General features: G+C 47.1%; 3 protein-coding genes across 6 annotated transcripts; all 3 read right to left on the bottom strand.

The window, feature by feature from the left end:
• Nucleotides 1–8,583: 8,583 nt before the first annotated feature.
• Nucleotides 8,584–23,440, bottom strand: TXN2 (thioredoxin 2). 3 transcript variants are annotated; one of them, XM_077829312.1, is made up of 4 exons: nt 23,309–23,440; nt 22,117–22,385; nt 17,235–17,358; nt 8,584–10,122 (listed from the first exon to the last, which is right to left on the bottom strand). In XM_077829312.1, exons 2-4 carry the CDS (start codon nt 22,383–22,385, stop codon nt 10,006–10,008), a joined length of 510 nt encoding a protein of 169 aa, XP_077685438.1. In that variant the 5' UTR covers nt 23,309–23,440; the 3' UTR covers nt 8,584–10,005. The 3 variants fall into 3 exon arrangements, with proteins under 3 accessions (XP_077685438.1, XP_077685446.1, XP_077685453.1); XM_077829320.1 differs by lacking the exon at nt 23,309–23,440 and adding an exon at nt 23,276–23,297; XM_077829327.1 differs by lacking the exon at nt 23,309–23,440 and adding an exon at nt 23,142–23,196.
• Nucleotides 23,441–26,218: 2,778 nt separating this feature from the next.
• Nucleotides 26,219–37,764, bottom strand: FOXRED2 (FAD dependent oxidoreductase domain containing 2). Its single transcript, XM_077829338.1, has 9 exons — nt 37,541–37,764; nt 36,399–36,956; nt 35,318–35,569; nt 34,170–34,439; nt 33,362–33,528; nt 32,478–32,643; nt 31,698–31,939; nt 29,502–29,672; nt 26,219–28,739 (listed from the first exon to the last, which is right to left on the bottom strand). Exons 2-9 carry the CDS (start codon nt 36,932–36,934, stop codon nt 28,477–28,479), a joined length of 2,067 nt encoding a protein of 688 aa, XP_077685464.1. The 5' UTR covers nt 36,935–36,956; nt 37,541–37,764; the 3' UTR covers nt 26,219–28,476.
• Nucleotides 37,765–42,191: 4,427 nt separating this feature from the next.
• On the bottom strand, nt 42,192–52,543 carry EIF3D (eukaryotic translation initiation factor 3 subunit D). 2 transcript variants are annotated; one of them, XM_077829358.1, is made up of 15 exons: nt 52,406–52,543; nt 51,230–51,363; nt 50,756–50,801; nt 50,193–50,329; nt 50,006–50,091; nt 49,447–49,519; nt 49,134–49,246; nt 48,778–48,910; nt 47,878–48,025; nt 47,500–47,630; nt 46,460–46,545; nt 46,011–46,140; nt 45,399–45,541; nt 43,461–43,741; nt 42,192–42,348 (listed from the first exon to the last, which is right to left on the bottom strand). In XM_077829358.1, the coding sequence occupies exons 2-15, from the start codon at nt 51,350–51,352 to the stop codon at nt 42,335–42,337; spliced, it is 1,644 nt and encodes a 547-aa protein (XP_077685484.1). In that variant the 5' UTR covers nt 51,353–51,363; nt 52,406–52,543; the 3' UTR covers nt 42,192–42,334. The 2 variants fall into 2 exon arrangements, with proteins under 2 accessions (XP_077685484.1, XP_077685475.1); XM_077829349.1 differs by having other exon boundaries at nt 49,134–49,249.
• Between the last annotated feature and the right edge of the window lie 17,849 nt (nt 52,544–70,392).

The raw sequence follows: 70,392 nt of genomic DNA on the forward strand, positions 1-70,392 counted from the left end.
CTGCTCCTTGCTGATATCCAGTGTCCGCAAACCACCTGGCCGATACATTTAGCCATGCCCATCACCTACAATCTTGTGTGCACTGCATGCCACCGATGGGGTGGGAATCTTAGTAGCAGGAAGGTGGGCACATTGGCGAGGCAGACGCCCGACTCAACAGCCAGCGCTGCCTCTATCACAGGAAACAAAACTGCCTGGCCATTCCTTAGAGGGGAAGTGACCTATGTTCCTGTCCTTGGGTGTGAACACTCTAGTTCCTCAATAGGGGAGGGGAAAAGGAGGCACAGAAACAGATTCAGGAGTGAAAACTGCTGGGGGGCAGAGATTGCTTTTTTCGGCCACGATGCCCCCAGTGCATATGCTGTGCTAGGAAGAACAGGGCTGGAGGTTGTGCTGTTGTTTCACTCCCACCCACAAACAGGAAGCAGCAGGCAGATCTTTCCCCAAGGCTGTGGGAAACATCGCCAGTGAAACAACAGCAAAAGCAAGGAATCAGGAGCAGGACCGGCTCTAGGCACCAGCAAAGCAAGCATGTGCTTGGGACGGCACATTTTCCAGGGGCAACATTCCGGCCATCCTTTTTTTTTCTGGAAAAATCCACCAATGTACGAAAAAACCAACCAAACATGAAGATCAAAAAAATCTCCAGTAGTGCGATAGGAGTGTGACGTGAAAAATATCATGTCACGTCGTGACACGATTACTCATAATGTGAACGTGCGTAAATGTGTAAATGTTAATGGTTATTGATTAATTAAATCAGGAATCATGATTACTTGTGTGTACTGTTCCGCCCTATCGGCGCCATTCGTGCCAATTTCCGTGTTGCGTTGGTGCCAGTGGTTATAGGGCTAAAATGCCAGGACAAAAATGAAAACGACTTTCCGGTGGTGCCTACTGGCAACAAAGAGAGAAACAGCAAAAAGAATTAGAAAAACTATCTCGTACTTCAAATAAGTATTTTTAAAAAGTTGACAATCAAGGAGAAAGCTCTAAGCAATGAATTGAAAGTGATAATTCATCAACTGATGAAGACCAATTGAACCAAAGATTATCTTTGTCAGCTGATAAAGATGAACAACAATCCGACCAAAGATTATCTTCGCTAACTGATAAAGACGAACAATCACAATCCATCCAAAGATTTACTTCTTCAGCTGAAGAGTCCAGAAACGAAGAACTGTTATCCAAATCTAAAACTGAAGAACAATTATTGGAAGGTGGAGAGACTGACATAGGATCGGATCCAAGTACATCGCCGACAATAATTACTGATGCAATGCTAATGATTATTGTGAAAAAAGGTTTCAGAGTAACAGCCGTGTTAGTCTGTATTCGCAAAAAGAAAAGGAGTACTTGTGGCACCTTAGAGACTAACCAATTTATTTGAGCATGAGCTTTCGTGAGCTGATGAAGTGAGCTGTAGCTCACGAAAGCTCATGCTCAAATAAATTGGTTAGTCTCTAAGGTGCCACAAGTACTCCTTTTCTTTTTGTGAAAAAAGGTCCTTCAAAACTAGATCCTACATTTGAATATCCATTTAATGAGTCGACTCGTCGATTTATGCCATCCAGTATGAAGGAAAAAAATGAATTAATAGATCGTGGTTAGTGTATTCACAGACCAAAGATATAGTTTTTTGTTTTTGCTGCACCAGAAGACATTAACGTTTTTCATTACAGTGTATAGTTGAACTCAAATGGTTTGTAATTGTGATTTTGTTAAAATTAAATGAGTACACAAGTAGGAAATTGTTTTATTTCACTAACTACAAATTCTCTGTTTTGTTTTGTTTTTAAATTTTAAACAGTCAAAACAAAACAAAACAAAAAAACATTGCAAAGTGCAAACGTGTAAAAGCCAAAAAAAAAGGGCGGGGGGGCGCCAAATTTTTTTTTTGCTTGGGGCGGCAAAAAACCTAGAGCCGGCTCTGGTCAGTAGAGGAGAGATACAGGGAAGAGAGAGTGATTAAAGGGATCTGCTCATGGCACATTTTGTGCCGCTTCCCAGGGGGGACCCTGGGCACCTCGCTACCGCCTGCTCTTAGTGTGAAGAACCAGTGTCTGTGCCAGCCTTGATTCTGTTCCCCAACATCACCAGCCTCTGGCAACACAAGCATTCCCCTCTAGGCCTCTGCAGGCCCTGCTCTTTCTTTACAGATTAGCAATAGGCTCACTCTAACCCCATCTTGATTATCACTACAAAAGTTTTTTTCTCCTGCTGATAATAGCTCATTTTAATTAATTAGCCTCTTCCAGTTTGTATGGCAACTTCCACCTTCTCTGTATCTATATATGTATCTTCTTACTATATGTTCCATTCTGTGCATCTGATGAAGTGGGCTGTAGCCCACAAAAGCTTATGCTCTAATAAATTTGTTAGTCTCTAAGGTGCCACAAGTACTCCTTTTCTTTCTTCTAACCCCTGAGTCCTCCAAGCATCTCCAGTCCCTGGGCCACTGGACACTCACAGAATCCACAGATCTGCTACTTCCAAAGGAAGAATAGTACGCTCCAGTTTACCAGTTCCACCACAGAGCACCGCTTAACACACAGCATTGAGATTTGTTTATAGCAAAACCAAGCCTATGTTTATTTAACAAAGAACAGAGTATCAAATGACAGCGAGCAGAAATACTGGAAACAAAGGATTACATATAAAAGAATAACATGTACACTAGAGCCTAAACTTAACTAATAAGGCATTCCCCTCTCTGCGAAAGGTTAACTCACCCAAAGTTCCTTTCCCTGCTTCAAACAGCCAGACCGGCTGTGATCCACCTTTTATAAAACAAGCCAGCTGGCAGCTTGTCCCCCTGGGGAAGCACACCAGGGTGGCCCTTTGCAACCCCAGATATGTCAAAACAATTCTGTTCTCTTTTATCCATAAACCGACATGCTCCTGCTGTTTGTTTCTTCCTGTAGATTTTGCAATCGCTTGTTAATTACTTAATTTTGAGTAGGTGGTGGCTCCGTATGCACATAGGTATCCATTGTGAAGTAGACCAGTGGCTCTCAATCTTTCCAGATTACTGTACCCATTTAAGGAGTCTGATTTGTCTTGTGTACCTCCCAAGTTTCACCTCACTTAAAAACTACTTGCTTACAAAACCAGACATAAAAATACCAGTGTCAGAGCATACTATTACTGAAAAATTGCTTATGCTCTCATTTTTACAATACAATTATAAAACAAATCAATTAGAATATAACTATTGTACTTACATTTCAGTGTATAGTACATAGAGCAGTATAAACAAGTCGTATGAAATTTTAGTTAGTACTGACTTTGCTAGTGCTTTTTATGTAGCCTGTTATAAAACTAGGCAAATAGCTAGAAGAGTTGATATGCCCCCTGGAAGACCTCTGCGTACCCCCAGGGGTATACGTACCACTGGTAGGGAACCACTGAAGTAGACAATGCTCAGTTTGAATATAACTAGGCAGATAGATAAATGTCTCCTGCCTGTCTGAAAGGAAGACATTTGTCACCTCTTGGTGACCTGATTTAACTCACTGACCTTAAGAACATAATTTCTAGTATAGGTGCATAACTCCTCACATACAACCCGTACATACATTTTGCAGGGATTATGATGCCCAGTGTGTTACTGGCTCTGAGCAGAGACCTCATAGGCCACCCTTTAGTGAATTAGTATGTATATAACTGACCAAGGGGTTCCCTGTAAAACTCTGCACCCCATGTCCTCTGCCAGTTGGCATCAAGAGATTTCCAGGTCACACACATACAGGCAGCTGCCCACGTAATTCCCTGCCGCTGAGTGGGTTTGGGGTATTTCTTAATGGAGTTCTGAGAGTCCCCCTCAAAAGGGCTACATCTTTCTGGCCAAGGACTTCACCAGTATTAGTCTACAACCACCCCAGCTGGAGAAGAAACACCTTCCCCCAGCATGCTCTCTGTGCAGCACTCCCACCTCCTGCCAAGGAGAGGTGGACTGGGAATAACGCCTGAATCGGCCTGCATAGCAGTGCTAAGCCTTAACCCCAAGGCTATCAGGCCTTCCCAGTGCAGCAGGCCAAGCCTCTGCTGGCCTTGGCAGGAAGAGACCAGACCCGGAAAATGACTCTAGATCTCCTTAATGGCAGCGAAGAGCATGAACACTAGACCACAGCTAGGCCTGAGACTTGTGGCTGAAGCCCTGCTAAGAAGAAAGAAGAACAGGAGATTTTATTTGGTTGTTTCCTGCCACTGGCCAGACTGTAAAAATCATAATGCAGAACAATAACCCCTCATGTCTCAGCAGCTACCTGAGGAATTTCCAGCAATCAGTGAGTTGAAGGACAACAAGAACTTTGCATGTTTTTTTCTGGGTGTTTTTTTATCTGCACGATTTACATTGTGGATAATCCCCTCTGTCTCCTGCAGAGCTGAGCTCTTGCTGTCAGAGAGGAGGATGTGCTAACCCAGGCCAGCCTCTGGTGCTATGTGTTCTCATTTTTCACATATGTTGCTCTGAGCAGCGGGAGGTTGCTTTTCTGTAGGAACCCTGAGTCACTCTTAGCCTCCTGCAGAGAATATTTCACCCATGTTTATCATTGCCTTGCTGGAAGCACTCGCCCTATACCCAAGTTACAATGTTGCTGCAGGACAGATTGTCTAGCCAGGAAATTATTTGATTTGTAATAGCCCCATTCAGCATGAAGGGACTCAAAGCACTGTACAAATATATTCTAGCGACCACTGATCACACTTATAAGAGTTAAAAGTTGCAAAGTAGTTTGCATTATATTCCCCCCCCATCTTATTTTCAGAGGATCATAACTTTCCAAAACATTCATTTTGTCAGCTGAAACTTGCTATGCTTGGTTTCTCTTCACAGGTGAATATTGCTGGAAAGTTTGGGCCAAACCTATTCAGTCATTCCTGAATTATGGCAGAGTGAAAAAAAAAGCCATTTTTGCACCACCCTATAAAGAAAATACGTTGGCCTGTTGCAACTGTTCCTTTTCCAGCATCACTCAACACTGGCTAAACTTTGAAAGATTAAACTTGGTGTAAGCAGCGTCCCTAATGATCAGAAAGGGCTCTGGCAATTTGCTCAAAAATTCAGATAAAAGAAACAACACAGTTATATAAACATTAGAAAACACGCTCCAGCATGTGCGCCGCGTAACACTCCATGAAGGGTGACTCTGCTCTGTTAGCCAGGCCTGTGGAGCCATTATCTGTGCAGGGCCATGTGCTCCGAACCAGCGGTTAAAGCTGATCAAAGCAAGAGTGGGAGCTCACCAACTCTCTTGTCACCACAGGTCTGGGTGTTAAGTGGCGAAGCAGCAGCGTCCCGCCCTGCAGTAGGGGAAAGGGAACAAATGTAGCCAAAAGAAGTTCCTCCCCTCCCCCCTCCAGGCCCCATCAGCCTGCCTAAGCTCCTTGTGCAGAACTGGTTTGGGCACATCCGTAGTTCTCCGATCTATGTCCAGCAGGATAGAGAATCTGTGTTGATGTAACACAAACAAGCCTAGGAAGTCTGGGGGCATCTTCCCTGGAAAGTGCTGGTGCATTTTAGACAATGTTAAGTTGATTTTTAAAAAAGGTTTTATGCAAAACCCTTGTTTTGTGTATTCCTTATCTGTCCTTCTCCCTGGGGGGAAGACAGAGCTAGTGTAGGGGAGGGGAGTAGGGTTCTCCCACAGAAGAGGAGCTGGCAGGAGATGGATCTTCCCACAGAAAGGAGGCATGTAGGACAGGGTCACCTTTTCTTTCCCCATCAACTGCAGCTGCTCTACCCACTGGCAGAAACGGCTGTGTGCTTCCTCATGGTCACCGATGGTTAAAAGATAGCTCCAGGGACACTCCTCCATAAAAGCAGAGGGCCATGAGCTGCCAGAGGGTTGTGAGCAGACGCCTAGTGCATTTTAATTTAGTTTTATGACAAATATCTTAATCATCAGGGTCTTGGAAGCTTTGAGGTTTGAATCAGCACTTAGAAATTGACATGTTCCTCTGACGCTGTAGGAACAGCACCAGCATCCCCTGTACCAAGTTCCCAAACTCCCTCCTACTGAAGATAGGAAGCAGCTGCCCAGTGGGCTGCTAGTGCTATTCCCTTACTCCAGCATCTCCATGGAAGGACGGCAGGCCTGGCTCACTCCCCGGCATCCTTAAGGAGCATTTCTCCCCAAGAATGAGGTGAGATGGAGGGATGGATGCGGCCTCTCCCCGGCACTCTTGCTCTCTGGGGTGATTGGAGAGAAGCACATTCTCAGGCTTGTCTCCTGAAGGCCTCATGTTTCCACCATTTGTTTCCTCTAGCTGTAGGGGAGGGCTAGGGGCTTTCCTCTTTGGTGTTGCCATTCTACCTGCCTTTCCCTCCTCCTATCCCATTGGGTCCCCCTGGCTCCCATGCCCCTTGGGGAGGATGATCCCAACTGCTGCAGCTGCATTGAATGACAAGACAGAGGCAACTGCTCCCTACTCTGATTCATCTCCTCTACGCTCACAAGGGAGCAGCAGATGTGGGGGGATGAGCCACACTCCCAGGCACAGCAGCTCCTTGTGGCAGGACACCATAACTGCAGGTGAGCTTTCAGGCAGCTCCAGGCCACAGGCTAGAACTGTAATTTCCATGACAGGAGAGTAAAAGCCTGAGGTCCTGGCCAGATCAGGACTAATAGCAGCTGTTTTCCAAGCTGTAAAAAGGGGATATTTATTTACCTACATCACAGGACAGATTGCACAGAGTTCTGCAAATGGTGTTGGTCTCTTCTGTTCAGCCTTTGCTTTGTAACCACAAAGTACTAAGTGTTATTACTATATGGCAGGAATGCTGAAAGGATAAACATCTCCCTGTCCTGCAGCCTCCCAGAGAGCCCAGACGGGGGGTGGTGGTGGAAGATGACCAGGGGACAGTTTAAAGAACGGAAGCGAAAGGAAGGACAGAAACATTTGATGTGAAGAGACACTCATGTAGGGTTCATTTAAAGTCCATGACTCCTGCATTTTAAATATAGCTGTATAGTTATAGCACATACACACATGACAGTGGTGCGGCCACTGGTAAGACAGAAAACAGCAAAGGTTTAACAGAACAGAGCAACACCATGCATGTTTCAAAACAGGAAGTGAAGAACACAGCATCCCTGGTGCAACAGAAACAAAGGGAAGCATTTTAGCCACTAATATGGAGAAATCTGTTAGTGCTGTGGAACAGCCTTTTGCATTAGCCCCTTTGCAACAGACCATCATGTTCGGTGTGTGTGAAAACTGCCATATAACACCCTGACTCAGACCATGTGCAAACCTTCCTGATGACACCAACATGGGGAGATTGTTATTAGCAGACATCATTAGCACGTAACAGCTTCACTCCGCAGAGACAATAAAAAAGGGATTAAAATTAAAGTCCTGGACCCAGATTTTCAAAGGTACTTAGGCTCCTAACTGGCATCAACATCAATGGAAGTGAAATATCTTTGAGGATCAGGCCCTGCTGCCTAAAACATCCTTGCACTTCTCTGCCCTTTTCATTATTTCTCTACTGGGTCAAAGGTGTGCCCAGGCATTTTGGGACTTCAAGGGAGAATCAGATGCACAGAAAACGCTATCCTCTTCCCGCCACTGAAAGTGGTGCTTCGTAGGGGTGGCTAAAGAGGGAAATCTCTGAGCATATCAAATACTTGGGTACTCAGTATTCATGTTACAGAAGCAATTGTACATATACCCCCATCGTAAAGTTTGCCAGTAACTCTGTGCTTTGACACTGGAATACCACAGAAATCCCAAGCTAGACTTTTCCCTTGGAAGGAAATGGTAAAATAGCTAATTTATACTGTCTCCTGTACACACAATGCAAAGTCAAAGTCTGTTTTTTCCTGTTTTAGGGTGATGGTAAGGCATGAAAGTTAACTATTATAAGAACATATGATGGTGCTCCCCTGTTTTTCCTGCATATGCTGGAAAATGGACAGTCTTTACTAGAAGTGAGAATACTGTAGTGAACTGGTATTGCCAGGGGAATTTAAAGAGGCATGGCACTACTGCCAGGATTAAAACCCTTCAATTTCAAAAAGTTGGCAGGGGCTCTTTAATGATCATAGGTGGCCAAGAGCTGTTTTAAATCTCATTCAAAAGATGTCAGCTCCAGCAGCAGAGCTACAGAGCGACACAGCAAAGCATTAGTTCAGCATTGGCCCAAAGTGAAGAGTGCCCCCTACTGGGCCACTGGTATCACTTCCTGCAGTGGAGCAGCCAGTCTTACCCCGCTTTGAGATAAGAACAAAACTGCCAGCCATATCGTGGCTACAGCCCAGCACCTATGGACTTTCATCACCACTCCTTAAAATGTACTGCTCGTTATAAAGTGTGATGGCACTGCTGGAGGAAAATGCCTTAGCTGGTTGTAATAATGTAAGTGCTGGGAGAAGACTGAGTTCAGAGCCAAGGCGGGGTAAGGGAGACTGAAGACAAACAGAAACAAAAAGCCTATAAAGGCAGTAAATATTGACAGTATTCTGAGGTGTGTGGCATAAATGCACTGAAATTAAGCCTCTTTGATATACAGGAAAAGCCAGGCAGTGGCCCTAGGTTTCATCCTGAGAACAAAAAGAAAAGGAGTCCTTGTGGCACCTTAGAGACTAACCAATTTATTTGAGCATGAGCTTTCGTGAGCTACAGCTCACTTCATCAGATGCATACTGTGGAAACTGCCTGAATCCTGAGAACACTAATTTGCAGTTGCTGGATGGGAGTAGCTGAGGGAGAGGTTAGGGAAGGTGGCAGCAGCTGCTGCTACGCAGGTAGGATGGAAGCAGGTGCAAGGAACAAGCAGAAAGGGCAGGCAGGGTGGGGAGAGGCAGCTGAGAGGGACTGCACTCAACTAGAGTTATGAATGTATAAACTCACGACCATCGTTTAAAGGCCAGCCTAGTTAAAGTCCAAAGGCAGAGACCCCTCCTCATCACTTCCCTCCACACCACCAACATTTTCCTCAGCAGCTAGTCCCTGCAGCCTCTTGTGAGGGTTCTGCACCAGAGTTCAGTGATAAGAACAGCTTCAATTATGCAAACAGACAGGAAGTAGAGGAGGGGTGAGAACACGCTGTGGTTCATTACTGGCAGGAGCCAATGTTCCTCCTCGATCAGGAGATGCATCAGCTTTCTGGGTCTCAGAATCCAGCAGCACCTGAAACAAGTCCCACCAGTCCATAGAGCCAGAGGAGCTGTGCTGGGAGCTGCACAGAAATAATGGTATTAAAACAAGCAAGTGCATTAAGTTTTAATACTGATGAGTCACTCCCAACATTCTTAAATCCCACCCTGCACTCCCACCCCACTGTTTCCATCTGGGGAGCCCCCTTATCTATGCTCAGCTATCACAGCAGCATCATCCCTTACTACTCCTCCCTCCTTCGTGGGCAGGTGAGAGTTGCCCCATGATTTCAGAGAGGGGTTTTTTCTACAGAACTACACAGAAGTGATTAATAAAGTTCTCTTTATTACAGACCTACAAAAGCCCTCCCCCCCCCCAAATGTTTCTCTTCATAAATCAGCAGCAGGGGAGAGTGTGGCATAAGCTCAAGGAGCCACAGAGGATTCATACTTGTCCCAGCAACATGAGGACAAGGATGCAGGTATCATGGATGAAGCAGAGCAATCCCTGATTTTAACAAACCCACCCAGAGCAAATATGTGTCCACATCCTGCAGAGAGTAACCACCCAGTGCTCTGGGTCTGGATAGTAGAGAAACTGATAAACACACCTCTAATTCAGCAGCTGTCTCGCTTTCCCCACTGCCAGTTCTTTGCCGACAGACGGAAGCCCAATTCCAGCTTCTCCCCACCCACTTTGAGGATGAGCGGCCTTACTTCTCACCATCCCTCAGAATTGCTCAGGACTACTGCTGTTCCAGAGGAGAAGGTGGGCCACACCTACACACAAAAAAGGGCACAGATTCTACAAGGCAGTTCAGTTTTGCTTCACGCCTCCCCTGGCAAGAGAACGTGCAACATGACCAAATCCAGAGTCCTGGGTGCAGGTTTCTCTTGTTCAGGCTCCAATGAGTTTCTTAAGGAAGGCCTCCAGCTGATCCTCATCCTTTATCCCCACAAACTTATCCACTACGTCTCCGTTCTTCATAGCCAGTACAGTTGGCACAGCTGAGACCTGGAAGGCAGAGAGGGTGCAAACAGACACACAATAAGCTATGCTGGGAAGAGCCCAGCTGCACAATGGCTTTGAAGGATGACCTGCAAAGCACACACACACACACACACACACAAAAGGCTTGGGCCTTTCTGTATAATTCATAAAGGACTGAAAAGTTTTCGGGGTTTTATTTTTCCTGCTTGCTTTTGACATTAGAAATTCAGGGCCTCTCTAGTCTAGAACAGTGGTTTTCAATCTGGGGTCTGGAGCCACCTGGGGGGGCTGCGAACAAGTTTCAGGGGGTCCACCAAGCAGAACCAATGTTAGACTTGCTGGGGTCCAGGGCAGAAAGCCTAAGCCCTGCTGTGCAGCTTAGCTTTGTGGGGCACCCCATGGTATGGGGCCCTGGGCAACAGCCCTGATGGCTACTCCTTAATGCCGGCCCTAGCTTTTATATGTAGAAAGCAGGTGTTGTGGCACAGGTGGGCTATGGAGTTTTTATAGCATGTTGCAGGGGCCTCAGAAAGAAAAAGGGTGAGAACCCCTGGTCTAGACGATCATAGGGCAGCTGGAGAACCTGCTCAGCGATTTAATTAAGGTGCAAGAGCTAACAACGAACATTATCCAAGACATCCTCCAGCAAAACCATGGAAGGCATCGATGCTGCTCATGTTTTTGAGCCTTATATATGCACTGATTTAACTAAAATCAATCCATGCAGCTTTTGTAGTTTAGACAAGACTCAAGATTAAAAATGCAGACAAAATACCTATTTCCCCCCCAATAAAAATAGTAACCTCTCCTCCCACCACCCCTTTTATCTCATCACAAGGCAGTGCAGGAGGGAGCAAACCCAATGGTTTAGAAAACTTTTTAAAGTGCCCTATAAAGTATATTTTACACTGGGTAGTTGTTCCCTACAATTCAACGTGGACCAGAGTGGAACTGCACCTTTCCGCAGGTAGGAGAGGATTCCTTGTCCTCCCCCTCCACCCTTGGAGAAGTATTCTTGTGTTAGCTCTAGACTATGTCCCTCTCCCCCCCCACAATCCATCTCTTTCCTTCTCCCTGCTCTCACAGCTCATGGCTTCACTGATAGCGTGGTCAGAGACCACCACCTGCTGAGCCTTGCTGATTAGGTAGGGGAAGAAAAGCGCTCAAACTGAGCTGGCAGCCAGGTAGTGGCTTTGGGTGTTACTCCCTCAGATGATCCCCCACAAGCTTTGTTCAAAACTAAGGAAGTAACTGTGCAAAGGATGGCACTCAGGATCAAAGCAAAATCCCCAGGGACTCGGTCAGGGGGATGAGAAACCTTGCGGCCCTCTTTTGGGGAAGGCGTAACTAGGCTCAGACCAGCATGGAATGGCAAGGGAAAGAATTTGGTATCATTTCAGAACAGCCAGCCACATACCTCCTGCTACTTCATGGCCCTTAGCTGTAGAGCACTTATCTCCTGGAATGTGTCCCATCCTTATCTTGTAGGCTATCCATCCTGGGAATGCATCCACTCAGCAAGTACATTCCCAGCTGCACTGTCTCTTGCTGCCATCAGGGATCTGCCACCCACACAAATCCTCCCCACAGGAAATCCCTCTGAGATCTGGCTCTTCTCTCACCAGCAGTTTGACATAAAAGAGGTTTTGTTCACCCTGTCCCTCCCCCACACCCATCCAGAACAGTTCCCTGTGTATATCCTCCAGGGCTTTGTACAGACCAGTTTTAGATAATTCAGGCACTGAGGCTCCTACCGCCACTTGCCCAATGCCTGCTTAATCTGTGTTCTTTAGCACCCCCTAGTGACTAGTTGTAGAAGTGCACTGTAGCCCTGGAAAGCTGCTCACCGTACACATGGTGTGGCTGATGTGCCGGTGTATGAATTTTTTTCTTTTTCAGGAAGAAAGGATATAACGGGGGAGCACTGAGCTTGCCTTAATTATGCCCTCCCGGGGCAACGTAGTTGTTACTTTTCAGGGATCCTTCCTCATGCCCCTAATGTAGATTAAACAGCAAGTGGAGTTACATGTGAGGCTATTTTATAGACGAGTTTGGTTAACTAACCAGCCGCTTTAAAGGTCACATGATCAAAGCAAGCGCTAGTCCAAGCGAGGAACAGCGGCAGCCTCCAGAGCTGAAGAGGAGCAGTTAACTTAATGCTGAGTTACAAGCCTTTGTGCGTGGGCCAGCATGAACCTCACGTGCACCTGTGGCTGAGCCCTCCCTCTCCTCCCACGCACCCTGAACCACACTCAAAATATCAGCCTACGTACAGAACTGGCAACGCGCACGGAGCTAAGCGTTTCTCGTCCCTGACCCTTCCTTGGGGTGGCAGCAGGAGCACTGCTCTCCACACTAGATATGCTAGTGCTGGGCTGTGCCTCTAAGGGTATGTCTACATGGCAGCCGGGAGGTGGAGCGAATACGTACCCAGGGGCTCAGATGGGATTGTACCTGGGTGGCTAGCCAGAGCCGCCACGGTCACGCGGCTATTCTTAGCGTGCTAGCTTGAGCAGAGCTAGTGCATTTTCATCTCCTCGAGCTGAGCATCTCCGCCCAGCTGCTGTGTGCGTGGTCTCTAAGGGACACGGCCCAGAACTCACAGCCTTTTTTTGGGGGGTGAGGAAGGGGGAGAGGAGGCAGTGCAGAGGGAGGGGACAGCTAGAGTAGCTTTCAGCTACTCTGTGCTTCCAGATGCTGAACTGCTCCAGGGGGGCAGAGCGACTCCCAGCATAGCTTAAAAAGTCTCATGGGACCATCTAACTTACAACAGCATCCCAGGACGTCTTATGGGCAGCCCCTATACCAGGGCTGGTCCGCAAGTCCTCGGTTTCTGTACTGCCTGCACCAGGGAAAATCTCCCGCAAACAGAACCAGGGCTGTTAGGCCCCCTTTACACCACTCCAGCACTTTTACGCAGCATAGAGAGACCAGAGAAGAAGTGAGGATTTCACCAGTAAGTTTAGGAACAATGTAGGGAACTCCGGACAGGAACAAGCTACTACTGCAGCGATGTCTCCAGCCAAAGGAGTCCCACTGCTAGCTTTCCAAAACTACCACACCAGCCAGTCTATGCATTGACCAGCAGCAGTGTGGGAGAAGGGGCTGAGCTTTCCCAGCTAGGATTAAAATGCATCCTGGCAACAAGCCAGTGCAACTGAAAGTGAGAGAGAATCCCACACAGAGCAGATCAAAGCCAAAGTACTCCCCTCTCTTTGCCCTTGTGGTTAAGAAGGGAAGCGACAGTGGGGTGGAAAAGCTGTGTTCTGAGACCTCCTGAAAAGTGGGTATTGGATGAGAAGGGACTGAGAATCTCAGGAGAACAGATTATTGTCTTGGGCAGAACTGGATCTGCAAGGTTTCTAGCAGTAGGAAATGCCTCTGGGACGTGTGCTCTGCTGGGACAGCCTGGAGCCAAGGGCAGGCAGGGACCCATGTGAAGGAATGCTCAGGCATTCCAAAGCTCTCTGAGGGGGTCTCTCTCCATCCGCAGCCCCCAAAGAATCCACTGCAGAGAGGACGTTGTGTAATCTCAGGCTGGGCAGCCGGCCAGGGTCTGCATGTGAAGGGGAGGGAGAAACGTGGGAGGAAGCTGGTTTTCTGGCAGCTAGCAGGGGAATTGTGGGGGTGAGAAAAGGGCCTTGAAAATCCCAGGACACAAGCAGAGAACAATCTGAGAGTCCTGGATCCCAGGTGGAAGGGCCCTCAGTTCCTGTTCCTAGAAGAGGATGCTGCTAGCAGGGTAGTTCAGATTTCCTGCCCCAGTGTAGGTCAATTTCCGACCCCCTACCCTGAACACCATAGCGTCCTCTTCTTTTGTGCAGACTTAGAACAGCATGGAGCCACTCTGGCCAATCCCTCCAGCTGGTTTTCCAGTTGTCTGGGACTGCTCCGGTATAATTGCAGCAGAAGTGCTACCAGTTACCTATAGCAAGGCTTGGAACAATAATGATTAAGCTATTTGATCCCTAATCTCTTATCTGTGGACAGCACAATCCTTACCCAGTGCCTGGTGTACATCTCTTGGCTTCAAATACTTCACTGTTTAAAACAATTGCAACCTCTCCCAGTGTGTCCTCATTAGCACCCTCAAACACATCCTCCATGCTTAATGACAACATTCCTCAACTTTGGTCTGGGCATGTATGTCCGGGCACTGTTACAGAGCAAAGCCCCACCACCGACCTTAACAGAGGATGCAAGCTGTGCAGACCCTCCACGCCTGCTGGAGAGTTCTGTCACTTTAAAGGGAGAGGGAGGGAAGAGACTGGCTCCACTTTGCCCCAAAGGCTTACCCACTGCAACCTGGGAGTAACAGCATGTGACACCCCACCCCCCACACTTGGAGAGATGACATTCCCCAGAAGCTGGTTGACAGCTGGCTGGCAGGTTTTTTTTGAGCTCCTTGTCCTAGCTTCAGCCCTGGCTCAAAGATGTGAGGTTTTAATTCCTAAAGGGAAGGAGCACAGCTCTCCTCTCCAATGGGAGAGTGAATATTAACCCTTTTTTGCTGCAGGGTCTTATTGTAGACTACAGCAGCAGTGTTCTTTGTCCACTAGGTACTGGGAAGGGGAGACACCAGGTCCCTAGGGCCGAACTGGGGGATTTTTCAGTTTCTCAAATGAGGTTTTTTTTTTTTTTTTTTTTAAATAAAAAGGCCGAATCCTTCTCTGTGTTCAGTTATTTCCTCCCAAAGCACCCGGTGGCAGTGCGGAGGACAGAGAATTCACATGCATAGCAGTGGAAAGATGGGTTAACCTAAGTGCTGAGGACCCAACCTGCCAGAAAATGGATGAGTTTATTCCTCCTGTCACATACATTCCCTTTCCCTCCCCCAAAAACCAAAGCCGTGTGATATAGATTGAGGATGAGACATTAACATCTATGGAATCCTTTTATGGCTTGGGAGGGAGAGGCAATGAATGAGAGGGGCTGGGAAGGGATTCAGCCTACTCTGCATCTTTAGGGCAAACGGTGTTGATCACATGACACGGGTGTTTAAGAGCACACTGGGCTAAACGTTAGGCCCATCATTCCATCGGCTGCCTTGCATTTGGAGTGACCTGCAAGCTCTCCTCGTCGCTGCCTGTCCTTGTCTTATACATCTGTACAGTGCTTTGCACCATGGGGCTTGGAGTCTTTAGGCACTATCCCAATACAAACACCAGCAATATTCAAGAAGAGCCTGAGAGCTACAAATAGAGATGACTGAAGGCTTGGGGTGTGTATCTACTGACACACATAAAACAGGAGTCCCTAAGCAATCACATACCTCCTACCCCAACATGGTGCTGCACTGACAAGTAGGGCTGTCAAGCGATTAAAAAAATTAATTGCGATTAATCACACTGTTAAACAATAATAGAATACCATTTATTTAAATTTTTTGGATGATTTCTACATTTTCAAATATATTGATTTAAATTATAACACAGAATACAAAGTGTACAGGGCTTACTTTGTATTTATTTGATTACAAGTATTTGCACTGAAAAATAAATAAAATAAATAGTATTTTTCAATTCACCTTATAAAAGTACTGTAGTGCAATCTCATCATGGAAGTTGAGCTTACAAATGTAGAATTATGTACCAAAAAACTGCATTAAAAAATAAAACAGTGTAAAATGTTAGAGCCTGCAAGTCCACTCAGTCCTACTTTTTGTTCAGCCAATTGCTCAGACAAACAAGTTTGTTTATATTTGCAGGAGATAATGCTGCCTGCTTCTTGTTTACAATGTCACCTGAAAGTGAGAACAGGTATCGTCATGGCATTGTTGTAGCTGGCGTCACAAGATATTTATGCGCCAGATGCGCTAAAGATTCATATGTTCCTTAATGCTTCAATCACCAATTCCAGGGAACATGCGTCCATGCTGATGACGGGTTCTGCTCGATAACAATCCAAAGCACCATGGACCAATGCATGCTCATTTTCATTATCTGAGTCAGATGCCACCAGCAGAAGGTTGTTTTTCTTTTTTGGTGGTTCGGGTTCTGTAGTTTCCACATCGGAGTGTTGCTCTTTTAAGATTTCTGAAAGCATGCTCCACACCTCATCCCTCTCAGATTTGGAAGGCACTCCAGATTCTTAAACCTTGAGTCGAGTGCTGTAGCTATCTTTAGAAATCTTGCATTGGTACCTTCTTTGTGTTTTGTCAAATCTGCAGTGAAAGTATTCTTAAAATGAACAACATGTGCTGGGTCACCATCCGAGACTGCTAGAACACGAAATATATGGTAGAATGCTGGTAAAACATAGCAGCGGACATACAATTCTCCCCCAAGGAGTTCAGTCACAAATTTAATTAATGCTTTTTTTTTTTAAATGAGCGTCATCAGCATGGATGCATACCCTCTGGAATGGTGGCTGAAGCATGAAGAGGAAAATGAATGTTTAGCATATCTGGCATGTAAATACCTTGCAATGTCGGCTACAAAAGCTTTGTCTTAACGACTGGCTGAACAAGAAGTAGAAATGAGTGGACTTGTAGGCTCTGAAGTTTTACATTGATTTTTTTTTGTTACATAACTGTATTAAAAATCAAAACAATCTCCATTTGTAAGTTGCACTTTCAAGACAAAGATTGCACTACAGTACTTGTACGACATGAATTGAAAAATACTATTTCTTTTATCATTTTTATAGTGCAAATATTGGTAATAAAAAATAATATACACTTTGATTTCAATTACAACACATACTACAATAAGAAAAGGAGAACTTGTGGCACCTTAGAGACTAACAAATTTATTTGAGCATAAACTTTCGTGAGCTACATCTCACTTCATCCTCAAATAAATCTGTTAGTCTCTAAGGTGCCACAAGTACTCCTTTTCTTTTTGCGAATATAGACTAACATGGCTTCTACTCTGAAATAGACTACAATATATATGAAAATGTAGAAAAACATCCAAAATATTTAATAAATTTCAATTGGTATTTTATTGTTTAATAGTGCAATTAAAACTGTGATTAATTTTTTAAATCAAGATTAATTTTTTTTTGAGTTAATCACGTGAGTTAACTGTGATTAATTGACAGCCCAACTGACAAGCCTTTCCTTAACATAAGGATACCCTTATGCCCCCGCCTAGCCACCGCTGGAACAGTGTCCTCCTGCTCCTGGCCCATACCTCATATTCAATGGCCAGGTCTGTGTGATCATCAATGTCCACTTTCGCCATCAGCACCTTCCCCTGCTGCTTGGCCACCATCTTCTCTAACCTGGGGCCCAGGATCTTGCAGGGGCCACACCACCTCACAGGGAAGAAAAAGAGCAGGCATTACACAAGAAACTGCCAGGCATCCATAGTTTGATTCACACCATTCATGGTATTTCACAGGCAACCTGATCACCACCTAACCCCTCCTCCCTACACTGACCTTTACACTATGGGAAATTATCACAATTTAAACAACAAGGGTGAACATTAACCAACCGCTTTTGCAATCGTTAGACTCAGAATCATCGTCAGAAAGTATCACAGGTTCTGAGACTGTCTTCACTATGGAGCCTATGCTGGCATAGCCCCTTAGTGTAGACACAGCCTACACTGAGGGTACGTCTGCACTACAGCAGCATAGGTACAGTGCTGCTGCTGTAACGTAGATGCTTCCAACATGGACAGAAGGGTGTTTTCTGTCAATGTAGATAATCCATCTTTCAGAAGCAGCAGCTACGTCGATGGACAAATTCTTCCATCAAACTAGCTGTGTCTACAGCTAGGTCGACTTAACTATGCTGCACAGCGGTGACAGTTTTCACAGCTCTGAGTGATGTAGCTAGGTCAACCTAAGTTTCAGGTGTAGACCGCCTGACAAAAGGAGTTTTTCTCTTGGTATAGGAACACCACCTCCCTGAATGACAACAATAAGCCAACACAAGCCCACTTCTGTTGACATAGCTGCATCTACACTGGGGATTTTGTCAGCAAAGCTATGCCAGTCAGGGGTGTGGGTTTTTGATACCCCTGACCAACACAGCTATGCCAACATAACTTTTAAGCATAGACCAAGCCTGGATTGCAACACAGTTTAAAGAGAGGCTTCCATAAGAATAATTAAATCAGGGGAAGATGGGAAGAGGCTAATATTCAGTGTTAGCCCATTACTCTTGAAACACCTCAGTCTCCAAAGTGGTTGCTGTGTTTACCTAAGGGCTCTGTTTCACAGCAAAATCACTGTCACTGAGAGGTTGTCTCTATTTAAAAAAAAGAAAAAAAAAACACAACAAGAGACACTACCTCTACCAAACTCTGGTATTAGCAAGAGTTTGAACGGAAGCTATTGGTGCTAATCAAAGTGCTGAGCTCTTCCTCTAACTGCACTTGGAGTCATACTGCCCAGCTTACACTGATCTCAATCCCACCTACCCTCACAAAGAAAAGACTAATAAGTCCCAAACCCTTACATCATGCTTTAGATTGAAACCACAGCTGATTTTGCTCCCTATGCTACTCCCAATAGCTTTTGGTCTCTCTGTCTGAGGACATACAAGTTGATCCTCCTTCTCACGGCCCCAGTCATCATTAGTTTCCATTTCAGTCTGTCGCTCTTGTCCATTTAGATTGAGAGTTTTCCAGACTATGCTCTGTGTTTGTACAGAACCAAGCAAAAAAGGGGGCCTTTATGTTGCTTGGGGACACTAGGTGCCACCAGACACAAATGAGACAGAAAATTATTACTACTATAATTTAGCAGATAACATCTTGGATCTATTTTCATTGTTAGTCAATGGCAAAATCTTTATCAATGCCAACTGCTGATGTTAGCAAAAGCCTTTGCCAATACCAACTCATTGCTACTGGTGAAAGTCTTTCCTCAGTGTAAACAGCATTCAAAAAAATGGGACAGACATTATATAATTTGATTATAGATGAGACTAAACTTCTCAGCAACTACTTCTGGTCACCCGGGAACTAGTAGCTGCTAAAGAAAACATGAAGGTAACAAGAGGAGTATTTGGAATGATTTAAAAATTGCATGGAGATTAATTTGGAGGACACAGATCACTTGTAATACACAGCTTTCATGCAGCCATTTGTTCTAGTTGTCTGTTCGGGCCTAAATGTCAATAAAGAAAACATAACGAGCTTGTGCTGCACATTTAATGCTAGCAAGTATCCTTATGACACAGTAAGAAGAGAACCTCATGAGCCATAATGAGAGTGAGCTGAACTGTAGGGCAGTAAAATGTAGCAATAAAATAGATTCTGGTGTTTGTCGCTGTCAGACTGTGGGCTGAAAAAGGTGGAAGCCAAAATAATATTAAGTAAATAAAAAGCTTACTAAGACAGGGGTTGTTAAGCGTGTTCATTCTGTTACTGTGATGAAGTGGGAATCTTCTGTAATATTCTTATGAATGATATGCATGACAGTGACTTACTTGAGTAGGGATTGGCACCCCATAGGTGTAGAGCAGTAGACATGAGGTGTTGGGTCACCTAACTGCCTGGGGCAGTACGAATGGGTCCTTGAAGGACTGGCCAACACTGACCCATATCAGTGAAGGATTCAGAAAGACTATGGTAATCCCAACAACTGAACAATTGACAATGATCCACAGAAACTCCACATGGAACTCCAGCAGGTGGAACATGTGAATTCAGCAGGAGGAAGACAATGGACCAAGAGATGAGAAGATGCTAAGATACAAGCTGGTCTTTGGAGAGACATGGGATTGACAAGCAAAGAGACAAAAACATGGAGAGAGAGTGGAAACGGATTCCACAGCCGCTTTGCTGGCTGATTGCACTGGCTCGGCCAGTATGAATTGTGTCTTAACCTTTAAGTCTCTATGCTAACTTAAGGACGTTCCAGTGCTGTGTTACAGTTGACTAATAAAACCTACTCTGTTTGGAAAAGGTTGCCTGGTGTCACTGCAAATACTTGCTGAGGTGCACTGGTCCTGGAAGACAGGAAATGTCTCTGATAAGGAGTTATCTAAGTTGGATTTGCTGAGTAGTGCTCAACAGCCCAGGTGCTCAGTTTTGGAGGCACTGAAGCCGTGTGGCCTACCTTTAAGGAAGAATGGGCACCCTTCAGGATCTGGCACACTGAAAAGGTTCCTCTGTGTGTGTGTGGGGGGGGACGGACGACAATGCAGGGTCACGTGCCCCCCCATATTTCTGCCAGCGTTTGCCAGCCCTGCTCTGTCACATGGGGTGGCTGGACCCCATCCCTGCCCAGCAGCTGCTGGGGGAGCCGGTAAGCTGAGCTCTGTGGGGAGACGAAGGAGCAACAGCTGGGAGCTGCAGGGAGGGGCCACTGCTATGGGGGGGACCTGCCTGTTGGAGTGCCATGACTCGAGCTGTTCTGGGGGCAACCAAATATTTAAACTGTGTCCCCTCCTCTCCCCACCCCAATCAGCAGGTATAGGTCATCTCTGCATGCAAGGGACTGTTTAAAGCTGGGCATAGCACAGATGCTATGGATCCATAACAATGACACAATCTATGTTAACATCTTGGTGAAATACCATAAGCGTTATGTTTTGTATACAGGTATTGGTAGCATTCTGTATTGTTGACCAAACTTGCTAAAACCTTACAGAGAAATACTCTTGAGTTTAGTGTGTTTATGTCTGCACTACAAAACCGATGCCAGCACAGTCCCCTAGTGCAGAAGCAGCCTACATGAGAGAAGATTTTCTGGTGGTGTAGGAACACAACCTCCCTGAACGACAATAGCTATGTCAACAGAAACACTCTTCCTTCAGCTGCCTCTACACTGGAGTTTTATCGGCTTAGGTGTGTCAGTCAGGGGTGTGATTTTTCCACTCCCATGAGCAATCCAGCTATGCTGATATAACTTTTAAGCATAGACAAAGTTTAATTCTTTGTGTCACGCAACAGCTTCTGAATGCTGCATTCAATCAATTCCAAAACTCCAGGGAACGTTCTAAGCATCAGTAGCCAGAACTCTATTGATTTGGTGGGGGGGGGGGGGGGGAGAGAGGGGGAAATAAATAAATCAGAAAACCAGAAGGGGCATTGCGGGGGACACCTGAAGCCCTGCCAACTCTTTACCCGGTCATAACAACTTCTGCAATTGTCTACAGCTCAAAAGAACTGGTTGATGTTAGCAATTAATGTCTTCCAGCATAACATACTCTGTCTCATCTCTGTTCATTCTTCCAATAGAATTAAACACATTGACATCCTGAATGACTTCTCTCCCAGAAAGAAAAATAACGGTGGAGGAAACAGGGCTGTGCACACAGCCTCTGGCATGGTGGGGGAGGAGAATGGGGGACCCTGGCATGTGGGGGAGGAGAATGGGGGACACAGAACCCTTGGTGGTTGGGGAGGGAGACTGAGGGACCCTGGTATGTGGGGAGGGAGAAAGGGAGACACAGAGAGCCGCTAGTTTGGGAGGGAAAGTGGGAATAGGGGACATGGGGTAATGAGGGTGCACACAGAATTCCTGCAATGGTGGGAGAATGGGTGAGAGAGTAATGGGGGACACACAAAACCCCTGCTGAGGGGGAGGCTGGGGAATGCTTTGGAATGAGTGGAGGGGATAATGGGGGACATGGAGAAAAGAGGCCACACAGAGTGTCTGTCATATAGGGAAATGGGAACAGAGAGCTGCTGGAATGGGGGGGTTGGGCCGAGGGAAATGAGGGGAACACAGAAACCTTTTGCTGATATGGCTTATTCTGTTCTAGGAACGGGTATGAATTATACCAATAAAAGTACTTTCGTGTGGGTAGAAGCTGTCTCTCCACTGGGAGGGTTTGCCGGTATATCTATGCCAGCAAACATGCTTAAGTGTAGTGCTGTTATGAGACCAGGTCTCTCCCTACATGGATCACAAAGCACTTCAAAAAGATAGGAAGGCACTCTTATCCCTATTTACAGAGGCAGAAACCAAGGCAAAGAGAAGGCAAGTAACTTGCCCAAAGGCACAGCAGCAGAGGCTAAATAGTGAAGAGTGTTACTTGTAGGATGTAAGAGTGAGAGAGAGAAAGAAGGACACTCCAGAGGGGCTCACTGCTCCACACCCAATACTCACTGTGCATGAAAATCTACCACCACCGGCTTCTGGCTGTTCACAACTCTGTCCTGGAAGTCAGACCCATCCTGGATGTTAAAGGTGGCCCTGCAGACAGGTGTGGTAGAAAATGTCCTAATGGAAGCAGGCACAGTGATCTGGGTAAGAGGGACAAGTGATCTAGGGTAGCATGGTGCTGCTGACACCTTGGAGAGGATCGACACAGGCGGCACAGAATGCTTTTTGGGGGAGATGGATAGAAACCTCCTCAGCGCGAGCCTCTGGGCCATCTGTATAATGAAGGGGAAAAGGAATTTGGGATCAGCCCATGCCATGGCGGAAAGGAGAGCAGAAAAACAGCATTTCTGGGTATTATGCTTCTGAACAGCTCTCCAGCCCCAGCAATTTCACTGCTGCTTTCCTCCCAGTTCCTACAGCTCAGCCAATGCCCCTCCCCCACCCCGATCATGCCAGCCCTCCCCACAAGTGCTCCTTCTCCATGGCCTGCTGCCCCATCTCTGCCATGCCAGCCTCCCAGTGCTCCTCCCTCTCATCCACAGCCCCCTACCATCACAGCCCCTTCCCCCCCATGTCCTGCGCTCCCCCTCCCCCCGGTGCCAGCCCTGCCCCCCATGTCCTGCGCTCCCCCTCCTCCCCGTGCCAGCCCTGCCCCCATGTCCTGCGCTCCCCCTCCCCCCCGTGCCAGCCCTGCCCCCCATGTCCTGCGCTCCCCCTCCCCCCGCACCCCATGTCCTGCGCTCCCCCTCCCCCCGCGCCCCATGTCCTGCGCTCCCCCTCCCCCCCGTGCCCCCATGTCCTGCGCTGCCCCTCCCCCCGTGCCCCCATGTCCTGCGCTGCCCCTCCCCCCGTGCCCCCCATGTCCTGCGCTGCCCCTCCCCCCGTGCCCCCCATGTCCTGCGCTGCCCCTCCCCCCGTGCCCCCCATGTCCTGCGCTTCCCCGCCCCCCGTGCCCCCCATGTCCTGCGCTTCCCCGCCCCCCGTGCCCCCCATGTCCTGCGCTTCCCCGCCCCCCATGCCAGCCCTACCTCTCTGTACCAGCCCTGCCACCGTGCTCTGCTCCCCCCGTGCCCTGCGCTCCCCCGCCCCCAGCGTGCCAGCCCTGCCGTACCCCTCCCTCACTCACTCACTCACCCCCGCCCCGCCCCTCCGGCGCAGTCACCCCGCGCGCTGGGCCCGGGGTCCCCCCACTCACCTTCTTGGCGGCGGACGTGACGCAGACGCTACCGAGGAGCAGATTGGCTGGGGCGGCCGAGGCGCTCCGGGAGCGCAGGGCGACCCTGAACAACGGATTGGCTGAGGAAAGCCAATCTTTCACAGCTTCGCGCTGATGGGCTCTTGAACAGCAACTCCGGGCCGCTGTTTCTAGTCCTGGAACATGATTGGCTGGCGAAGATGTCCTTCAGGCCCCTGCGTGTAGTTCTAGGCTTTGGTTGGCTACCTTCAGAATGCAGGGTGGGCTCCTGGGTGCTGATTGGCTGCTGAGAAGGGGTGTTCAATAGTATGACCGTTCTACCGTCCTCCACCCGCTGCGCCCATGAAGGGCCGAGCTCGGCAGTGCCTCCCCCCCGCCCATCCCGTGAGCCTAGGGCGCGCGCGGGCTGGCTCCTGCAGGAAGGGAGCAGCTGGTGCCCCTTGCCCGGCGTCACAGCGCAGACCCTGCGTGCCCTGGTGTGGGCCTGCACCTTGCTGGGGTGACCAGATAGCAAGTGTGGAAAATCAGGCGGGGGAGGGGGGGTAACACAGACGCCTGCATAAGACAAAGCCCCAGTTATCAGCACTGCCCCTCTAAAATCGGGACATCTGGCTACCATACACCGTGCCCCTGCTAGGCCACTGCAAACCAGCTCAGAGCCATGGGTCAGCGAATCCAGAAGGCTTTTGAGAGGCGGTCTCAAAAGCTTAAAGAGGAGTAGCGGATCCATTGCTGCTGTTGCTTAATTCACCCTACTCCTTCTTTAAGATTTAGACCTAGAAACGTGGGCCTGGATGCATCAGTCAGGACTGGGACCCCCTTGTGCTAGATGTACAAACATACATTATGGTCAAATTCAAGTGTTTCAAAATCATGAGTCAGGTCCTAAAAATAATGAAAGTGGCTGAACAATCACAAGTGATTTTGTTTTTCAATATATATTGGATTCTTTTTATTTCCCTTTGGGGTTCTGAGCCTTGTTTTCAAGCTTTGCTTCACAACTATGACTTTCACTGATTAAAAAGTATGTTGCAATTCTCATGCAGACTCTTGAGTTCAGGAGACGGAGGTTTAAGAAAAACAAAACCTCCATAGAACACCCTCGCTCCTACATTAAATGATGTGGACAACCCAAAAGTGTCATTTTTCCTTATGGGTCAGTACAGACTCTAGTACCCCACCACAGTGGTGTGCAGCATCACAAGTGCAGAATGGCCACTGTGTTTCAGATTGGCTCCAAGGCAATTTAGGATGATGTGCATATCAGATGATTATCATCCCCCCTATTGTCTTTGTGCCAACAGACTGATAAGCCAACCCTTAGCCTACTACCTCACTGTACATTGAAGTTGCTACTGGCAGTGATTTCTGCTACAAGGTACAAAAAGGCAGAAATTTTCAAGCCAATGATAGTCATTACCACAAATAAAATTTGCTAATTGTGGCACCTTCATTCTATCCCTGTTTATTCACCTGACAGATGGCAAGAACGGTCTTACCATATTGTTTTCAGGTGTTTTTGTGGCCCACTGCTTTACAATGGGTACAAGCTGGGGTAGTAACAAAGCAAAATCATCCCAGTTTTGTGCAGTGAGCTCTCGTAGTCCCTGCTAGTTGCAATACAGCAACATCCCACTACTTTGGAAACAACACAATCTATTCTCGGTCTTTGTTAAACTAAAAGATCTAAAAACTGTCAAAGGGCAGGTGGGGTGGGAACTGTCTGTTGGGGTCCCAGGGCATGGCCACTAGTTAAGTCAAGGGGATGGAAGACCATGAGTGACGAGGAAGTCTCTTTGCTCTAGCGACTGAGGTGCCCTTCTCAACCCCCCTTCACAGAATTCAGTCCTGGCTGGCCTGAGAAAGCCCGTGTACTCCCAAAATAATGCTGCAGCTGCAGATAGAGCTGTTTTGTGTAGGTTTTGCTGGCACCAAGTTAGGATAATGGCAGGAATCAGCTACAAGGCCATAACCCTTATTTGCCTCATTAATTACAAGGCTAAGCAGACTGTGCTGTTGTTTTGAATTGCTAAAATGCTTGTTAAAGGTTGCCGGAAAAAGTATTGTTGTAACCCATATAAGGCAAAGCAGTTTTACGTGGCTGATGTGTAATGCAAGAGAGATAAGGAGTATAAAGGTATGTGACTCTGCCTGCTCAGTGTGCAGGATTTGAGATTCTTTTCTCTTTGTACCTTCTTTAGAGTTCCAAATAAACTTTTCTGCTTCTCCACCCCCTTGTGTTTATTGGGTGACACACACCAGGCAATGAACCCCTGCTGTTGCTTGCCTCTGGCACTGGGTGCCGGCAACATGTCTTTCACAGCATTGTGGGGGAAAGGCTTTTTAAAAACACTGAGCTTAGATGAAAGGTGTTGTTGGATCAACAGCTTTGAAGACTGAAGGCACCTCTTTAGTCTCAGCTAGAGCAGTGGTCAGTCACTCACTCACACACCCCCCCTTTCTAGAGCACAGTGTTTGTGAGTGGGCCAAATTTGGGCTGTGCTGGGTGAGGACTGTGTGTTGCTCCTGTGTCACAGAGGGTGAGAGCAAAGGCAGTGCTGTGATTGGGGAGGGTAAATGGCACTGGTCAGATAAGTATTAGCCTTACAGTTTATTTGTCCGACAAGCTCCTTTTGTCCAAAACCTGTTGAACTAGATTAAAAAAGGATAGAACCCCATAGCAAGCATATGGGGGTAGGATGTAAGAGTGGCTTGTTTTGCTGTTAATTGCTTTTCTCAGATCACTAGTCAGTCTACCTTTGCATACTTTGAATCCTTTACTCCCTTTATGGGTCGGATCTAAAGCTCACTGAAGTTTGTAGAAAAACTCCTATTGAGTCTCATGGTTGTGGCCATACCTGCACATATACCTATCTCCTCTGAGCAAAGGGTTAAAAAGCCAACAGTGGGAGCGGTGTAAATATTTTTTTAAACTGCACTGGAAGAATATAATCATACAAAACCTATACAACCAATTACAACAGGCAGTAATCCACTTCAACAGGAGATACAATAAAATTAAATTGAGCATCGGTATTAAAATGAAGTTCTGCTATGAAAAGTCATTACATAAATGGCGCCATGGAAGTTTGTGTTTCTTGCTCCTTTGTGACGTCCAGATCCAACTTGTCTGCTTTACAAGTAGAATGGTTTTCCCAACTACCATTCCTGCCTGGGATCCCAGAGGGACAATGGATTTGGATTGGTTCAAGTGCCACCAAAGATGAAGTTAGGACTTAACAAATGTCATTGATTACGTGAGAGTCAGAATGAATCATGCTCATTGTCTCAACTGTTCTGGCTCTGCATGGGTAGCAGGAGTAAACAGTAAAACCTTCTGACATTGAAGTTAACAGATCTGATTTAGACACACAACAGGGAGCGCACAGGTAGAGAAGATGATACCATTTTAAGTCACTTTTCAGAGCAGAACTGCAATCTAAGGCAACCCACACACTAGGAATTTATAGTCTTACGATCTTGAGTGGGGATACTACAGAGCGTGCTTTGTGTGTGTGTGCACGCATGCATGCGTGTGCGTACAGTGGGCCTGCTCTTGGCTTTAGTATTTCATAGACAATGAAACTGAACCTTTAGGTCAGACAGGCGCGTTAGCATTCCTACTGGCCCTCCTAATTCTACCCCCCTTGGATAGTCCACATGTAGGAAGCCCATGGTGAGTTTTGTGGGCTGCTTGGTGAGTACAGACTGTTCAACCATCTCCCTCTGGGCCAGATTCGCATCCGGTGAAAATGGAGGTAGTTCCATTAAAGAGAGAGAGTGGAGCAATAACAATTTACACCTTCTGAGACGCCAACCCTGTTTCTCCCGGTAGCAGCTACTAAGAGGATCTTTTGACAGCAGCAGCATTGGCACCAGTGTTCCCAGTTAAGAGTGACACTCCTTTCAATACCTCACTCATCTCAGTGCTCCCCAGCCTCCAGCAGCAAAGAGCTATAGGAACTGGGTCTTTATAGGAAGCAAAAGAAAATTTAAGGGGTCCCTGGGAAAGGCTACTTAGGAATCAGCTGACGGGGAGGGAATATTCAGGTCCACCCTCTCCTCCACCCATCTTACCAGGAAGCACAAATGTAAGGTATTCTCATGGATATGGGGAGAGCAGGAAGCATATTCCCATCTGCCCCTCCTCTACCTCACAGAAATCATGGGGACATAGGAAGACTGAGCTCAAACTCCTTGCTCTGATTAGTGGTTTCCAAGAAGTGAGAGGTCTGTGCCTATTAGGGAAGGAGCAATAAAATGCAGACAATTTACCATACAACATCTGAAAGCTATAAATAGGAACATCTGGGAAGAAAACTAGGAATACACATTTTAACTAGAGTGAAATGCACAGGAAGCTTTTTGGAAGGACATAGAGCAAATAGGACAGATATTTTGCTAAAAAATACAGGGACTATCCCTTCTAAATAGGAGCAGCTGGCACAGAATACCAACTCCACCAAGTAAAGGAATGGATAGGGTAGCAGGGCTAATTTAGTGACAGTTCACATTGGGTCTAGGCTTCCTAGGCTAGCTGCTCACCATTAGAGAGGGAGATGGCTTTTGGGACCCGTGTCCAGGCAGTGACATTATATTGCCCTGCACTAAAACTAAATATACTGGCATGCACCTCATTGTCTCTATCAAAGGGCACAAAAAACTTTGCTTCTGAAGGTATCGCTTCTGAATTCAGTGGACATACAAATCTTCAAGTATACATAAGAATGTGCTGGACACAGCATCCAATGATCAGTCTCCAACCTGCCCTCAAGACATGTAACTGTGTCACATCAAAACCGAAAATATTTCATGGTAAGCTATCTGTGCATCTCTTCTCTCTTTCTCTCCCCATATCTTTGATCCCCAAATGTTGCCCCAGACATTGGTCCATAAGATAAATACAACACTGTCTTCAAGCACCGGGGGCTCTGCAGGGACAAAGGAGAAGCCTCCGCCTCACTGAATCTCAGCTTCTAACTTATCCTCCACAGCACATCAAGCCCATCAGTCACAACAGATCTGAGCAGGTCTTTGGCAATATGTGGACAGCTGGAGGGATGGGCAGGAAGCCAGTGTCACATGAAAGAGGTTGGAATCTTGCTGCAGATGTGTGTTACAGTATTGTCACAACAGTCCCCATGGGTTTCAGTATGAATTGGGAAAGGTTAAAGCTCATCCTTGGTATTCACAAGATGATGTAGGGGGCTACCTGGTATCATGTGATCCTTCAGCAACTGGTCACATGAACCTCTCTGGCCACCAAGCAGTTCATCTGTAGAGTGCATAACAGTGTGGTCCTCCAGTAGGCCAGCTTCCACTGCATGGTGCCTAAGTCTTTTGTTACCCACAAGCCCTTGCATTCGCAGGTATCCCTGCTGACAAAAGGGAGGCAGCTTCCGGTGAGTCAGAGCAAACAGGAAACAGGACTCTACAAATAAAAACAAAAAAAGATTATGTAGAGATGCTCCGTAAATGCTTAATAATTCAGGGTCTCCCAACAAGTCAATCATTCGGAACCAAAAAAATAAAGGTCAGGGACAGTGACAGCACTTCGCCAGCAAGCACCTGACTTGATTAATCCAGAGTAATTAACTGTCTCCCGCAGAATCTGTAAATTCAGAGACGGAGGAACAGAATTTGAGGTCGAAACCTGGTTCTTCAATTTGGTAGCTCAGAGGTGCTTCTCTCTGTGGCCCCATGAAATTCATATATAGGTTTCCCAACCCATTCTCCAGCTCAGGAGGTGAGAGACTAGTTTTCCAGCTTTGGTATCACAGAGTTCTCATCTCTCATTCTACAAGCTGTCCCTACTGTTTCCAACTGAAAGCAGCTGTGGTGCTTGTCAGCACAAATCTCATTTCAGACGGAGGAGTGGGGAAGCTGCAGCCTGTGGGGTATTGAATCAAGACTTAGCATACACTCCCAGGAGAGAGGACCTGCCAAGGGGCACCCTGCTGTCCCTCTGCTTCTTGGGGCAATTAAGATCATAGGCTATTTTGGAATGGGTGAGCTCCTGATATGACCCAGCACTTCTTCCTGTTTCATGGAGTGCATCCAACTAGTAGTAAGATTTCCCAGCTGCCCAGTAGTCAGAGGGATCTTTCATGTTAACTAAACTGTTGGCCTGCTACTGTCCTATCTGAGTCAGATGCGTCTCCAAACCCCCATTGCCAGCTAGCGTCCAGCTTACCTGCAAAGAAGCTGCGCAGGTCAGTTTCCAGACAATTCTCCAGGAAGCGTCTAAGTGGGAGAATATGGGCATTTGGGGCAGTCCAGTCTGTCAGGAAATCCTCCACAATATGATGGACAGCATCTGGGCGGGGGAGAGGCCAGTCTGGAGGACAGAGCCTCATCTCACGCTCTGTTGACAGAACAGATCATATTAACAAAGGAGAAAATGTGCTTTTGTCCTCCTTTTCCAGAATCAAAATGGAATTCGGAAGAGCTCAAGAAGATGGGATGTTAACACTGCAACAGCTATTCCAGCTTCCACTCCTGGCCCCCTAACTTGCAACACTGCACCTCGTTCTGATCTGCAGCATGAATCTCAGCTATTCCAGTCCTGGACTGACTCTCAGCTCTGTCAATGCCCCTCACTCCTGGCCCTGCAGCATCCCCTGCTTTTCCAATCCTGGATGGATGGACGCACACACACACACGACACCCACCATCACTATTTTAGCTCTGATTCCTCTGAACCAGCCAGTCATGCCAAACTGTGCTTAGGCTTTATGTTATTATTAACCAAATTCACTTCCCTTGTGACCCATGCCAGAATCTGAAGCTAAGTCTCTGGAGGTGAAATGTCAACACTCTAATCTTTGGATCCTCCTAGGGAAATTCATTGTGTGCGTTTTTATTTGCTTTGATGTTACGCTGCTTTTAAATCTTGCTCTTGGCTTCTTTCATCAGAGCTGGGGGTTCTCCTGTCAGTATATGATGTCTCAGAGATGGGTAAACCACAGGAGAGCAGTTGACTTTTGGCAACAACACTAGGCACCGCAGTACTTACACAACTCAGAAGTCACATGGCACCAGGCAAAGGAAAACCATGCACATCGCTTCCATGGGATACCGGATTCTTCTGGACAGTTGAAATGTTCCCCAACACCCCTTTTCTGGAACCAAACTTGAGGTTTCAACCACCACCTAGCCACCTGTCACAGTTTCAGGGTAAACGCACCTGTATTTCCCTTTCTGTGGTCCCTCGAGGGCACCCACTTAAAGATTTCGGTCTCCCAACTCCCACCTCTCCTGGGCAGTCTCACTCAGTTCTGACCGGGGTTTTTAAGGCTGCACAGCAACTTGATCTCCACTGCAATATCTCCAGAAAGCCAGTCTGCCCAAATAGCCAGCATCTGCACTTAGCCCTCAGAGAGAAGGCAATTACCAGTGTATTGCCAGCAGTTACAAGTCACTACACAGCTCCCTCCAAGCAATCACATTTATTCTGAAGGTAAAAGCATTACAGAGAAAGCACATAAAGACAATAAAAGAACCTACACACATGCTTAAGAGCCTACCAGAGGTCACCCCCGAACTCCCAAAACAGGACTCTGGTAGATGTCAGTTCTTCAAACCCCACAACTGGGTTTTTCCTGTGGTTACCCATTCATATTAGTCTTTAGACCAGAATGAAGGCCCTGAATCGGTTTAAGCTTGGGCTATTTATCCAAAAGTCCTTTATTTGTCTGTTGGTCAGTGGATTTGAACCAGACTATGTGAGCCTTCCCAGGAAGCGTTACTTCTCTAGAAATGTTATAATCAGTGATTTCCCTAAATCATCCTCTACTGTGTTCACTTCCTGGAGGAGCTGTTGTAGCCCTTCTCTATCACACCCTTCCATGGAGCGTATACAATACTTGGCCCACAATGATACATAAACCATTTATGCACTTAATACAACTGGTCTCCCAAAGATATTGCAGGAAGTTGCCATATCTGACGTGACTCATCAGTGATGTCTTCTGGATGACTGAAGAGCAGCGCTGACGAGTTCCACAGGAACTTCCCTTCCCTCCTCCATTTCTTTATTTTGTATTCTTATTATTTTTATTACTGTAGGGCCTAAGGGCCCTAGTCATAGACCAGGACTTCACTGTGCCAGGTGCTGTACAAACAGACGATCCCTGACCCAAGAGGCTTACAAGGGTCAGACAAGAGACAACAAATGAATATACATAGATGGGGTGGGTGGGTTACAAGTACACCATTAGCACCTACAGTAGTGGCTAGTATACCACAGGGGAGCAACTTCAAAGAAGCAGGGGAAGTTGTCTAGGATAGACTCAAAATTCCCTCTTGTCCTGAACCATCCTTAACTTTCCATCTTGTATATATGGGATAATCAGGATACAAGGGTGAGGAGGGCTGCTTGTCAGCTTACCTGTGGGGAGTCGTTTGTAGTAATAAATAACAGGATGCAGGAAGTTAGACTGCCAGGCATGTTGTGCCTCCCCCACTGCTCGGTTGTAGTAGAAGACATCCTTGTCAGCCCCAGAAAAATTCTTCCCATACTCCATGATGACAACAAAGAGCCCATTGTGGGCCTTTCTCCCTGTGTGCAATTCCAGCTCTGCCAGGATCCCGACTGGATACTCCTCCAGGTACTCAAATGCTGTGGCATTTCTAGGAGCCACAACCACATTCATGAGATCTTTCTACAAGGAACAATCTAACCAGCCAACAAGGGATTAAGGCAAATACATAGCACCCAATATATCCTCATAGGCTGAGGCCAAGAAACGGTCATCAGATGGTAATTACTTTCAGTCATTATCCATCCGGTTTGGACCAGACCTAGTGATGTAGGGATTTAAAAAGCTCAGTATCCTATTACAAGTCTCCATTATTTCCAGACAAAGGGACCCTTCTCCCCAGGGCTTAAATTCAGCCAAAGCCATCCGGTGCAGAGTCCTGGCGTACCCCATGGGGCTGGAGCCCCGAGCCCTGGGGCTCCGGGAAATATTTGGGGAGAATTTAAGCCCTGCTTCTCCCCATCCAAAACTGAGACAGCATATCTCATTGAAAGCTTTTCACCAGGGACATTCAAAGGGGAATCTAGGAATACAGTTTTGACTTCAGCAGGAGGTTTTGGTTTGTTTTAGCCCCCAAAGAGAAGGGACTTATTGATGAATCAGAGTGCTGGGAATAATTACTCACTCACTCTCTCAGCAGAATGATGTCACCCAAGACACTGAACATCTGGTAGAGTCCAGACGCCTCATTCACCCGTTTGATGATGGAATTTGTCAGTTGTGTAATGGGGTAGACTGATGCTGGCCAGGGGACTCCGTGATGACGATGTTCCAACAAGTGATGGACAGCACGAGCTAAGACAGCAAGTCAAGAAAGAAAAGGCTCACTTTAAAATACAGCTCATACTTTTAAAGATACTGAATCGCACAACAAGGAGACACACACAAGCAACATCATGACACACAAGATAGATTCTAGACTATAGCAAATCATGTGATCTCCACCTCAGCCAATCAGCACTAAGAATTCTCCCCAGGGTCACTCACACCCTGAGTGGACAGTCCTCAGAAAGCTGAGGTGATCCTAACCGGCTAGGAAGTAGGGGAGTTCTCCTAATGAATCATTTCTTTAAGAGTGGCAGTCTCTCTCAAGTATAAGAATTTTCAAAAAATATTAAGGCCTCTGCCCAAAACTCTGCTCCACAAAACAGACCTCTCACCTACAACCAGTCACAAGACAATATACCTGATGGCAAGAACTTATGTATTGTGTTATATAAATAAGAGGTAGAAGGCAAGAGATAGGAAGACAAACTCACAAACAGACAAAAAACAAAAAATGACATAACAGATATGGGCCAAAATCTTTTCCACAGCCTGTCCTTCACCCCATACCTTGCTATGCAATCACAAACTGGATATATCACATTCTCACAATGAGGATTGTGTGATATACTAAAGACTGAAGGTGATCTAGTAACATTCACTAATCCACTACTAGCCAGTGAATTGTTCCGTCCCACCTCAGCCCTTCTTTCCCAACTTTTGCCCATTCTGTACATCCAACGCTCACTTGTATATCGGAATCCATGGATAAAGCCCCCAGCAGATTTCCTGAAGTCGATAGAGTGGCTAGCAGCGCCCAGAACAAAGAGCCCCAGGGTGCCTCTTGACTCATAACTGGGTTTGATCAGAGGATACTTCTTCTTATTCCCTTTCCCTGGCATCAGCCTAAGAGATCTGGGTGCACAAAAGAGCAGATTAAGCCAGTCAGGAAGGGGAGATTTGAGGGTAGGTGGCTGAGCGTGTCTGGAGGGGCATAGGCTATGCTCTGGTCATTTTGAAAGATCTTGCTTCCTGCTTCCACTGCCCTCAGAAGGTTTTGTTCCTTCTCCAGCCAGGAGCACACAGGGAATTTTATTAGAAACCAAGAGTATCCATTTTAAGGTGGTTTTGGGTGGGGTCATATTTGGGTCTGAGCCACTTGACACAGTAACAACCCATTTAAGAGGAAAGCAGAGTTACTGATATCATTTCCAGTCTGTATTATGAGATAAGCCAAGGCAGAGAGTGATGAGGATATGTGCTGAGGATGAAGACTAGAAAAAAGCTTCAGTGTATGGATCTGTATCTGTACACCATGGATGCAGTCACCAGCTGACAATACTCACAGGACATCAGGGACTCAGGGCCTTCAGCTCCAGAGACATAGGCCTCTCCCCAGGGAGTCAAGGAAGCAGGTTTACAAATTCAAACAACTCCACTCACTCAGGTCTGACATCCCATCTGTTAGAGGGCAGTGGTACATGCTCTCTCACACACCCACATACATAATCCACTTTCTCTGTTCCTGCCTCCTCCAGGCCCTGGTTCACCCTCACCTGTTGTAAATGGAGAAGTCAAACTTCCAACCCAGGCAGCGGATGACACGGTCATAGGGTGCCCGGGTGGCAAAGTTGTCCAGCTCATCCTGTGGGAGAGTGATGGATTCTGCACCTGCACTGCTGTTGCTGTTCTCCAGATAGAATTTGAGAGTGATGTGCAGCTTCCCTTTCTTATCCTTGACAATAGCCAGATCTTCCAAGTCACCCTCCAGTAGCCCGTCCAAAGACTTCAGCTGGTATGTATCTAGAAGGCCATTGTTAATCGCTCTGAGAAACAGGGAGAATATAAGAAAGAGGAGGCATCTGGGGTTCAAAAACTGCTCCTGGAAACATGACAAGTTTATTACGCATCCTACAATTCTGTCCCAAAGCACACTATAACTATCTCACAATTGGTGCCTTTTGTGTCTGTGGGAATTTGGTGCCGGTGAGACATGCCAGACTGACAGTGCTGGAGACAGACATCCTTTATGTACCACCCAAGCAGGTACAACGTAGATAGTGGCAGTACACGTTTCCTCCATACTGCCTCACCAGTACACCTCACAGCAATAAAAGGAGAGCTCAGTCTCCATTCTATCTATGGCCCCCATTCCCAGAGTATCTGAGTGTTTCATGGTCATTAAGGTGTTCATCGTCCCAACACCCTTGTGAAGTAGGGCAGTGCTATTATCCCCATTTTACAGATGGGGAAGCGAGGCACAGACTAAACTTGCTCAAGGTCACGCAGGGCATCTGTGGCAGAGCAAGAAATTGAACCTGGGTCTCCCGAGCTAGGGCCCTAACCACTGGACTATCCTTCCGTGGTCCAGTCAATCCTGGGCCTCCCGTCTGAGGTAGCAAGCAAGGGGCCAATTAGTGATTGTAATGATGACAGATTTTATGATTTGTTTCCATTAGGAACTGTCAGAGACTCTCCCTATCAACTCATTTCACAGCCATGAAATAGACAACTTTCAGTAACTGCAAACCTGGGCTGGATTAAAACATAGGCCTACAGGTGAAAGGGCCCATATCCCATTACTCATCCTCCAAGCCATTAGTCTGCTGTACCAGTCCTAACAGCCAGTCTCACCAGACAATGGCAATTTCACTTGGTTAATATTCAATTCACATTAAAACCATGAAGGAAAGCAGCCTCATACCTTAAATCTCCAACATAGTGGGTGGCCCAAGAGAGGCGAACGCGGGAGCGGCTCACCATGTGTATGAAATTGGTGACGCCCAGAATGTTCTCGGCGGTCTCAAAGGCAGAGTTCCCCCGACCCAAGATCAACACAGTCTGGCCAGCAAAGTTTTCTGGGTTGATGGACACAGATTCATAGCCCTCAACATATTCTGAGCCAGGGAAGTTTACCACATTGGGAACCCATGTTCCAGTGGCTACCAACAATAGGCTGCAAAGAGACATGATAAGAAAGCACTGTCAACATTAGGGAATATAGGAATTGCCACATAAGATCTCATCCGCCATCTCACCTCCTGTAGTACAGGATTACACTACTGCTACCTTGTTCAGTGTAATATTCTGCAGCCTGCCATACTGAAGCAGCTGTTTAATGCATTTTTACTGCTCAATACTATACAGCATGGGTGGAAGCATCTTCCCTACTTCAGTTAGTGGTCTGCTTATTCTCCATACCAGGAGGGTCAATAACTCTTGTAATTTTATTCTAGCAAAGGCCATTGCAGATGCTATACGTAAGTGTCTAATCTTCTTCAACTCTCCCTAAGCTTTCTGTATTAAAAAAACTAATGCCAGTGAGTTTCACAGGTTAACTATATGGTGCATGAAAAGTATTTCCTTCTACACATTTTAAATGTGTTGCCTTTTAATACAGTATATGGCGTGCTCCCTGTCATTTTATTATGGGACAGAAAATATCTCAATTAAAAAAAAAATGATGATAATAAGGTAAGCAGAATCATCTCACAGGCCATCTGTTCCAACTGTTATTTAATGTTAGGGCAACATCTAAGAGTTGGAAAGGAATATTGGGTAATCCTGACTGGCTGTTCCAGTTCTGAGCTGTCCACACAACTCTATGACAGCCCATGGGAATAGAAATAACACCTGTCAGCACTTCAAACTTCTGCAGTGTGATGTTGCTCAAGGAAGGTGGCACTTTTTCAAAAATAATGTCATGTCACCTACAACCCAACAGGTAGCTACGTACTAGGCTCGTGGAAAGCTGCATAGCCGACCAGGCCCACTTTGCTGGTTACCTGCATCTGTAGTCCTGGCTGTTATGGTCTGTAAGAATGAAGTAATGGCCATTCCATGCCTGTGAGTCCCTCTCCAGTCTCACATGGATGATGGCAGTGTTGTACTGAACCCGGAGCTCCAACATGGAAGCAAAGTCTTCAAGGTAATGCACCATGGTGTCAGCCTCAGGGAAGAAGTCATGAGAGTAGTGTTGGAAAAGCAGTCGGCTGTCATGGCTGAGAAGGGAGTTCCAGTCATGGCGAAGATTGAACTCGCTGTTGGACTTGCCAGTGTGTCGTTTGTTGATGCTGATGAGCTTGCGATGGCGTGGATAAAGGGCAAAGAAGCTGCCAGGTGCATGGCTACGCTCAAAGACCACATAGTCCCGGCCTGCACGCTGGAGGAAATAGGCCATCTGCAAGCCTGAGGGGCCAGCACCAATGATGCAATAGTCGTGGTGTGGAAGAGCAGAGGCACTGTCAGTGCAGGAAGAGCCCAAGTAGAAGGCAAAGGTTAGGAGCAGGCCCCATGGACACTGGGCAGCAGGTGGGGCCATCCTGGGAACAGCGAGGCCAGCTCTGTTGAAAACGAAATCCAGGCACAAGATACTTGCAAGAGCCCGGTGGGGCTACAGGTAAATCACTCCAGCGCTCAGCTTTGGGGTGAATCCACCTTGGTGCCAGCACTGCAGGCCCACCAGGCGCTGCTATGGATGCACCTAGTCCACAGCTCGCCACCTCCTTGCCCAGTCTCTGGCGCTAAACCCTTTCTCCTCCCTGGTACTCCTCCATCTTGGTAGGCCCCACATGACCAGGGGGTCACAGCCCCCAAAATAGGGAACAGGGACACCCTAAGTGAACTCCCCCCAACTCAAAGGGGAAAGGGGGTATCAGACACACTGTCCCACACCACCGCAGCCAATGGGGAACAGGGATGTGAAGCCTCCAGTCAGTGGGGTGAATCACCCCCTTGCCCCACTCCATCCCAGCCAATGGGGTGCCAGTGCTCCGCTAAGCTCCCTCAATGGGGACAGGTGACCCGACCCCACCCTCACCCCTGGCCAATAGGCGCGACCCCACTGACCCTCCCCCACTCCCACCCAATAAGGAAAGAGGCGTGACCGGCGTCCGTGTGATGCGCCACATGTGACGTATTGACGCACCTAACACGTCAGGCTGTAGCCAATCGATCCAGGCAGGTCCCGTCCGGCTGCCCCGTAAACACCAAACTCGGACTATAGAGCCCCGGCGGCTGCGGTCCTCCTGCGGCGGATAGACTATACCCCACCAACGAGAGAAGTTGCAAGAGCGGCTATTCCTCCCGAGGGAGAGGCGGGCACTGAGATCGGATCGGCGCTACTCAGCTGCCCGGCGGAGCCGAGTCACGTGATGTAGGAGACGCGCTCCCTGTCAGCCGGGCTGTCACCCCCGTGTCACGTGTCGGGGGTGAAGCTGCCCAGCAGGAGTCTTAAAGGGACAGGCCCAGATGAATTCCCCCTGCTGGCTGGGAGCTGAGCCAGGCCAGGCAGAGCCCAGGGTGCCCGGGGCGGGGGATGAGCCCCAGGGCCAGGAGGTGCCCGTGTGGGCGCCTGCCTGGGGCACTGACACCTTGGGTTTCTGTCACAGGGCTGGGCCAGCGCCCCATGACCTTTCCCCTAAAACAGCGGCAGTTCTCAGGGCCTTTCGCTGCCACCACCCAGTGTGGTGATGGGAAACCCCCTCATCTGACAGGCTCCCCCCCCCGCACGGGGGAGTCCCGGCACCACCACTGCAGCTACCGGCCGCAGAGACAGGCAGGCTACGGGGCCCACGCTCGTTGCTGTGGAGTGCAGCGACCTCGGGCGGGGAAAGGCTCTGGCAGGGGAGGCAGTGGGGCACTAAAGCCTTGGGAGGCACAGCTTGGGGGTGCAGAGAGCCATTTAGGGTATATACCCTGGGGTTCAGGTGTGCAGGGCACTCTACTCTCCTAAGCTGCGCTTCACGGTCTGCACTGCTCTTTGTATCTCTGCAAGCTGGCTGTGCAGTATCTCTACTGTACATGCCACTGTACGGGTGAACCTACCTCTAGCTGGTGTTAGACATAAGAACGGCCATACTGGGTCAGACCAAAGGTCCATCCAGCCCAGTATCCTGTCTGCCGAAAGTGGCCAATGCCAGGTGCCCCAATGGGAGTGATCCTAACAAGTAATGATCAACTGATCTCTTGCCTGCCATCCATCTCCACCCTCTGACATCCTCAGAGGCTAGAACCATTCCTTACCCAGCCTGGCTAATAGCCATTGATGGACTTAACCTCCATCAATTTATCTAGTTCTCTTTTAAACCCGGTTATAGTCCTAGCCTCCACAGCCTCCTCAGGCAAGGAGTTCCACAGGTTGACTGTGCACTGTGTGTAGAACAACTTCCTTTTATTTGTTTTAAACCTGGTGGCCCCTAGTTCTTCTGTTATGGGAACAAGTAAATAACTTTTCCTTATTCACTTTCTCCACACCACTCATGATTTTATACACCTCTATCATATCCCCCAGTCTCCTCTTTTCCAAGCTGAAAAGTCCTAGCCTCTTTAATCTCTCCTCATATGGGACCTGTTCCCTAATCATTTTAGTTGCTCTTCTCTGAACCTTTTCTAATGCCAGTATATCTTTTCTGAGAGGAGGAGACCACATCTGTAAGCAATATTCAAGATGTGGGCGTACCATGCATTTATATAAGGGCAATAAGATATTCTCTATCCCCTTTTTAATGATTCCTAACATCCTGTTTGCTTTTTTGACATGGTAATAAGTGTCCTTTCTGGGGAAATGGAAAAGAGTTGAGATGGGCTGGAGCTGTTGCTGAAGTCTGATCCTGTTTCCTTTAAGACAAAATAAGACCACAGCACAAATGGGGAGAATAGCAGCACAAATAAGGGAATGCAGCTTCTGTCTCTGGTGCCAACTTTCACTTGCAACCTCACTGCTGCAGAAACACAGGCACAGCACAGTGTCATCAACAATGGTGAGACTGGCTTTTAAGGCATTGCTTTGAGTTGCCTTTCTAGTCATAGGGTTGCAACAGTGTTGCAAAAGATGGAATTGCCTCCACTGCCTAAGCCAGACTCTCTTTAAACAGAAGAAGGCTGAGAAAGAGAAGAAATCAAGTAGATAAGGAATATGATATGAGGGTGGGGGTGATAGCAGGATCCCATGTCTCACATTCAAGGTGTTGTTTGGGATTTAGCTCTAACCAAAGTGTGTGGGGGAAGTCATGTTATCTAGGTCCCACTCTCTGGCCCAGTTTGGAAGTACCTCAAGATCCAGAAAGCCCCATGATGTGATGGTGAAGCCTAGGAGGCAATGGAATCTACAGTCAGAAAGCTTACTCCTTCCAGTACTTGCATTCCCCCTGCTTGCTCTCATTTACTGAATCCCAAATAAACAATGTCAAGAGTGGTAACCTCCTCCCATTACCACTAACCAATCAAAACACATCAGTGATTAAACTATAAATGTTTTCTCTAATTTCTAGACTTTGCTCTTTCTCATATGACCTCAACTTGACCCCTTATCGCAGTTCTTTTAATGTAAACAAGCCAGGTTGTACTAGTCTATTTGTGTCCAATTTTTGCTGACTTTGAAACAATTGTATGTAACAGAGAGAGATGGACTTTTGATACCTTGGACAATTGATAGTACAGGCCTTTGCATAGCACTGCCCCCCACCCAATAAGGCTAAGGGGGCAAATGCTTCTTTCCAGGAAGAAGAGGAGTCTAGGATGGCTCATGGAGAGGGGGCACAGCCTAATGCATCTGGAAGGGAGCTGAATTCCAGGCCTGTGTGAAATCCCTTTGCAGGATTCTGAGAAGTAATTCTTGCTGGAAGAGATTGGTGCAGGGAGAGAAGAGCAGACTAGCATTCCATCTATATGATCTAAAGCAAGGGAAATACTGTATACACACCTGGTAGCAAATTCAGGGGAAGTAGTTTGCCGTAGGAGGTTCCACTATAGCTGTAGCCACACTGATCAAGGTAGGACTGGTAATACATTGCATTATTAAAAGGGTGGCAGTATTGAATAGCAGAGAGAGGCCTCTGTGGCAGGCTAAATGAGTGCTATATATTAAATTGAAAAGCACTTTGGAATCAAAAGTGCTAATGAAATGGTATTTAGTACCTCCCTCCACTAATACACCAGTACATTAGGAGGCAGGGGAGTAGCAACCTATTGACAGTAGCCTGTCCTCATCATGGACCTAACCACAGCAGCCACACCATCAGGGGCTTATTCACCTGCAATATCTACCAATGTGATATGTCATCATGTGCCAGCAATGCCCCTCTGCCATGTACATTGGCCAAAACGAACAGCCTCTATGCAAAATAATGGACACAAATCAGACGTCAAGAATTGTAACATTCAAAAACCAGTAGGAGAGCACTTCAATCTCCCTGGACACTCAATAACGGACTTAAAAGTGGCAATTCTTCAACAAAAAAAACTTCAAAAACAAACTGCAGAACTGGAATTAATCTACAAACTGGACACCATCAAATTAGGCCTGAGTAAAGACTGGGAGTGGATGGGTCACTACGAAAAGTAATTTTCCCTCTGCTGATACATCTTCTTGTCAACATTTGGAAATGGGTGATGTCCACCTTGATTGCACTGGCCTCCTTAGCACTACAAAAGTAATTTTCCCTCTCTTGATATTCACCTCTTCTTGTCAACTGTTGAGAATAGGCCAGTTCCACCTTAATTGAATTGGCCTCATAAGCACGGACCCCACACTTGGTAAGGCAACTCCCATCTTTTCATGTGCTGTAATATTTATGCTGCTTACTGTATTTTTCACTCCAGGCATCTGATGAAGTAGGTCTTAGTTCAAATAAATACATCTGTTAGTCTCTAAGGTGCCACAAGGACTCCTAGTTGTTTTTGCTGATACAGACTAACACAGCTACCACTCTGAAACCACTCCTCATTTTCTACACTTACAATCTGAAGATTAGCATGTTCTTTCCCCTGCACCAGATAAGACATAAGGCCACAGGGAAACTGGTGGGATAGATTTCAGAGTAGCAGCTGTGTTAGTCTGTATTCGCAAAAAGAACAGGAGTACTTGTGGCACCTTAGAGACTAACAAACTTATCTGAGCATAAGCTTTCGTGAGCTACAGCTGTAGCTCACGAAAGCTTATGCTCAGATACATTTGTTAGTCTCTAAGGTGCCACAAGTCCTCCTGTTCTTTTTGGTGGGATAGAGAAAACCCTGCAGTACCCTCATCCAACCAGTTCAGCCTGCCAAAACTATTAGTACCACCCCCCTCTGCAGAACTGAGACATCTACATTAGCTTGATTGGGAATTCCTTCATGGGAGAAACCCCAACCTAGGGCACTTTTTGATGTTCCAAACTACAAGCTGTCAGAGGAGCTAATACTCATTGTGGCTCTATACCAGCGTGCTGTCAGTCAGAAAGGGATACCAATAGTTACACATATTTCAGATGCACTGAGGTCTCTGATATCACCACTCATTGTACCCGGGAGAAGAGGAAAAACTGTTTAACCTCTATTTCCTTTACTGCAGTAGAGAAGAATACTTACCTCTTCCCAACTGGGTGAAGCAGGAAAACATTAGCACAAAATGGTGGCAGAGAAGACATACAAAATAGTTGGAGGTGGTAAACTTTTTGTAAAGCAGCATACTTTATTACAACAGCTCACCTGCCATTTCAACAGCTGCTTTCCTCCCAGGGTTTCTTTTCACACCACATTTGTAAGGTAGGTTTCGGTGTACAGCATATTTATCCATAAGACAATGAACAACAAACTCATTAAACAGAACAAAACTCTTTATTCTGTTAATTAAACTTGTAAATGAGCACGGTGCAAAGGTTCAGCTAAGATTCCACCCACAACAACACAGGGGTGGGACGAGCGTTTGGTCACTGAAGCCCCTGCTCCCTGACCACAGGGTTTAGCTCTCTTCCTCTGAAAGAGAGAAAAGAGGTTGTGGTGGGACAATGTGAAGCAGCAGACACCCCCTCCCCTGAGAAAATGCCACAACAACAACAACAAAATATCTTTTACTCTTCATGGCGCAATCTTGCCTGCCCTTTTCACCCAGTACAAGACTGTTCATTAGGGCCACATCTACAACAAAACAACACGACCACATAAATTGCTACAAATTATTTTTGTTGCTGCGTGATTCACTTGAGAATCTTAAAAAATTTAATTAAAAAAAAGTCTTTAGGTATTATGACTGTTCAGAAAACCTTCAAATAGTGAACAGATCCAAGTCCAACAGATCTGCCCAAGTCTACGAAGAGCTTAAAACAGCATTCACACCTTTTTAACATCCCGTGAACATGAGCTTCAAGTCAGCTTGCCTCCCACAGTGGAGACAGAACATGAGGGGCACATACCAGGGATCAGGGATTGTTTCAGGTAGTGGGGAGGCGAGCCAGCACTTGCCCCAGGATTTTCCTTCATTGTAGAAAGTATCCCAGTCTGCATGACTAGTGCACCCACACTCACTTTCCAGTCATCCATTTGAAATGGACTCATTAGCTTAATTGGTCTAGCCGCTCATTTTTAATGTCTCACTTTGGATTTGCTCCTCTTTATCTAAATGTCATGATAGTGGCTTGATTCTCAGTAGCTCTGAGCACCTGCCATTTGTGCTGAAATCAGTCACTACCACCCCCTCCCCCACATGTCACAGTATTACTGAGCTGAGCTTTCCTTTCCAAGTTACTCCCCCTTCTACTCAGGGTTTCAGAATATGTTTTCCTCTCAGATGAATTAATCCCCGCCCCTCCCCGCATGTGAGACTCATTGCAACTCTTTTCTCATGTTTTTAGATCTCTCTAGATTCCTTTGTATTTATTTCATTAGTCTTCCAGTCTCTGGGAGTAGTTAACACGTTTACTCTGCTTTCACCACTGATCGAAAGATCCACAGTGACCGTACTCTCCACACACCACCTCTCACCTTGATAGGCATCTTGGAAATTCTGAGATCTAATCCCCCAGTTACATTACCCCCTTTCTCTCAGGCCTCAGTCACTGAGCACCAGCGCCACTGAGCATTCTACAGACCTTCCTCTTCCTCCTCCTCCTCTTCATCATCATCCTCCTCATCGGAGCTGAAGGTGCCATCAGGGAGACTGTAAACCCGGATCACTTGCTTGTTGGGGTCTTTGAGGATGAGGTATTTGCCCTCATCTAGTTTCATGCAGACATCAATGACACAGCGCAGGATGCCCCATGCGTTCTCCATACTCAGGTTAATCTGGCTGGCAAACTCATTCGGCTTGAACTGCTGTGTGCCCAAGATCACGTGGCGTGCAGAGTCCTTTACGTGGTAACGGGACACGTACCTGGGGAGGAAAGGCAAAAAAGGTCAGGAAATTCAATGCCCCAGCCCAGACTTCATAGGGAAGTCACCAAAATGAGGTGATCACTTAGATTTTAACTTCTGGGCTGAGCTGCAGGAATCAACACCCCCCACTTCAAAGAGGAAAATGGACAGGACTCCCTTCTTGGGAGCCAATCCTGTGTCTCAGACAGTAACTGAGGGCTTGTCTACACTACCAAATTAAGTCAAGTCAGTGTACAGCCACTGCAGTTTTTAAAGCAGTGTTTCACAAAACACAAAAGTCCTTCTGTCAGCAGTGTGTGTCCTCATCAGGAGTGCTTCCATTGACTTAACTGTGTGGGGCACTGATGACTGGAGTCCCGCCGCCCCGCAGGCTTACAGCTTGGAGCCCCCCTGCCGTCGAGGCTCACAGCTTGGGCTGTCAGTCCCCGGCAGCAGGGGGGCTCCAGGTGTGAGTCCCAGGTGAGGCAACGTAAGTAACGCAGGGTCTGTATGGACACTACGTCACCCTAACTACTACACCTGTCACGGAGGTAGAGTTATTAAGTTGACATAGTGGTGGATTTACATCACTGGGAGCTACATTGTAATGTAGATGCTTACAGAGTTAGGTCATAAGATGCCTTATGTCAATCTAACTCCGTAACGTAGACCAGGCCAGAGTAAAACGGATAGGGTTGCTAAGCCGAAGAGAGCAGGAACTACACTTCCATCGTCCAAAACAAAAGAGGTGATAAAGGAGATGATTCCCAGGTCCCACAAACAGGAAAGACAGAGATTTAACAATAGAGTCCTTAGCAGGGAGTTCTGATTCAAACAACAAATTAGTCTGAGGCAGCCGCACATCACATCAGGTGGACTGAAACCAGAGAGATGGCAAAGCAGCTAGATTTGAAATATCAAGCATCTTATTTTAAACACCCAGTCACCAGAGATGAAAAAAGTGTTCGAGAAAGTGTGTCGCAGCAACAAAGTTGATTTGAAATGTCAACGAAAGAGAAATATACATGGTACAAACCAGCACCCAAAGCTTCTGTTGTGCAACTGACTAGGTCGGCTGGCCAGCAGAGGGGGGTTCCAATTAAGAGAACTGCATCAACTCTGTGCCAACATTTTGAAATAAACAAGGAAAAAGCCACTTGGCTAAGGTGCTTTGGGGACTGGAAGAAGGAGAGGCTAATATCAGGAGTGGATTGCTCAGGAGATCAGTAATGGGACATAGGGCCATTCACTTTTAAGTTGCCAGGTTCAAGTCACAGATCCCCCGCCAATACATCTCTCGACGATGTGCCAGGAGTCTCAGTCAAGATCTAAACGGGTCACCACATTAACCACTATAATTATGTCCTATGTTCAGCAGACAAGCCAAGAACTGAATGGGCCATGGAGAATGAACTCCACTGTCACATGTACAGGTGGTCAGTCAGCAGGACATTGTGGGGAAGCAGCTTGCCTCAAACAACAGTCTGCGTTGTACCCCATTCTGCCCCAGTCACCAATGCTAAAATATATTCAAAAGTAGGTTTTGGTTTGCCAAACGGAATAAAAATGGGAGGGAATTCTGCTCCTAAAACCAGCTCTCCCATACATATATACCACCACACGACAGCAAAAGCATTCAGAAGGTACTTGACAGACAAATCCTATATTGGTCTCACCCAAGTTTAAGATACTCCGATCCAGCCAGCAGTGCACAACACGTCCAACGGGCTAATTTGTAACTGTTGTTTTTCAGCTCGGTGGCAATCACAGCTCCTCTCTGAGAATCTAGCTTCTGACGCCAGTCCACTCCATTGCAATGCTGAAAAGAGAGGTCAAACTGACAGTCAACAAGCCATGGGTGCAATTATCTCTGCAACTATGATGAGAACATATAGGGATCACCTGCGAGCTACCCAATTATACTATGCAGAGAAGAGATGGGAGGCTTAAAAGGATTTCTTGATTCTGGAGGGAGTGATACGTACTGGCCACTATACAGGGTGCTGGCCGGGGAAAAAAGTCAAGGGAGAGCTCCATCGGACTGGCTATCACATGAAATGCAGGAGCCTGGAAGAGGGTTCAAACAGACTACCCAGCACATGGGAGACACGGAGTCAGTTTAGCTGGCACTGATGGTCCTCCGCAGTCACTGTTTTCTGATGGGATGTAATGACATAACAGACACATGGGGTGACGCAAGAGGCTTGTCTCACGTCTTGCCTGCTGTACCTGGTACATCAGACAGCAATGGAGGACCTAGAGAGGTTTGGTATCTGGTTCTTCCTCACCCTGGAATCCCATTCGTTCAGTGTTTTGATGTTGATGAATGATACTTCTCCGCCAGCTCCTGTCATCACTCCGTCATGTTCACAGCGGACAATCAGGTCTATGTCATCTCCCAGTTTCCACCTTCGGTACCTGCAAGCAAAGAATCTGCTGTGTTATTTTCCACCCCCGCTCCTGGATCCACTTAAGCAGTCACAAAAGCCAGACCCTTCCTCCCCTATCGGCCCACAGTGAGGATTTCACCCCGCTCCTTTCAAACCCAGTATGAAGGTGAGAGATACCACCCTGAAGCATAAGTCCCAGAATCTCTCACATCACAGTGTGGCAATGCCCCTGGGAAATAAAGCTTTAGTCACACTACCACTAGCAAGCTGTTAATAGAAGTCACACTCCACCCCCTTCTGAACCTCCCTCCCCAAACCTATACACATGCTTGAAGCAAACAACACACCGGTATGCAACAGAGGCCACTTCGTTCTTATCCATGTCATCCTCCACAAATGGGTTTGGGTTGGGAAACTTGTATTTTTCCTTCCCCTGCAGAGAAAGCCAGGACAGATCATGAGAAGCCCAACAACTTGAGAGAATTAAGGCAGCTAATCAGAAACACAATCATAGATATGAATAATAAAATCATAGAAATGTAGGACCAGAAGGGACCTCAATAGGTCACCTAGTCCAGTCCCCTGCTCTGAGGCAGTACTAAGTATTATCTAGATTAGACTATCCCTGACAGGTGTTTGTCTAACCTGTTCTTAAAAACCTCCAATGACGGAGATTCCACAACCTCCTTAAGTAATTTGTTGCAGTGCTTAACTACCCTGACAGGAAGTTATTCTTAACGTCTAACCTTAAATCTTCCTTGCTGCAATTTAAGCCCACTACTTGTACTGTCTTCTGTGGTGAAGGAGAACAATTTATCACCTTCCTTTTTATAACAACCTGTTATGTACTTGAAAACTTATGTCCCCTGTCAGTTCTCCCTTTTCCAGACTAAACAAATCTATTCCACCCCCCATCTTTCCTTATGGTCTGAAAAATGTGACCTATTAATCATTTTTGTGGCTCTTCTCTGGACTTTCTCCAATATGTCCACATCACCAGCAGCCACTCACCTTCCATCTGCCCTTGGAACTAAAGACTCTTTCCCTCAGCCAATCAGCATCCAGCATTCCACAGAGCCTTTTAATTTGCCTCAGTGCTGTCACAATCCTGACTGGTTCAGTGATGGGGTGGGATTTCCTCTTCATGGAATGCTCCATGAAGAAGAGGGGTGTTCTCTCTACAAACCCCCCCACCTGCACAAAGTTAATCCACACATCCAGAACTGGAATGATTTATATGTAAAGTAACCCTGCAAATAGAGGTGCCTGTCGCTCTAATAAGAGGCTGCTCCAGCACCGATATTAATAGTAAGTTCCAGACCTGCAGACTCAGTCTTCCACAGTACTGTCTGCGTGACAGGCCTTGCTAAGCCCACTTGCCTCTTACCATTCTCAGACATTGTTGGGAGAAGTTGTGGTTGATGTAGGTTGCTTCCATGGCCAGGTTGCGAGGTGAATTAAAGGAGTTGCCCTCGTCCTGTGGTGGTTCATTAGCAGTTTCGCTCACTGTCAGCAGGTCTGGGAAAAGAGTCAAGTTCAAACGATCATCAGGAGGATAGTTACCCCTCTGAAAAGGGCACTCAAGCCTTATACTGTGCACCAAATCTGTTCAAAGCACATGCAGGTAGTGCAGCTGTTGGGCTGTTCCAGACACAGTGTGGACACTTGAGAGGTAATATTGACTTAAAGGGGACAAGGAACACTAAATGCAAAAAGCTGTAATTTGTTCCCTTGCCCAACCTTGATCCTAGAGCAACCTCCTCACCAAAGTCAGAATTGTCCCTCTTGTCAAAGAAGAGCTTGGATCCAACTCTCTGGACAATGATATCCCAGGAATACACAGAGCGAGTACAGCTCATCAGTGTGGCCAGGATGGCGTCTGTGGCAAACACATTTCCCTGGGTCTTCGCCAGCTGCAGACAGAGGGAAGAATGTGAGTGAAGACAGCACACATTCTTCTCCCCACCACCCAAAAGTAAACTGCAGCCTTAGCAAACCAGACACTGATTCCCTTCTTCTAGACTCTAGAGGCTGGGCTGATACAAGACTCTGACGCACACCAGTGACATCTGGACACAAACGTGTCAAATGCCACTGATCCTACCTGAACTCATTCAACAAGTTGGTCAGCCAAATGCTGCCCAGAAAATCCAGCCCTGAAAAATGCCCCAAAAAGTTGGGGAAAAAAGACAGAACTTATAACAGAGAAGGGATATCTGCATCTGCAAGGAAGAGAATAAGTTCTTCATCCTCTGTCCCTGACTTCAGCAACACTCTAAGAATTATCCTTTCCTCTCAAGACCAGAAATCTTGGGAATCAGATCTGTGACCCTGACATTTCTCTTCTCCTTCATCCTTCTTGCCTGTAGGTCTGCCTATCTGCCCATCCACAATAGGGCTTTCCTTTGGCTGATATCTATCCATGTGTTAATCAGTTCTGCTTTGGCCAATACCATTCCCTTTGGTATGGAGATCACAAATTTCTACTGTCTAAAGAGCTGGGTCCTGGGATATTTCTGTTAATCTCTTCTCACTCCAGGAAGCAGGACCATCTTGGACCCCTTGGCTTAGGACAGACAGGGAACCGCAGGGTCCAAAAAATACCACACAGTAATATACATACTAGTGTATCTTGTGAGCTGATGGGCAGGAAGGACAATAATACCTTGCGAATGACTGGGTCATCAGTAGTGGTGACAGTGTGAAAGATGCGCTTGATGCTCCGCAAGGACTTTTCGTTCCTTGTGGTAATGCGGTCAAAGGCTTTGTCATAATATTCCAAGGCGCCACAGCACTCTCTGCAGACATAACGAGTAAGTAGTCATGAGACACCAGCACAAATAACCCCATCTCAGAGTGCCAGGGAACCACAGTGATTGGCAAGAGTATTTCTACTGACTTTGTGCACCTCCCCCAAAAGGAACTTCATAAAACTAGATCACAAGCCAGCACCCATCCCTTTCCACACACAGATTATGTCAAAATAAATACCCACAGGGACCTCAGTTGTCTTGAACTCACATGTCCTGTGGCTCTGACACCTCCAGATAGCGCATCTTCATCAGCCGAGGGAAATCCATCTCCTCCTTCACCTCCCAGTCACTGCGAACTTCAACAGAGGAGTCGCGAGGCTTCTGCTGTGTGGCCAGAGGAAGGGCATATGGACAAAGAAAGAAAGGAAGAGACACAGCACATCAGGATTTGTGTGAGCACAGCAGCAGGAGGAGCATGTTAGAGGAATACTACCACAGGGAACAGGGTACACTGAAGTCTGTATAATAAGAGCAGCCAGAGGAACTGATCAAACAGCACAGTTAAAAATCAGTTACTTTACCTGTGATTTTTGGTCCCATTTCTGCCTGACCCCGAACTGCTTCTGAAATTTCTTTTGTAGACGTAGACGGTCTCTGTAAATAGAGGAACGTGACAACCTCATGAGACACAGTTCCATCAGCGTGTCCCCAGCACTCCCATCTTCACAAGTCACTGTTGAAACCACTGGGCTCTCAGGTCCCAAGCCACTCAGAGCATCCCGCTGAACTACTGGACCCCACAGCAGGCTGAGGCACTGTATGCTCTCAATGACTCTTTGAAAATGGCAACACCAGTTGGACAACCCAGCCTTTGAAGATTGCACTACAGCTCTCAGAAGGTGCACATGCTGCTTTTACAACAGTAATTTATTTTCCTGAGTTTGGCTTAGAAAACCCTGTTGGTTCCACAATCATCGCATGAAACCATCACTTCAAACCATAGCAGAGCCTAGCAAAAGACCTGTCTTGGAAGTCTTGGGTTTTTGTTACAATAACTCAACTGACAGAAGCCAGTTAGCAAACCTAGACACCTGATCAGAGATCCAATACCAGCAGAGAGTTCAGGTTTGGGGCCCTCACCTCTCCTTCTGTTTGGCGCTCTTAGGCAGGGTCTGCATGTTGAACTGAAGCATGTTCCGGCGGTCCTTGTCTCGCCGAAGGTTCCTCTGAGAACGAGGAAGAGAAGGGAAGGGATGTTCAGGTTATAAATGATATCTTTACAGCAATTCCACTGTTTCAGAAAGGGTTCAGGAAATGTGCAAGATACCTGTGCAAATCTCATACGATTCCTTTGGTATGCCGTCTTCTGTGTACGTGCTGTGTCCACAAGCTGGAAGCTGGTCTCATCCTCCTCATGAAAATACGCATACTGGCTTCCCCCACCAAACTGCGATGAGTACTTATCTGAGGACACAATGACCCAAATTACCTTACTGCTGGTTTGTAAACCATGCCTCATGAGAAGAGCTCAGCGTCAGCACGCCTACCCTGTCTGTTGGCTCACCCGAGCTTGAAATCAGAGGCAGGGCTTTTCTCTTAGAGCAGTCCATTGTGGGAGGGTCCCCCATCCTCCCAGACAAGTTCCTTTTCACAAGGAAGCTCAAAGCCAGGAGAAACCCCAAAGGGGGGAGATAGCCCCAGGTGCCTCTCTCCAAGGGTAGGGCACACTTCTGAGTTCAAGAAACTTCTCTCACTTGGGTGGAGATCTGTAGGACATAGGTTTCATAGACACTACTAAAGACAGCGATGAGGAAAGGAAGCATCGATGATGACTGAAGAAACCTCACGTGAAGTATCTCAAACAAGAGCAGCCACCAAAATAGCACTTACTCGTGTATCTTTTGTCCTGATAAGTGGCTCCTGTCCAGTCTGCAACCTAATAAAAAAAACGAGGAAAAGTTGATGAGCGTGTGTCAACCAACATTTTAAACTCGCTCTCCACAATCTCTTAATCCAGATGCCACTCATTGAGAGAAATTAGTGCTTTATGTTCCAGAGCCTACCTTACAATCATCTTATAACTATCAATATTCTTTCAAACTCCCTGCTCTGCATACACACACTATCAAGAGGTCATGGTTCATATACCACTTCTTGCAGCACCTGCAATATGGGAAAAGGAAGCTATAAGTAGCGGAGCACCAATGGTATGTGTGAGTGTGCGTGTGGGGGCACTGTAGGGAACAGTACAGGACTCAGACAGCCCATATGACAAGAACAGCTAACAGGAATTGCCACGCAGATGAATACATGGGCATTAACTGATTGCTCCAGTGATTCATTTAGCAGCATTAGCACAGGTACCTTTCCCAGACGATCTCCTTTGCTGAAGGGCTGATATGGCATATCTTTGAACTGCTCAGGAACAGCACATGGACCCCAACCTGAGGGGTTGTCCTGGATCACAGGCGTCATGAATTTAGCCATCCTGTAAAATCCTTTAAAAAAAAAAGGGGGGGGGGGGTGGGGGGGGTCAAGTGTTAGGAACATTTTAACCCTACAAGACTGAAGATGAGGCTGCTGGGAAACTTCATCTGACAGTGACTGGGCAATGATGCCTATTCAAAAGACAAGAGAAGGTAGCACCATTTTTAATGAGGCCACACACATAGAAAAGTTTCCAGGGTCAGGGTCATTGCCCAGAATTTCTGGGGTCAAGGAAAAGGTGAACGTCTCAGGAGCTCTGACAGCATTGTCCGTATGTAATGTAATAATTACTTTCCTGTGTAAGACTCTTATCAAATGAAATGTTAGACCAAAAAAAAAAAAAAAAAAAATCAATAGTCAAGTAACCTGCCTCTGCCAATGGCAATATAAAAAACCCCAGAAAAAATGTTTAATCTGTCTCTTTACTGTGCATAATAGCACAATTATTTTCCCTGATGGATGTTTCTTTCTGACCACAGCTGGAGACCACTTTATGCCTTTATGCTTGGGGATCTGCTGTCCTTATAGTTCTTTATTGTCCTAGCTAGTGTCAAAGAAGCAGCTACCCTTATTCACAGAAATGTCTAATCCTGTGTCACTAAGACCCAGTTCCTCAAAGGTATTTAGGCACCTAAGACTCACGCAAATCAGCGGGAGCTAACTACCTAAACCTTCGAGGATCTGGGCCTACATGCTGGGCCACAGGTAGATCCTGCATCAGCGAGTCCCGCAGGTTAGTGAGAAGCGGCGAGCCAGCAGCCCCGCTCCGCACATGGTCACTCGGCTCGGCGGCGCGGCAGGGCCCGGCTCGGCGTGTGCGGGAGCCGTGCCCGGCAGCCAGGGTCCAGCCGAGCAGCCCAGCGGGGAGGCCGGGCCTCTGTCCCAGCCAGGGCAGACGCCGCGCGGGCCGAGGCCCCAGCAGGCCCGGCGAGGCCTGGTCTCCCCGCGGGCGGCGGCCTCTGGGCCGGGGGATCCCGTGTCCAGGCCGGATCCGGGCCCGGCAGACTCCGAGCCGCGGGGCCCCGCGCGCGCGCACGCGTCCCCCCCCCTCACCTGCGGGGGCCCGCGGGTCTCGATGGAGGCAGATGCGCGCGGGCCGGGGGCTGCCGGCTGCCGGAAAGACTGGGCTTGGGCGGCGCGCGCACAGTCACAGACGTCATCACGCCGCGCCCGCCCCCGGACGAACTGCCGTAAAAGCAGACAGGGCTGTTCCGTTTCCGCTCGGTGAGGGAAGACAAGTGTTGCCGTAAAGCACAAAAGTCCACCCGGGCTGTCGTAAACGAAAAGAACACGCGTCATTGTAGGACGTCAAAGAGCGCCGCGAGCTAGAAAGACCACCCTAGTCCCGAGGCTGACTCCAAGTGGGGGAGAGAGAGCGCGCGAGCGCAGTCAGTCCCTCAATTTCCCACAGTGCACCGAGCCCCGCTCGGCGCCCAGCAGATCCCCCAGTGTCCCACAATGCACTGCTTCCCTTCCACTCGCCTGGGCTAGTCCTGCGCTGCCGTGGGGCCAAGCGGGTTGAGGCTGCGCCCGGCCATGGGCCCTTGGAAGGCTAAGCTAGGCCCCGAGCTGTTGGGGCGAGGGCCTGATCGAAGCCCCTAGGAGGGGGCCCATAAGTCTGGCGGCACCACCACATCCTTGTGTCTCAGAGCTAGGCCTTGCCCCCCGTATGCGTTGTTGCTGCAGGGCATTGCTCAGCGTGAAAACCCTTCCCCGTGGCCCCTGTCTGCCCTGCGCCCTGGGCTCTACAGGGGGGCGGGAGAGACGGAGAGCCTCGTCCGAAGAAAAGAGGGGGGGGGGGATGTTATTTATCTAAATCTGAACTCCGGCAGTGCGGGTCTTCTGCTGATACCATGCTGGGACATGAGTTGCCACAGGAATTAGTTCCTTGGGGCGGGTGATGGGTGGCCTCTTAGATTGCTCATCTGTAAAGTGGAGCTATTGGTAAGACTGGCCATACTGGGTCCGACCAATGGTTCATCGAGCCCAGTGTCCTGTCATCTGCAGTGGCCAGTGCCGGAAGCTTCAGAGGGAACGAACAGGCCAATTTTAAGTGATCCATCCCCTGTACCCCAGTCCAGTCCCACTTCCTAGCAGTTGAACATTGAGGGATACCTGGAGTATCTTGGCTAATAGCCATTGAAGGACCTATCCTCCATGAACTTATCTAATTCTTTTTTGAACCCAGTTGTACTTTTGGCCTTCACAACATCCCATGGCAATAAATTCTACAGGTTGCCTGTGCATTGTGTGAAGAAGTACTTCCTTTTGTTTGTTTTAAACCTGACACCTATTAATTTCATACCCTAGTTGTTGTGCTGTGTGAAGGGATAAATAACATTTCCTTATTAAATTTCTCCAGCTCATTAATGATTTTGTAGACCTCTATCATTTCCCACCTTAGTTGCCTCTTCTCAGCTGAACAGTCCCTGTCTTTTAAATCTCTCCTCATATGGAAACTATTCCATATTTCTAATACTTTTGATTGCCCTTCTCTGTACCTTTTCCAATTCTAATATATCTGTTTTAGATGTGACCAGAACCGCACACAGTATTTAAGGTGTGGGTGTATCATGGAGTTATATAGTGGCATTATAGTATCTTCTGTTTTATTTTCTATCCCTTTCGTAATGGTTCCTAACATTAACTCTTTTGACTGTCAGTGCACATTGAGCAGATATTTTCAGAGAACTATCCACAATGACTCCAAGATCTCTTTCTTGAATGGTAACAGGTAATTTAGACCCCATCATTTTGTATGTATAGTTGGGATTATTTTTTCTAATGTGCATTACTTTGCACTTATCACTGAATTTCATCTGCCATTTTGTTGCCCGGTCACCCAGTTTAGTGAGATCCCTGTGTAGTGCTTTGCAGTCAGCTTTGAACTTAGCTTTCTTGAGTAATTTTGTATCATCTTCAAATTTTGGCACCTTTCTGTTCACCCTCTTTTTCAGATCATTTACAGTTATGTTGAACAGCACTGGCCCCACTACAGATCCTTGGGGGACCCTGCTGTTTACCTCTCTCCCTTCTGAAAACTGACTATTTATTCCTACCCTTTGTTTCCTGTCTTTTAACCAGTTACTGTTCCATGAGAGCACCTTCTCTTTTATCCCATAACTGCTTAGTTTGCTTAACAGCCTTGGTGAGAGACCTTGTCAAAGGCTTTCTGAAAATCCAAGTACACTATATACACTGGATTAGCCCTGTCCACATGTTTGTTGACACCCTCAAAAAATTCTAATAGATTGGGGAGGCATGATTTCCTTTTACAAAAGGCACGTGGATGCTTTCCCAACATATTGTGTTTAGCTATGTGTCTGATCATTCTGTTCTTTACTATAGTTTCAACCAATTTGCTTGGTACTGAAGTTAGGTTTACCGGTCTGCAATAGACAGGATTGCCTCTGAAGTCTTATTAAAAAAGTTAAAGTGCTTAATAAGAGCTTATTATTAATGACCTTTCCTCCATCATCCACACAACTTACTGCAATATCTGGGTTTTCCTTAATTTTCTGTTTATTCTTCCCACTACCTACACTGCTGAATTCTTCAGAGCAGTTCTTCCAGTACTTTAGAGGGCATGTGTGGATCTCCTTTCTCCTCCCAGTCTTACTTCCTGAAAAGAGGGGAGAATCCCCACTTGGTATAAAAATCCATTGTTTATCTTGTGCAGTCCCTTGGGATTATGCTCTGTTTTATTCTGCTGTCCTTGTACCCTGTCATAGCAAGAACATTAATTTAAATCACCCTTTCCCTCTCCTCTTAGCTACTTGAAGGAAAATATGAGGGGGTCTGGCTTTTTACTGGTGCTCTAGTAGTAAATTAATCCCATATATTCTTTATTATCTCTAAGGTGTTGGGCACTCTACCTGATCAGCACTCTGCTTACCCTCTGATCTCAGGAAGATTGCTTTTTGCACTGAGGCTTTCTTGATAGTACCCAGGGGACCCTTTTCTGTCTAAAATCAAACAGAACAAAGAATGCTGATCCACCCTGCTTAATAAAATAAATATTCACACTTGTATAGTATTCTCTATCCAATTATCTCAAAGTGCTTTTGTCAGGGTTCCCTCCCGACTCTGAACTCTAGGGTACAGACGTGGGGACCCTCATGAAAGACCCCCTAAGCTTATTTCTACCAGCTTAGGTTAAAACCTTCCCCAAGGCACAAATCCTTCCTTGTCCTTGGATGAGTACTGCTGCCACTACCAAGTGAGTTAGACAAAGATTAAGAAAAAGGACCACTTGGAGTTCCTGTTTCCCAAAAATATTTCCCCAAGGCCCTTCACCCCCTTTCCTGGGGAGGCTTGAGAATAATCTACCAACCAGATAGGTAAACAAGGTGAGCACAGACCAGACTCTTGGGTTTTTGGGACACTAAAAACCAATCAGGTTCTTAAAAACAGAACTTTATTATAAAAACAAAATAAAAGAAGCACCTCTATAAAATCAGGATGGAAGGTAATTTTACAGGGTAATCAGATTCAAAACACAGAGGATTCCCCTCTAGGCAAAACTCTAAAGTTACAAAAAAAACCCCAAACCAGGAATAAACCTCCCTCTTAGCACAGGGAAAATTCACAAGTTAAACAAAAGATAATCTAACGCATTTCCTTCCTATTACTTACAATTTGTAATCATAGATGCTTAGTTCAGATATGGCTTTAGGAGGTGTATTTTCCCTGCTGTGGTTCCTCCCTGAGCCAGAGAGAACACAAAGAAAACACCTTCCCTCACAGATTTGAAAGTATCTTTTCCCCTTATTGATCTTTTTGGTCAGGTGCCAACTAGGTTATTTGAACTTCTTAACCATTTACAGGTGAAGGAGGGATTTTATGCTACCTTTAGCTGTATGTTTATGACAGCTTTACAAATAAGAATTAGGCTTCACAATGACCCTGCCTGGTGGAAAATATTATTCCCATGTTACAAATAAGGAAAATCGAGGTATAGACAGGTTAGACTTCCAGCAGCTCACACAGCAAGTCTGTGGTACAGTGAGGAACATAATGCCGGTCTCCTGACTACATGTGTATCATGCAGTGTTGTTGTAGCCCTGTTGGTCCCAGGATATTAGAGAGACAAGGTGAGAGAGGCAATATCTATTATTGGACCAAATTCTGTTGGTGAAAGAGACAAGTTTTCAAGCTTACACAGAGCTCTTCAGCCCAGACCTGAAGAAGAGCTCTGTGTAAACTTGAAAGCTTGTCTCTCTCACCAACAGAAGTTGGTCCAATAACAGATATTACCTCACCCACCTTCTCTCTCTCTATGTGTATCAGGCAGGGCAGGATAGGAAGAATATTTTTTCTCAACCATTTGAGGTTGATAACCCCTTATTTGAAGCCAAAAATTTCTGTGACCCTCTAACATTTACTATAGAAGATTTAAAAAAATCAATAATAATGCTAATCCTATTTAGTTTGTGTGTGTGTGTCTGTGTGTGTCTTTAGAGGTTGACAGAATACTTGACCTTGAAGGGTAAGCATGTGCGAGAAGAGGAGGAGCAAAATTTTCTTTGCTTTAGGATAAAATTTTGAATGCCAATGCCACTCTGATTGCCTTTCATGACCCTCAGGTTGAGAAATATTGGTCTAGTGGATAGGACACTGACCTCAAGAGACCTGGTTTCAATTCATGGTTCAACCACAGACTTTCTGCAGAATCTTGGGCAAGTCACTTAATCTACCTGCATCCGATGAAGTGAGCTGTAGTTCATGAAAGCTTATGCTCAAATAAATTTGTTAGTCTCTAAGGTGCCACAAGTACTCCTGTTCTTTTTGCGAATACAGACTAACACGGTTGCTACTCTGAAACCTGAAATTAATTTACCTTGTGACTCAGTTGTCCATCTGTAAAGTGGGGAGAGTACTTCTCTGCTTCAACAGATTTTGGGGATAAAAGTCTGTTAATGACTGTGAGGTGATTAGTTAGAACAATGATAAGGGCCACAAGTACCTAAATAGATAGAGCAAGACCCAGTCCACTGAGGACTGCAGCCCCACAGGCTGAGATCCATTTCTTTTGAGATTTCCCACTGTAAGGTCACTGGAAGGATTCTTAACTCGAGAAGAGTCCACACTAACAGCTTTATTCAGCCAGAGGCATGCAAAGTTTTTCCCCTACCTAATCCATCACTGCTAAACCCTTCCAGAGGAGAGGGAACAGAAGTCACATAAAAAACACAATATACACTCATCAGCCAGCAGCAAGATTACTTCAGCACCCACTCAACCGTCAGATAATATGCCTATAGAAATATACCCTATAAAACACAAGCAATCAGTAATTGTACTAGACCAACAATCAAGCAGCCTTCACACGACAAGTGCAATGGGCAGATCCAGGGAACACATTTCAGTATGTTGGTAGTAACCCATTAACAGTTTGGTGGGAGCCTCACCAAGCCCATTCCAGCTGTGTCATGGCAACTTTAATTACATACATTCTCTTGACTCTGCTAATGCACCCGATGAAGTCAATGGGAGTTTTGCCAATTGACTTGAGCAGGAGCAGGCCCTAAGGCTTTATCCAAGTGGCCTGGTAATAATATAGCCCATAACTAAGTTTTTTATTCCCATTAAGGATGAATGAATACACTTTACCTAACTTAATGCTGTGGGTTCAAGTGGAACATTATCGGGTTAACATTCTGCATAGGAGAGAGAGTGGTGAAAGGAGTAAAGGGACAAGATCCAAAGCAGAAAGACAGGGTGAGAAATGGAGCAGAGAATGAGCAAAGCAAAAAAAAGAATGTGAAAAAGGAGCAGAGAAGAAACAGCAATATCCTCTGTGTGGTGCTTAGGAGGGTGAAGCAATGATAATGTCTTCCAGCTCTGCCAAATAACTTGTAGGTCAGGCCCAACATCACAGTATTTCTCCAGTCATGAGAACAGAATGGGTGCATAATTTACTTCTTCTGGGCCAAAAATTTAAAAATTCTGTGCACAGTACTTCTGCAAATTTTACTTGTCAATAAATAAATGTGGAGGCTTCGGCATGGCAGTGGGGAGCACAGGCCACTGGCTCCATGAAGGTGGGAGATCACCCTGCAGCTCCACCCCCACCCCCAGTCCTCGGGACACGGACTCAGTAGTGAGGCTGCACCCAACTCTTACACAGTGCAAGGGCCACGCCTGCCCCAGAAACATCCCAGGGGCCGGCCCCTCCAAGCCAGGCACACCAGGTGTGGGCAGGTCGGCTCAGCCCGGCAGGATCCAAGTTTGGAGGGGCTTAGTGTGAAGGGATCCAGGTGTGGGATGAGAGGGTTCTGTATGGGGCAATCTGGGTGCAGGCGGCTCAGTGGGAGGTGCAGGGGGGATTGGGAGTGGGGCTCTGGGTGCAGGTGCAATGGGACTTTGCAGGGGGGTCCAGGTGAAGGTGATTGGGGCTGTGTGGGGGCTCAGAGAGGTCTGGGTGCTGCGGGAGTGGGGCTTGGTGGGGTGGGGTCTGGGTGTTCTGGTTGAGGCTCAGTGGGGTTGGGGAGTCCAGGTGTGTGGGGCTTGCTGGGGTGATCCAGGTGCCTAGGGGGTGGGGATTGCTGGGGTAGGAATTCGGGTGCAGGGGGCGGTTTCCAGATGTAGGGGGGTGAGGCTGGGGTCTGGGGAGGGGGGGGGGGTCTGGATGCATGGGGGTGGGCAGATGAGGGGTGGGTGTTACCTGGCCCCAGATGTGTCTGACTCAGCACCAGCTGGTATGTCCCCAGCTCCCTGCCCCCCCCCCAGTGATTTGCCTCTCCACTGGCTGCTCCAGGTGCCCAAAAGGATGCTCCTGCACTGCTCGGGAGGGGCAAATGACTGCTCTTGCATCTTCCCTTTGCTTCCCTGTCAGAAAGTCATTTTTCTGTGGGGAAGCAAAGAAATCTGTGGGGGACATGAATTCTGTGCCCGCACAATGGCACAGAATTCCCCCAGGAGTAATAATATAACCCAAATGAGAGAACGTGGAACTGAAAGAGTCCACTGTACATGATGAAAGTAGCTTGGGCTCCGCTATAACCTTTGCATTTCCTGCTGCCAAGTCATTGTGGTTACATATCTTGCAGTACCAAGGAAATCTAAAGCCTCATCTGTTCTTGCAGAGGGTATGACTCCATCACCACATGTGGTGATCTGTTTACCCAGTACTCCATTTCTCCAAATGACTTGGGAACTCCTGATAGTCAACATCCTCATTCAGGCTCTTTAGTCCCCTTGCAGGCCATGCCATTAATACCATGTCAATGACATCTCAGGGTTATTCAAACTACAGAGTCACTTGCAACCGACACCAAAGCACAGGTGAGAAGAGCTAACATCGTTTGACCCTTAGCTCCAAGTATGGCCCCACTGTTTCTTCCTAGAAGATGCTTATAAATTCAGCAAGATTAAACTACTCAAGGGGTTTGTTTGATTCCTTGTGGGATGCATCCTATACTTCTCTGGTCCCTGTTTCTCCATTTTTGGGGCTACAATGGCACTGGCAAAGTCAGTGAAAGTCAAAGGGATTGCTCCAGCACTCTGGGCACTCCTGCCCAATGACATCCTTGCGGCCATAGTTTGTTATTCTCTTTGAAAGGCTCTCAGTCCTCCATGACAATTCCAGGGCTTGTACAAGAGCAACTGTTCTGCCAAACTGGCTGTATGCCAAGAGGGCGTACACCATCAGGGCTGGCGGTCTTGCTGAGCGAAGTAGAATAAGGCAGTAACCATTAGAAGGTTACTTTGATTTTGTAACCAGCCTCTTGAAGTTGTAGGCAATGACTCATCTCATTCACCTGGTCTCTGACATCTTTTCAGGATCCTTATCAGCACCCAATCACCTCTGTTGGGAGGCAAACGTCATATCTTCATCCCAGGAGGCAACTCTGGACCACAGCAGAGAAACCACCACTGGGATTCATCATCCACAAAACAGGGCCTCTGACGTAATCGCTAGACTTGTTTCTTGTCTACTTCCCTCCCATAAAGTTCCATGGTCGACAACCACAACGTAAGCAATGTAAATGCCTGAGCAGCCGCATTCCAGCTATCAGAGAAAGACTCTTCCCTTTGTGTCTTTCCTCACTCTCTGGTAGTTTTTTCCATCATTGTGGATGTACGTTGCTGAGAATCAGGCTTGAACAGAAGGAACGGAATCCAGCTTAACCCTGCCATGCCTGCAAGGCCCTTGTATGGAAGAATCATTTCCCTTGACCTGACTGTAGACAACCTGGAAGGTCTTGGGGTGAGGACTGGTTTCAGCCGTAAGGGCCACTAGTTCTCCATGTACTCTTTCCCTTCATGGGGGAGTGCTGATCTGACAGATGGAATGGAGTTGGAAGACTAGCCATCACATTACACAACCATGTTCCAACAAGTCCTTTCCCTCTTATTTTATGAACTACATTAATAGCTGATTTTAAAAAAAGTAGACAACCCTCCTTCCTCTGCTGAAAGTTTTCCACCCATAGGTACTGTAATGCTGCTCATGTACAACCTCTCATTCCTCTGCGCCTCTCTACAAGGCCCAGAAATCAAGAAAAATAATCTTGATTTTAACTCCTCATCTCACCACAACCCACCCCAAGTCCCATAACCATAGTATTTACAAAGTTATCCGGGTCATATTTCCTCCCAGCTCTCTTAAAAACAAAACTCCTGCCTCCCATGCGCCCAATCTAGCCACTCTCCGCAATATACTTTCATGCCACAGACCATGAGCCATTTGGCTGCTCAGCTGTCCACAAGCATTATAATCCACACAAAGCGCTCTGCACCCAATGCCTCTTCGCTCTGCTGTTCATGGGCCGAAGCTCCCCTCCACCGGCTTCCCAAACCAGTGCTTTCCCTGCCGCAACCCTCTGGCTGCAGCCTCTAACTGGCTACTCGGGGTGTTGTTCTGTCTCTGCTACATGCACTTGGCTTTCTCCTGCTGCCTGGGGCCATCTTTTCCTACACCATCCTGGAGCTGCCTGGAAGGCTGCTGATCATCCTCCAGCTCCTTGAGCCACCAGCTTCCAGCTCCAGAGTTTAGCTCTGCTGGCTGCCTCCCCAGCGCTGCTAGGACAAGGGGTCGCCCTTCCCGAGGATATGTAGCCCTGTGCAGTGTACAGGTTTCTCCTGCGGCTTATCTCACAGACTTGAGTCCCCTCTGCCACCCTAGGCTTAAAGTGTCTTCCTTACCGTGGCCTGTATACCCCCTCCTTCATAACAGCTAGAAAAAGGGGTGGGCAGAAAGGTCTAGGCCAGGCTGGGACACGTGGTCAACCCAACAAAACTTATCTCCTCCAGAATTAGTGCTCTCCACTTCCATTCCCCTTGCCTATTTTTATTTACAGTGGGCACCACTGTAAGATCTCTCATGGGGATCTGTAACCTAAGAGGTAAGAGTCCAGACAATGTACGTTATTCAGACAAAGCTTATCTAGACTCCTTTGTTCCTCAGCTGTTGAACTCCCCACAGATTTCCAGAGCCTTCATCAGGGAACAGGGTCTGAACTCATTCACAACTCCCTGCCCACAGACTCCTTGCTAGCTACCAGGAGGATCATTATTTTCAATCTGTACTATGCACTGTATTTTATTCCAGCAACCAGCAGGCTAATTATCCACGTTTACAGCACATGGTTAAACTAGAAGACCAAGATAGGGATCCATGAAGCGATGTGGGTGTTGAGATGCTGATGCATCTCTAACTTTTAGAGGCCTAGAAAATCAAAGGGAAAACACTGCAATCCACAAAGCCTGAGTTAGGCGCCCAGGCTCTTATACAATGAATGGGGAGAGATAGATGTCTTAAAATGTGATCCACAAAAGCTAGCCACTAAGCTAGCCAATGGGAGACACCAACGTCAGGGTTGTGTGGTAGGCCCCGCCCCCTCTTGGAGATAAGGTGCATATCTTTGCTTAGTGATCCCTGAATGGGATCCAGTCTCTTGGACCCAGGCAGTTTAGATGCTTGAGGGAATGAGTTAGGTGTCTACCTCACTCCACATAAAACAGCCAGAGGAGGAAGTGTCTACTAGTAGCCCAGAGGCTAGAGCGCTCATCTGTGATGTGGGAGACCCAGTCACTGGGCCAGAGAGGGAAAGAGAATGGGAATGACTTTGTAGTCCAGCGGTGAGGGCACCCACCTGGCAGATGGGAGACCCAGGTCCATTCCCTCTGCTCCAGTCACTCTTTCATTATTTATTCACAGAGGAACAGCTTCAATAGGATAGACTGAGGGAGTCCCACATGAGAATATCCCATAGCTCTATGGTTACAGCCAGAGTTGGTGTTAGCCCATTGCGGGTCCTAAGCAAGAATATTTTTGGGGCCCTCCTCACAACAAAAAGTGAATGGGGACCACCTTGAGCTGCTCAGGGCCAAAAGCAATTGCCTAGTTTCAGCCCTGTATTACAGCAGTCTGCTGAGAAGTAGGAAACCCCTGTTCAAATTTTTTCTCCTGCTCTGGCAAAGAGGGGAGAATTGAACACCTGAGTCTCTCACATCCCAGACTTACTTACATAGAAAGTCCTGTGCCTAGGGGCACAAGACAAGCCATTTTCCCCACTGCTTCTGTCCAGAGCAACATGTCTGATTCCATTGTAAGTTGTCTCCAAGATGGCAGCATCCTTTTTGATCGTCCTGCAATAGGTCATTCTTTGTCCTCCATGCTTTCTCTTCCCTCCAGGTGAAATCCAATCTAAGACATACCTTGTGCCTCTGTCACTGGGTAACCCGATGACATGGCCGTCTCTGTCTACTTATTGAGTCTGCAGTCTGCTGACCTATATGGCACAGCATTTTCACATTTGTTATACAATCTCTCCAATGAATTCCCAAGAGTCTTCTTAAACGCTAGTGGTGCATCCAGCTTCCTCCTGTGTATTTCCACCAGCTGCCATGTTTCTGAGGCGTACACTAGTGTGGAAAGACAGTAGCACTGTACAATATCATTTAACTGTGTAGATGGTTCTTCTTACTCTTCCAGATGTTTGGCAAATGGGAAAATAATCCACTGGCTTATTCTTGCCTTCACTTCTTTAGTGAGCTGGCCATTAGCGGATATTTAATTTCCAAGATAGATGAAGTCATCAACTTTTTTGTACTCTTCCCCATCGTACATCTGCCAGTGTTGGCAGCATTCACTCCTATCTCTATTATCTTGATCTTCTGCATACTGATACGAAGTCCCCCTTTAGCAGCTTCTCTTTTATGGTCATAAAGAGTCTTTTTATTCAGTCCAAGCTGGTATTCATTATGACTATATCATCTGCAAAAGTCTTGCAGCTTCTCTCTTGTCCAAACAATACCAGTGTCCTCAGCAGCAGTTGCCACTCATCTCACCACAAAGTCTATGACAATGTAGCAGAGAAGTGGGGAATAGTATTCAACATTGCTGTGTGCCAGTAATAATCATTAACCATGCCAGGTCTCCTCTCTCTGTCTTGATGCAGCACGCAGACTTGTCATACAAAGCTTTTATCAAATTAAAAATCTTTGCTGGAATTCTATAGTGTCTCAGGATTTTCCAGAGAGTTTCTCTGTGGGCATGATCAAATACTTTCATAAAATCAAGGAAGTGAAAAGCTTTCTCAGTAAGTCTTCTTGAGGTGAAAATCTGATCTGAACACAACCTGAGCCAGTTTGTTCTTCCCTGAGTACTTTATCAGCAGCAGTTTTCATCCTATTCACAATCATAATGCAAAACATTTTTTGAGGTATAGATAGGAGTGTCACCCGTCTCTGGTTATCACAAATATGCTTTTTAGGAATTTTACACATGACACCTCCCCTCCAATCTTTAGGACAAATCTCCTTTTCCCAAACCCTTCTGTACAATCTGCACATGTAATTCACCAGCACTTCCACTCAAGCTTTTAACAGTTCAATATCTATTTTATCATAGCCGGGTGCTTTACTACTATTCAGTTGATATAGGGCCTCAGGTACTTCCTCAGAGCCGATTACTTCTAGTGAGATAGGTAGGTCCGCTGTCTGCAGGATTCAGCTGGAGTTTTGGGGATTACAGTGCAGCCAAAACTGGGATTTAGGTGCCCAAGTACTTTAGTGGATCTGAGCCCAGGGACCTGCAGTGTTTCTATTGGCTAGGAGCCTCTGACAAAAGAGGAGGTATCGTGCAGTGGTTAGGACCCTAGCTTGGGACTCAGGAAACCCCGGTTTAATTCCCTTCTCTGCCACAGAGTTCCTGTGTGACCTTGAGTAAGTTGATTTCAGTGGGTGTTAGGAGCCTAAATATCTTTGAGGATGTGGGCCATATCCTCTCAGTTCCCCATCTGTGAATTGGGGATAATAGCACTCACCTACCTCACACGGGCATTGGGAGAAGAACTACATCAGAACTGTGGTGCTGTGGTAATTGGGTGGCACATAATTATGTAAGAGGCACAAGATGGTTAGTGTTCTAGCCTGCCCCTTTGTTTCATTAAATACTCTGGAGACAGAGTTGTATAGAGAGCAGCAGCGGCAGGGAGGAGAGTGGTGGAAAGGCTGGTGATGTGATCCTTGCAATACTTTCTCTGTTTTAATAGAAGTTGGCCCTTTTGCGGTGGGAATCCAACCTGGTAGTTCTTCAATACACAAGTTACATCAAGTGATATCTTGACCCTGCGTAGTTTGTGAGCGCTGATGGGATCACAGCACGATGTAAAATGACTGCAGGCAATACATGTAAGGCACAGACTTTCCTGACTGAAACACCACCTGTCACAGAAGCACTCAACTGACCACACACATTTCCCCTCTTAGTATTAATCTCAGTAGTATTAATGGTAGCACCTAGAGGCCCCAGTCAAAAGCCGAGTCCGTTGTGCTAGGTGCTGTACAAACACATGGTATGAGACAGCCCCTGCCACAAAGAGCTTACTCTTTAAATAGATGAGACAGACAAAGGGTGGCATAAAGGGAACAACATCCAAGCAGAAAAGGAGTACTTGTGGCACCTTAGAGACTAACGAACTTATTTGAGCATGAGCTTTCGTGAGCTACAGCTCACTTCATCAGATGCATACCGTGGAAACTGCAGCAGACTTTATATATACACAGAGAATATGAAACAATACCTCCTCCCACCCCACTGTCCTGCTGGTAATAGCTTATCTAAAAGCCATTTCCAGCACAAATCCAGGTTTTCTCACCCTCCACCCCCCCACACAAATTCACTCTCCTGCTGGTGATAGCCCATCCAAAGTAACAACTCTTTACACAATGTGCATGATAATGAAGTTAGGCCATTTCCTGCACAAATCCAGGTTCTCTCACTCCCTCACCCCCCTCCAAAAACCCACCCCCATACACACACAAACTCACTCTCCTGCTGGTAATAGCTCATCCAAACTGGCCACTCTCCAAGTTTAAATCCAAGTTAAACCAGAACATCGGGGGGGGGGGTAGGAAAAAACAAGAGGAAATAGGCTACCTTGCATAATGACTTAGCCACTCCCAGTCTCTATTTAAGCCTAAATTAATAGTATCCAATTTGCAAATGAATTCCAATTCAGCAGTTTCTCGCTGGAGTCTGGATTTGAAGTTTTTTTGTTTTAAGATAGCGACCTTCATGTCTGTGATTGCATGACCAGAGAGATTGAAGTGTTCTCCGACTGGTTTATGAATGTTATAATTCTTGACATCTGATTTGTGTCCATTTATTCTTTTACGTAGAGACTGTCCAGTTTGACCAATGTACATGGCAGAGGGGCATTGCTGGCACATGATGGCATACATCACATTGGTGGATGTGCAGGTGAACGAGCCTCTGATAGTGTGGCTGATGTTATTAGGCCCTGTGATGGTGTCCCCTGAATAGATATGTGGGCACAATTGGCAACGGGCTTTGTTGCAAGGATAAGTTCCTGGGTTAGTGGTTCTGTTGTGTGGTATGTGGTTGTTGGTGAGTATTTGCTTCAGGTTGCGGGGCTGTCTGTAGGCAAGGACTGGCCTGTCTCCCAAGATTTGTGAGAGTGTTGGGTCATCCTTTAGGATAGGTTGTAGATCCTTAATAATGCGTTGGAGGGGTTTTAGTTGGGGGCTGAAGGTGACGGCTAGTGGCGTTCTGTTATTTTCTTTGTTAGGCCTGTCCTGTAGTAGGTAACTTCTGGGAACTCTTCTGGCTCTATCAATCTGTTTCTTTACTTCCGCAGGTGGGTATTGTAGTTGTAAGAAAGCTTGACAGAGATCTTGTAGGTGTTTGTCTCTGTCTGAGGGGTTGGAGCAAATGCGGTTGTATCGCAGAGCTTGGCTGTAGACGATGGATTGTGTGGTGTGGTCAGGGTGAAAGCTGGAGGCATGCAGGTAGGAATAGCGGTCAGTAGGTTTCCGGTATAGGGTGGTGTTTATGTGACCATTGTTTATTAGCACTGTAGTGTCCAGGAAGTGTATCTCTTGTGTGGACTGGACCAGGCTGAGGTTGGTGGTGGGATGGAAATTGTTGAAATCATGGTGGAATTCCTCAAGGGCTTCTTTTCCATGGGTCCAGATGATGAAGATGTCATCAATATAGCGCAAGTAGAGTAGGGGCTTTAGGGGACGAGAGCTGAGGAAGCGTTGTTCTAAATCAGCCATAAAAATGTTGGCATACTGTGGGGCCATGCGGGTACCCATAGCAGTGCCGCTGATCTGAAGGTATACATTGTCCCCAAATGTGAAATAGTTATGGGTAAGGACAAAGTCACAAAGTTCAGCCACCAGGTTAGCCGTGACATTATCGGGGATAGTGTTCCTGACGGCTTGTAGTCCATCTTTGTGTGGAATGTTGGTGTAGAGGGCTTCTACATCCATAGTGGCCAGGATGGTGTTATCAGGAAGATCACCGATGGATTGAAGTTTCCTCAGGAAGTCAGTGGTGTCTCGAAGGTAGCTGGGAGTGCTGGTAGCGTAGGGCCTGAGGAGGGAGTCTACATAGCCAGACAATCCTGCTGTCAGGGTGCCAATGCCTGAGATGATGGGGCGCCCAGGAGTTCCAGGTTTATGGATCTTGGGTAGTAGATAGAATATCCCAGGTCGGGGTTCCAGGGGTGTGTCTGTGCGGATTTGATCTTGTGCTTTTTCAGGAAGTTTCTTGAGCAAATGCTGTAGTTGCTTTTGGTAACTCTCAGTGGGATCATAGGGTAATGGCTTGTAGAAACTCGTGTTGGAGAGCTGCCGAGCAGCCTCGGAGGCAATAAAGGGAGATTAAATAATTTACCTCAGGTCACACAGGGAGTCTACGGCAAAGCCAGGGATTGAATCCATATCTCCTAGGCCAGTGCATGAACCACAAGGCCATTTTTTTGTCACCTGCTTTCTGTCTCCAGGATAATTACACAAACACAGGTGCAGGCTACAACATTAGTTGCAACACTTATCCACTGCTGCGTATTCCCAGTTGCTTCAACAGTGGTGTCATCCTCCTCTTCTCCCCCACCCCGTCCCACCTTCTGAATACCTTCCCTGCTGCCCAGTCTCATCAATCTCCTGAGGACGCACAGCTACTGCAGCACTGGCTAAGCCAGAGATGGGTTCAAGAGTCTGTCTGGGGGAGGGGGAGTGTCCCTCCATTTAACTCTAACCCTGCCCACCATTGCTTACCTCAGCTGGTGGTGCAGCAAGCTTGTTGGCCTGAGTGAGGAAAAAGTGGAGAGAGGATACATAGACCCACACCAGCCAGTGGGGCCCAGAACCCCGCCCTGAGAAGTTAGAGGAAGGAGTAGCCTGCTGCTTTGGGCCTGGGGGTGTACTAAGGCTTCGATGCATGTGGTTCTCAGGGCCTACAGTGTTCTGAGCCTCAGGGTCCCTTCTCTCTTCTTGAGCAGATTTCAGCACCATCTGCTCAGTTCTGTCTTTGGAGGAGTCACCCATGTGCTTTTGTCTCTTCTGGCAAAGCCTGACTACATATGTCCTCCACTAGGCCTCACAGACCCTGAGGTAGCAGGAAAAGAGGAGGCATATTCTCAGCCTTGCACTGCAGCAGCCCAAGACACAGCCCCCGTCTGGACTAACACACTTCCCAAGGTCGCAGCTGATGCTAGAGGTCAGATCTGCGCTTTGCCTCTGAACTGAGGCAACCAGCTGGCCTGGACTGTACAGGCAGCACCACGCAGGACAGCGCAGAGGGGGTGTCGATGGGTTTTAATATGGAGGAGATAAATTAGTCTGGGATGATGGAAAGGGGAGGTTTCCTGAACTCCCTGACGACTACAGTGGAACACCGCAATTGTGAGCCATTGTGAGAGAGCAGCAGGGGTGGGAAAGGCACGTGATCCCACTTATTAGCTTCTAACCAGCAGGACTGGCGAGCGGCATTTTATCAGCATACTTGAAACGTCCCCAGATTGTGCTGTGCCTCCTGAACAAACCCTTCCGTCCTAGCCCCACCTTTGGCCTAACAAGCTCAACATCTGCTGGGGCTTGCAGCAGCTACAGCCCTTAGCAGAGGTAGAGCTGCCTTGCGGCTGTGCTTGACTCCGCTTCTTGGGATACACCTGCCACCCAACAATTCCCCCACTGAGTTTAGCGTAACAGTTTTGTGTCGGCTGCACTGCTGGCCAAACAGCAAACTTTAATTACCCATCCCTGCTAAACACCTGGTCTCCATTGCTAATGCTGTACACGCTCACAGGCTGCCTGCACTGGGTCTTGCGCCGCAGTGAGCAAAACACATACTTAAATAAATAAGATTAATTGTGTCCAGGATGAGACCTCTTGCTGAGGGGAACAGCGAGCAGCTCCACTGGGAGAAGCTGGAAGGGAGAGCTGGGAGCCAGGCTTAACTGGAAAACGTTCTTTGCAAATCCGATGGCAAATACAGGCTTCCCTCCTTCATATGAGGTAATGTGGTTTAGTCAGTGGACAGGCACTGGACTGGGAGCCAGGAGATCTTGGTTTATTCCCAGCTCAGCCCCTGGCCAGCATTGTGACACTGGGCAAGTGGCTTCCCCTCTCTGTGCCTCAGTTTCCCTTCCTCTTTGTCTGTCTTGTCTATTTAGACTTTAAGCTGTCTGAGGCAGGGACTGACTCTGACTGTGTTTGTATAGTGCCTGGCACAATGGGGGCATTGAACTCAGTTGGTGCCTCTAGGTGCTACTGTAATAATAATTTTAATAAAATCAATTTCTTGCATTTCAGTTATTTACGTCTCCTCTTAATGACCTAAGGATCATCTTAGATTGGAAACTCTTAAGGGCTGTATAGCCAGCACCTGGCACATGGTGGGTGCTAGAGAAATATTGGGATTGGAGTCAGGAGGCCTGGGTTCTATTCACAGCTCTGCTACAGGCCTCCTGGGTGACCTTGGGTAAGACAGATCCCTTCTCCGTGCCTCAGTTTCCCCACCTGTAAAACAGGGATGATGACACTGCCCTCCTTGGTAAAGCGCTTTGAGATCTACTGTTGAAATGCTGTAAGAACTAGGTGTTACTGTTATTCCTGTAAGAGAAGGATTGGAGAAGGGGAGCCTCTTCCTGCTATGCTGAGCTTATTCCACTGGATGGCACTGCCTCCTAAGGAATTAAAAGACCCAGGGCCCCAACACTCTTTAAATCAATCAATAAATACATTTAGAGAATTAAAAAAGAATGAAGAGAATGAAATGGTGGTGAAAGGTTCCGCTTGACAGATCCCTGGAGCATGAAGCCCTGTACTTTATTTCCAAGACAGTTACAGAAGGGGTAGGGCCAGACACAGAGCAAGCTTCCTACACACTGTCTCCCTTGCCAGCCCCTTGCTACTGTCCTTGAGGATCCATCCCTAGGGGTGAGCTCATCTCCACAGCCACCTTAATCCTCAGCCTCTGTCCTGAAACTACCCGGGCCAGGGCTAGTTAGCGCCAGCGGCTGTCGGACCTTCCGCACCGCCAGCACCCAATCAGCACAGAGTGCACTGAGACCTCCCCACCCTCATTTACAGAACAGCTGTCACTGTGGTACAACATTGGCACTACAAGCCCTGGGCCTCACTGGGACTGGGGACCTAGACGCTGAAGGCTCTGCACTCCACTCCCACTCCCCTGTCACCCCAGCACTGCTGGGCATTAATAAAGACCAGCAGGCTCAGTCTGGGGTCACGCACCCTTTGGCACCCAGGAAAGAGACCAG

The sequence above is a fragment of the Eretmochelys imbricata genome, chromosome 1 (genome assembly GCF_965152235.1).
Source record: "Eretmochelys imbricata isolate rEreImb1 chromosome 1, rEreImb1.hap1, whole genome shotgun sequence".
Lineage (NCBI taxonomy): Eukaryota > Metazoa > Chordata > Testudines > Cheloniidae > Eretmochelys > Eretmochelys imbricata.

Coding starts and splice junctions, on each gene's coding strand:
- TXN2 (XM_077829312.1), bottom strand. CDS start 22,385: ATGGCCCAGAGGCTCGCGCTGAGGAGGTTTCTATCCATCTCCCCCAAA. Junction 17,359..22,116: donor GTGGTAGATTTTCATGCACA/GTGAGTATTGGG, acceptor CTTCCCTGTGAG/GTGGTGTGGCCCCTGCAAGA. Junction 10,123..17,234: donor ACCTGGCCATTGAATATGAG/GTATGGGCCAGG, acceptor TCTGCCTTCCAG/GTCTCAGCTGTGCCAACTGT.
- FOXRED2 (XM_077829338.1), bottom strand. CDS start 36,934: ATGGCCCCACCTGCTGCCCAGTGTCCATGGGGCCTGCTCCTAACCTTT. Junction 33,529..34,169: donor GACTTCTCCATTTACAACAG/GTGAGGGTGAAC, acceptor TTGTGCACCCAG/ATCTCTTAGGCTGATGCCAG. Junction 29,673..31,697: donor CTACAAACGACTCCCCACAG/GTAAGCTGACAA, acceptor TTCTGTCAACAG/AGCGTGAGATGAGGCTCTGT.
- EIF3D (XM_077829349.1), bottom strand. CDS start 51,352: ATGGCTAAATTCATGACGCCTGTGATCCAGGACAACCCCTCAGGTTGG. Junction 46,546..47,499: donor CCCAACAATGTCTGAGAATG/GTAAGAGGCAAG, acceptor CTTTCTCTGCAG/GGGAAGGAAAAATACAAGTT. Junction 45,542..46,010: donor TGAACGAATGGGATTCCAGG/GTGAGGAAGAAC, acceptor CTCTCTTTTCAG/CATTGCAATGGAGTGGACTG.